The sequence below is a fragment of the Aristolochia californica genome, unplaced genomic scaffold (assembly GCF_029961685.1).
Source record: "Aristolochia californica isolate CCGP_79_NKW_82.1479 unplaced genomic scaffold, dmAriCali1.0.hap1 SCAF_15, whole genome shotgun sequence".
Taxonomy (NCBI): Eukaryota; Viridiplantae; Streptophyta; class Magnoliopsida; order Piperales; family Aristolochiaceae; genus Aristolochia; species Aristolochia californica.
Window position 1 is genome coordinate 1,281,547 of NW_027181826.1, and position 72,089 is coordinate 1,353,635.

The 72,089-nt window shown below is 37.0% G+C and overlaps 6 protein-coding genes and 1 pseudogene across 6 annotated transcripts; all 7 read left to right on the forward strand.

Moving 5' to 3' along the window:
* Positions 1–2,264: 2,264 nt before the first annotated feature.
* On the forward strand, positions 2,265–2,939 carry LOC137952109 (demethylepipodophyllotoxin synthase-like). Its single transcript, XM_068799177.1, has one exon. It carries the CDS (start codon positions 2,265–2,267, stop codon positions 2,937–2,939), a length of 675 nt encoding a protein of 224 aa, XP_068655278.1.
* Positions 2,268–4,143, forward strand: LOC137952055 (xanthotoxin 5-hydroxylase CYP82C4-like). Its single transcript, XM_068799123.1, has 2 exons — positions 2,268–3,195; positions 3,319–4,143. Exons 1-2 carry the CDS (start codon positions 3,043–3,045, stop codon positions 3,940–3,942), a joined length of 777 nt encoding a protein of 258 aa, XP_068655224.1. The 5' UTR covers positions 2,268–3,042; the 3' UTR covers positions 3,943–4,143.
* Positions 4,144–6,889: 2,746 nt separating this feature from the next.
* On the forward strand, positions 6,890–7,507 carry LOC137952111 (demethylepipodophyllotoxin synthase-like). The gene has a single exon (XM_068799181.1). It carries the CDS (start codon positions 6,890–6,892, stop codon positions 7,505–7,507), a length of 618 nt encoding a protein of 205 aa, XP_068655282.1.
* Positions 7,508–7,624: 117 nt separating this feature from the next.
* On the forward strand, positions 7,625–13,429 carry LOC137952112 (protopine 6-monooxygenase-like; annotated as a pseudogene).
* A 7,956-nt stretch (positions 13,430–21,385) lies between these two features.
* LOC137952113 (cytochrome P450 CYP82D47-like) lies at positions 21,386–28,345 on the forward strand. The gene is made up of 5 exons (XM_068799182.1): positions 21,386–21,484; positions 25,402–26,307; positions 26,392–27,010; positions 27,333–27,584; positions 28,137–28,345. The coding sequence occupies exons 1-5, from the start codon at positions 21,386–21,388 to the stop codon at positions 28,343–28,345; spliced, it is 2,085 nt and encodes a 694-aa protein (XP_068655283.1).
* A 13,198-nt stretch (positions 28,346–41,543) lies between these two features.
* LOC137952114 (cytochrome P450 CYP82D47-like) lies at positions 41,544–43,207 on the forward strand. The gene is made up of 2 exons (XM_068799183.1): positions 41,544–42,476; positions 42,584–43,207. Exons 1-2 carry the CDS (start codon positions 41,544–41,546, stop codon positions 43,205–43,207), a joined length of 1,557 nt encoding a protein of 518 aa, XP_068655284.1.
* A 5,783-nt stretch (positions 43,208–48,990) lies between these two features.
* On the forward strand, positions 48,991–49,790 carry LOC137952116 (demethylepipodophyllotoxin synthase-like). Its single transcript, XM_068799186.1, has 2 exons — positions 48,991–49,459; positions 49,579–49,790. The coding sequence occupies exons 1-2, from the start codon at positions 48,991–48,993 to the stop codon at positions 49,788–49,790; spliced, it is 681 nt and encodes a 226-aa protein (XP_068655287.1).
* The last annotated feature ends 22,299 nt before the right edge of the window (positions 49,791–72,089 follow it).

Below are 72,089 nucleotides of genomic sequence, written 5' to 3' on the forward strand. Positions count from 1 at the left end.
TTGGAAAAACTAGAAATACTTTTCTTGGTAACAAGTTTCCATAGAATTTAAAATCCTATAAGTGCCTCATAAGAAATTGGCAGGATACTTCATAAGATTTTTCCAATAGCTTTCAGTATAATTTCTAAGGAAGGAATTGAAAAATCATTCCGAGTATAAGTGAATAGCCTTGGTTTTGGATGATACAGGTTATTGGATAGACTCACTTAAACCCAATGTCATACAAAAACTTGGCTTGGAATTGGTTGAAAAATGTCTTGCTTAGAGTTACGAGATTAGTTAGTTATATGACTCAATTGAGAAAAATTTCAATCATGGTGTTCGGACTTGGCAAGTCAATTTTACGGATTGAGACGGTATCTGGTTCCAAGTCATTACACCTTGGTTTTAATCGAGTGAACTAGTACTTACAAGGTTTGAAATTTTTTGGACTAACAATTTATAGTTTTATTATTAAAGATGATTTATATTTAAAATTAAAACATTAATATTTTTTAAAAGGCCAAAAAATTAAAGGAATATTATAAAATTTATCAAATTGTTAACATATTTTTATTAATACTTGATATTTATTAAAACTTTTAAAAATATTAATACGATATCATACATAGAAAATTTAATTATAAAATATGATATAATTTTACGTTATATGATATATAATATTATTATAATAAATGAATAAAATTATATTCAAATATAAAAAGTTTAATTAAAAATTTAAAATATAAAAAGTTTAATTAAAAATTTAAAATATAAAAAGTTTAATTAAAAATTTAAAATATAAAAGTTTAATTTAATAATATTATATAAAACTTTTTTATTATATTTATATATATTTGAATTTTTTTTTATTTTAAAAAAAAGTAAATATAAAAAATTGCTTGGGCCTCTTCTTAGTCGAGCAGGAAGGAAGAGAGGGGGTCGATGCCTCATTTCATTGCTTTGTTTGAAAAAAATTAAAACTTTTAAGCTTTTTCTTCACCTTATTTGTAAAATTTGGAAACTTTTGGGCCTTGTTAGTGCCTTTTTTAGGAATGTTGGAAAGACATATCTAGTAGAAATACGTTTCTAAAGACTATTAGTGTCTCATGTTTTCTGGAAACATTTTTCTAGATGGAGATTCTTACCAGAAAAATCGTGTAATTTTACAGAAACTTTTTGAATAAATATTTGATAATTGATGTTGTAAATAGTTTCAGTACTAGACAATTTTTCATTGGACTTTTGTATTTAAAAATTTATTTTATTAAAAAATTATCAGATAAGTATGGTAATGTAAGAGATTGATTATTAATTTTTATTTATCTCCCTGAAAAATGCACCAATAGGTCTGTTAAATTTTCTTCAGAAATTTATAAAAAAATCCATGTAATTTCCTTGTAAGTCACTGATAGGATTTTATCTAAAGGTTTCTTGAAAATGTGTGTCATAGGAAAAATATTTTTAACTTTTATTGAGATATAATTTTCCAACAAGGGGTACAAACGGGGCCTTAGAAAATAATTTAGATTTAGAAACGAAGAAGAAACTCAATTGAAAACTCATAAAAAAATATTGTGGAAACAAAATCTTATGAGAAACAAAGAAACTGATAAATAACATTTAATTATATAACTTTAGAATAACTTTTATAAACCATTAAACATGTGGAAAATGTTGTTATGAGGGCTTCTGAGCATGTAAATTGGAATTACTAGATGAGACCTTGTGAAATGAATGGCATGTCTCCAGAGAGTGGTTGTTGTTTGATTGATTTGATGCCTCTATTCGTTCAAGACAGACCTTGACCGTTCACTGCTCAAATTCCAACTCATGTCTGATGCCTCTATTCGTTCAAGACAGACCTTGACCGTTCACTGCTCAAATTCCAACTCATGTCTGATGCCTCTATTCGTTCAAGACAGACCTTGACCGTTCACTGCTCAAATTCCAACTCATGTCTGATGCCTCTCACAGTCTCATTAATAACGTCACATAATTCCAAAGATGAGAGAACAGTCTCGTCAGTGTTTTAAAGGATTTTTGTGTTTTTTTGCCGACGTTGCATTTCATCCACATATTGTGAAAGGTGGGTCCAATGCCTATCTCTAATTTAGGAAGAAAAAGGGAAGATGAAAGGAGGATAGGGAAGAGAAAGACAAGGATATGGATGAAAATGAAGATTTTTTGTTATTTTCACTCATGTAATTTAAAAAGTCCGCAATCGTCCAAGCTTATTTATTCTCAGCGTTTACAGAGGCCATTCTCTTCTAGGCGCAGACGGAATGGAAGCTATTCTGCTCTTTGTAGGGCTCTTGGCCGTAGTCTTCACCTACAATCTGTGGGTTGTTCGAAGAACGAGTAAGACGACCGGAATTCGACAGCCACCAGAGCCTGCAGGCCGGTGGCTGGTGGTCGGTCATCTTCCTCTGTTACAGGGGCAGGAGCCACTCGCCCTGACTTTCGCAGCTCTGGCGGATAAATTTGGTCCAGTGTTCACAATCTGGATGGGTGTTCATCGCACTCTGGTGGTGAGTAGCTGGGAGTTGGCGAAGGAATGCTTGGGCACAAACGACAGAATTCTTGCGACAAGACCAAGAGGTGCTGCTGGGAAGTATCTGGCTTATAACTACACAATAATCGCGCTAGCCCCTGATGGACCCATCTGGAGAGACTCACGAAAGATCGCCACCATGGAACTTCTTTCGTCCCACCGTCTGGAATCACTGAAGCACTTGCGTGCTACAGAAGTCGGTTTGTCTATCAAACATTTGCATGAGCTGTGGGAGAAGAACTATAAGCTCCCTGTGAAAGTCGATATGAAGGAATGGTTCCAGGACTTGACCTTCAACATAATTGTGATGATGATTGCAAGAAGCGGTACTTCGGATCAAACATCACCGCAGATCTTGAGGAGGCGAGGCAGACTAAGCAAGCAATTAGTGAATTCTTCGTGTTAATGGGGGCTTTTGTGGCCTCGGATGCAGTTCCATTCCTCGAGTGGCTTGATTTGAAGGGGCACATCAGTGCCATGAAAAGGTCTTCAAGGAGTTAGACTCCATCATGTCACTCTGGGTCAATGAGCATCGGCAGAGGAGAAATCTCGACAAGTCTAAGCATGACGGAGACTTCATAGACGTCATGCTTTCCATGGCAGATCGAACGGAAACACATGCGGGCGATGACTCTGACAAGTACATCAAGGCGATGTCCCTAGTATGTTTCTTAATCGATGAACCTACCTGTTTCAATTTCCTCTTTCTTGATTATTGTACTTCCCTGCCAAATAAGATCTTTTGGTTTCAATGAAAATAACCAATGATGGCTTCAATCTTGTAGACAATGATTTTAGGAGCGACAGAGACATCATTCGTCACCTTAACATGGACACTGGCTCTACTACTGAACAACCGGCATGAATTGAAGAAAGCACAAGACGAAATTGACACCATCATCGGTAAGGATAGGACAGTGAACGAAGCTGACATCGAAAACCTGCCGTACATTCGAGCCATAGTGAAGGAATCACAGCGTCTGTATCCTGCAGCTCCTCTTGCACTACCCCACGAATCCATGGAAGACACCGACATTGGTGGATTCCATGTGCCAGCGGGCACACGCATAATAGCCAATCTCTACAAACTGCATAGGGACCCCCGCGTTTGGCCAGAGCCAGAAGAGTTCCGGCCATCGAGATTTCTCAGCAGCCGTCGAGATAATGATGTGAGAGGTAAACATTTCGAGTTCATTCCATTTGGGAGTGGGAGGCGAATGTGTCCAGGGATCACTTCGGCTCTGCTGGTTGTGCACTTCAGCCTGGCCCGTCTGCTGCATGGGTTTGATATAGATACTCAAGACGGTGAAAGAGTGGGTATGAGAGGCGGCCCAGGGACAGCCATGCCTATGCTGGATCCCTTGGATGTCATTCTCACCCCACGATTAGCCTCTAATTTGTATGGTTAGTATGGGTGCGCATCTATTGCCGCATCTTATTGTCACGGTCACCCCATGATTCCTTGGTCCCTTTGTATTTGTATAAGCTCCCATTATGTTATCTTTCCTTTATCATCGTGTAATTGGTTTAGGGTTCCTTCTCCCAACGTTGTCTTCCTCTCTTCTTTCATGGATTCAAGAAATAATATATATGCAATAGTAACTTCCTTCTTTGATGAATTAAAATATGTAAAATTACATAATGAAAAACAAAAAAATCATGTAAAAGGATATTAATTAATTAATTAATTTTGTAGAAATCAAATGTTAAAATTTGGGTAAATTTGAAGGAAATTTTGGTGAATCGGATTGATTTTCGTTAAATTGGGTTCAAGGCCTTATCCCAAAATGACTAGACACTTAGGAAACCTATTTTGCCAACTAATAAACTCAAAATCTTTGATCTTTCTAATCCATGGAGGCACTTGGATAATTTAGGTGGAGGCCCACTTACCAGTACTTGCTCAGATACAATGTTAAATTGGGTCCAAAGCCTATCCCAAAATGACTAATCAACTTAGGAAACCTATTTCCCTGCTAATAAACTCAAGGGGCTATTCCTTAACACTCCCCATCACATGTAGACACGTTGATAATTTGAGTGGAGGCTCACATCCAAGTACTTGCTCTGATACCATGTTGAATTTATGGAAAAGAGAAATACTTCATTGACTTGATGTAATCAGAGTACATAAACCCCTATTTATAATAAAGAAAAGTATTAAAGTCCAATTACAATTAAACTACTTTTATCCTAATTAGAACCAAACTCTAATAGTTAAAGGTAAGTCCTAGTATAATTAAATAACTCAACATAAATAGAAGACTAACATAACTAAAACACCATAAAACTGAAACTCTTTTGTCAGTCCTGCTTCCATAATAATTTTCACTCTTTAAGACTTCTTATTTTGTAAGACTCATCATGCCACCTCACGTGATCTTGGCGGGTCCATTTCTTATGGGCTTGGGCTCATCTTCCAATACTCCCCTTCAAGCTGGGGGTGAGAGAACATCATGAACTCCTAGCTTGGTGCAAATGGTGTATAAGATCTTTCTCATATATAATAGCAGTCCTCCATATCTTCCAACACTCCCCCTCACGTTGGTGATCTCTTCCATGAGGCCTAACTGGCATAAGATAAGTGAGAGTAAAATCACTCCATACTCCAGTGTTGGATGTAGGCCACACTCCTATCTTCTGTAGGTAGTGAGTCTATAAGCAGTGCTTAGAAGTGTAACAAAACTCCTCCATCACCGTGTCCCAAACCTGGCACCGACTCTCAAGTGGTAGGAGTAATAAATGCCAATGAAGGGGGGTTACGGGTAATTACCCGGAAGATAATATTTTTGGGCCACATTCTCTTTCGTCATCCATCAAAATAACCAATGTTGATAAAAATCAGCAACTAAGAAGTCCTTCAATAATAATTTCTCATCCAAAGAGACACAATAGCTGCAGAAATGGGCATGGACTCATATAACATGAAAAAAAATAATAAAAATCTTTGTAAAAGGGCCCATTAAATAATCCGATGATAGTATCTGCACCAAATAATATGTTGACTAAGGAATATGTTACGAATACCTCAAATTAATAATCCAGCAGGAGAAATAGAATCGAGTCGAGCTGAGTCATGTATCACCAATAATTACCACAATTATTATTGCGAGTCATGATTCTTGGTTTTCCATTTTCTTTGCTGCAATTTTCTTAGATGCAAAAGCTTAATCTTTTGTGCTCCCCCTTTCTTGAATATTTTTGTCATGTTAAAATTACCACAACTTATAAAATACCTATTTCTTGTACTTCTCCCCCTCAAGCTAGGAGGTAATGGCAGTGATCCCAGCTTGAACCAAGTAACATAGATATAGTAATAAACTCCTCCATCATGGTTTCCCAACATAAATAGAAGATTAACATAAATAAAACACCTTTAAACTGAAACTCGTCTATGAGACCTGCTTCCATAATAATTTTGACTCTGTAAGACTTTTTATTGTGTAAGATTCATCATGTCACCTCACATGATCATGGTGGGTCCCACCAGCTCGTGTGATCATGGTGTGTCCATATCTTATGGGCTTGGGCCATCTTCTAACACTTCCCTAGGGGTGAGAGAATATCATGAACTCCCAACATGCTGCAAATGGTGTATAGGATATTCTCGTATAAAATGCAGTTCTCCATATCTTCCAACAATTTTCATTTGAATCAAAATTGGACCAATTCGGGTTAAATCCATTTTTTACATGACACGTCGAATCTTGTCCCTATAGGTGGTGTAAGTCTTGGATGGTGGAGTGAACTGCAAAGCGGATTCTCAAAATAGGTTGTAGATTATTAACAAAAGTCTAGAATTGCGAATGTGATTGAATCGTGTATCGATGTGTTGGATCCGAACGAACACAAGGCAGACCTAATTCCTTTCTTTTGGGGTGCCAGCGGATACTAAGAGTTGGAGCTAGTTTTTGGAATTGGATGAGCGAGCCACATGGCTATTCATATTTAAATTAATAAATTAAAACTAAATAAATTATGATTTTTACATTAATTAATAAAATAAAATAAACTACTTAAATAAATATTTAATTTTGTAATATCCAAATGCTGAGAGGGAAGAATAAGCAGAATAAGAGTGAGAGAGGGAGTACTAAGTTCTTTTACTTTCACTTATATTTCTTACCAATGTTCATCGGCCCCTTAAGGTTATTTTTACACGTGTAAGTACTTTTATTTTCAGTGTTGACTAACACGGCCTTAATGTGAAACCTTTTCTGTCGATTTCTCTGGACTGAAGTAGGACTGGACTGCTTCCTTTCGTATTAGTAGCCCTCATTAAAACACGTCCGCAATCGTCCAAGCTTATTTATTCTCAGCGTTTAGAGAGGCCATTGTCTTCTAGCCGCAGACGGAATGGAAGCTATTCTGCTGTTTGTAGGGCTCTTGGCCGTAGTCTTCACCTACAATCTGTGGGTTGTTCGAAGAACGAGTAAGACGACCGGAATTCGACAGCCACCGGAGCCTGCAGGCCGGTGGCTGGTAGTCGGTCATCTTCCTCTGTTACAGGGGAAGGAGCCACTCGCCCAGACTTTCGCAGCTTTGGCGGATAAATTTGGTCCAGTGTTCACAATCTGGATGGGTGTTCATCGCACTCTGGTGGTGAGTAGATGGGATTTGGCGAAGGAATGCTTCGGCACCAACGATAAAATTCTTGCGACAAGAATAAGAGGTGCTGTTGGGAAGTATCTGGCTTATAACTACACAATGATCGGGCAAGCCCCTTATGGACCCGTCTGGAGAGACTCACGAAAGCTCGCCACCATCGAACTTCTTTCGTCCCACCGTCTTGAATCATTGAAGCACTTGCGTGCTACAGAAGTCGGTCTGCCTATCAAACATTTGCATGTGCTACAGAAACTCCCTGTGAAAGTGGATATGAAGGAATGGTTCCAGGACTTGACCTTCAACACAATTGTGATGATGATTGCAGGGAAGCGGTACTTCGGATCGAACATCACTGCAGATCTTTAGGAGGCGAGGCGGGCTAAGCTAGCAATTAGAGAGTTCTTCGTGTTAATGGGGGCTTTTGAGGCCTCGGATGCAGTTCCATTCCTCGAGTAGCTTGATTTGAAGAGGCACATCAGTGCCATGAAAAGGGTCTTCAAGGAGTTAGACTCCATATCACTCTGGGTCAATGAGCATCGGCAGAGGAGAAATCTCGACAAGTCTAAGCATGACGGAGATTTCATAGACATCATGCTTTCCATCGCAGATCGAATGGAAACACATGCCGGCGATGACTCTGACAAGTACATCAAGGCGACGTCCCTAGTATGTTTCTTAATTGATGAACCTACCTGTTTAAATTTCCTCTTTCTTGATTATTGTATTTCGATGCCCAATACGATCTTTTGGTTTCATGAAAATAATCAATGATGGCTTCAATCCTGTAGACTCTGATTTTAGCAGCAACAGACACATCATTCGTCACCTGAACATGGACACTCTCGCTACTACTCACTCAATCATGGGCATGCATTGAAGAAAGCACACGACGAAATTGACACCATCATCGGCAAGGTTAGGATTGTGAACGAATCTGACATCGAAAACCTGCCGCACCTTCGAGCTATAGTGAAGGAATCACTGCGTCTCTATCCTCCAGCCACTCTTGCACTACCCACGAATCCATGGAAGACTGCAACATTGGTGGATTTCATGTCCCAGCGGGTACACGAATAATAGCCAATCTCTACAAAATACATAGGGACCCCGCGTTTGGCCAGATCCAGACGAGTTCCGGCCATCGAGATTTCTCAGTAGCCATGTAGATATGTGTTAGGATTTTGGGTTGAAAATCTGAATCGAGAAGAAGACGACGGGGGAAGGGAGAAGACGAGAGCGACGACTCTCTGTTTCCCGATTTTCTTGATTAAATCTACTGTTCCCTAAGTTAGGGTTACATAAGAAGAATAGATAAAATTACATGGGCCCATTGGGCCCCACACCACAATTTGGTCAAACATAACAATCTCCACCTTGAACCAAATTGCATCTAAAACAAACATAACCTAAACAAAAACAAACATAAAGATACACTAGAAACAAACCGACATCAAACCTGAACAAAACTTGAATTTTACAATTGGAAGAGGCTTTGTGAGCATATCGGCTAGATTTGACTCGATACCAATGTTCTTCACGACAACCTTACCATCCGAGATCACATCTCGAACAAAATGATACCGAATATCAATGTGTTTCGTCTTCTCATGATACATGCGGTCCTTTGTCAAATGAATGACGCTTTGGTTGTCACAATGCACTGTAATAGGACCCTCTATAGAAGACATCTCACCAAAAAATGCCTTGAGCCAAATAGCTTCCTTGATAGCCTCTGTAATTGCCATGTATTTGGCCTCGGTACTTGAGAGTGCAACATTGGCTTGAAGTGTAGACTTCCAACTAATTGCACAATCTCCAAAAGTAAAAATATATCTTGTCAAAGAACGCCTCTTGTCTAAATTACCCGCAAAATCCACATCCACAAAAGCCATTAGTGCCTTGTTACCATTTCCAAATTCCAAATGAGCATCAATGGTACCTTTCAAATAACGAAAAATCCACTTCACTGCTGCCCAGTGCCCTTTTCTGATATCTACTTACCACACTAACAACTTGAGCAATGTCGGGTCAAGTACACACCATCATGTACATGAGACTCCCGACCGCACTCGAATATGGAACTTTCTCCATATATTTCTTCTCATCATCGGATTTTGGGCTTAAATCAGCCGAAAGCTTGAAATGCACCGCAAGAGGAGTTGAAACACCCTTAGCTTTCTCCATGCCAAACCGGCATAACATTTTTTCGGCAAAACTCTTTTGTGAAAGAAACAATTTTCTATTGGGCCGATCCCTTGTGATCTCCATCCCGAGAATCCTTTTGGTAGCCCCCAAATCCTTTATCTCAAATGCCGAACTCAATTGCTCTTTCAACCTCCTAACTTTTTCAAGTTGGAGGATGCAATCAACATGTCATCCACATAGAGCAACAAGTAGATGAACTCACCACCATTCAACTTCTTGAAATAGACACAACTATCATAATTGGAACGGTGAAAATCAATACTCACCATGAATGAGTCGAACTTCTTATTCCATTGCCGCGGTGATTGCTTAAGGCCATAAAGGGACTTCTTCAAAAGACACACACGGTCCCCCTTTCCCGCCACATTAAAACCCTCTGATTGACTCATGTAAATTTGCTCCTCCAAATCACCATGTAAGAACGCAGTTTTCACATTCATTTGCTCCAACTCCAAATCCTGCATTGCCACCAAAGAGAACAAAACTTGAATGGAGGTATGTCTTACCACGGGAGAGAATACATCATTGAAGTCCACACCTTGGACTTGGCTATAGCCTTTAGCCACAAGCCTTGCCTTGTATCGAAAATCTGCGAGATTTGAGCCATTAATCTTTCTCTTGTGCACCCACTTGCAACCCACAATCCTCTTATCACTAGGAGGCTTCACAAGAGACCAAGTCTCATTTCGTTGCAATGATTGTAACTCTTCATACATCGCGGCAACCCACTCGGCCACATTCGTAGAAGAAATGGCTTCCTTGTAGGAAGATGGCTCGTTATACTCCACATCTTCGGGAACTGCGAAATAATAAGCAAAATCAGAGTGTCTATACGTGGTGGGTGGTCAAAATTTTCTTCTAGCGCAGTCCCTTGCCAATAAATATGGTTGTGCATCTTCTTGGCCTGCCTCATCATCATGTGACGTTGCCTCATCACCTTCTTGGACCGGTACTTCAAAATCCACCTTCTTTGCAATTGTCTCATTTTCCTTAATAGTCGGCTCGGGTGCAACATCTTTTTCTTTCAACATAGCCAACTCGTTGAAAATGACATCTCTAGATATGAGAAATTTGGATGATTCGGGACACCACAATCTATACCCCTTCACATTTTTGGGATACCCAAGAAAAACATATTTCTTCGATCTAGGCTCTAACTTTCCTGCATTCACATGAGCATATGCGGGACAACCAAACACCCTCAAACTGGAATAATCGGCCGGCTTACCCGACCATACCTCCTCGGGCGTTTTGCACTCAATTGAAGTGGTAGGAGATCGATTCACCAAATGGCATGCTGTGTTGACAGCTTCCGCCCAAAACTCCTTACGCAAACTCGCATTGGAAAGCATACTCCTAGCTTTCTCAAGTAGTGTCCTATTCATCATCTCTGCAACACTATTTTGTTGTGAAGTGTTGACCACTATCTTGTGCCGAATAATTCCTTCGATCTTGCAAAAATTATCAAAGTCCCGGTTGCAAAACTCTAAGCCATTATTGGTTCTCAACCTCTTTACTTTCTTTCCCGTTTGGTTTTCCAAAAGTGATTTCCATTCTCTGAATGTGCGGAACACTTCACTTTTCTCTTTCAAGAAATAGACCCAAACCTTCCTTGAAAAATCATCAATGAAAGTAAGCATGTAACGAGAACCATTACCTCTGGATGGCTCACGAGAAGGTCCCCAAAGATCCGAATGAATGTAGTCCAATGTTCCCTTGGTCAAATGAATAGCCGTGGAGAAGCTCAACCTCTTATGCTTGCCAAAAACACAATGTTCACAAAACTCCAAGTTACTCGTGCATTGGCCACACAACAAACCTCTCTTGCTCAAAATGGTCATTCCTCTCTCGCTCATATGCCCTAATCTTATATGCCACAACCTTGTAGCATCCACATCCGAGATAGTATCCGAACGTGCAATGGCGGCCGAGCCCGTGACTGTGGAACCTTGTAGGAAATAAAGAGTTCCAATCCGCTTTGCCTTCATGATTGTGAGAGCACCTTTAGATACTCTAAGAACTCCACCTTCACTTTGGAATTTGCAACCCTTTTCCTCAAGAGACCCTAAAGAAATCAAATTCTTCGTCAAATCGGGTATATGCCTCACACCCGTCAATCTTCGGACCTTTCCATCATGGAACCTTATTGTCACCGAACCAACTCCAACAACCTTACACACATTGTTGTTCCCCATAAGTACCTTACCATCCATAGACTCATAAGTCTCAAACCAATCTCTATAAGGAGTCATGTGTTGTGAAACACCCGTATCCATAACCCAACAATGTTTGTTATCAACATTGGTATCTACCACACAAAGAGTATCAATCGTGTCACACTCGACCACATTTGCCTCCAAAGAAGAACCTTTGGTATCCGCCTTTTGTTTGTTTTTAAGCTTGAAACAATCGGCCTTAATGTGTCCCTTCTTCTTATAATAATTACACATCAAATCATTTATGTTTAGACTTCGAACGGGTCCTTGTGTCCTTGGAGTATCGATCCCTTGGCCTACCCCGATCCACAACCAAACCAACACCTTGGCTCCCTTTCTCAACAATGGTCATGTCACTGTCAATGTGCATCTTGGCTTGTAAATTGCTCTTGACATCTTCAAGAGAAATCTTGTCTCTACTATAAATCAACATGCCTCATAAAGCTTTATAAGATGTGGGTAATGAGCACAATAACAAAAGGACTTGATCTTTATCCTCTACCTTAGCATCAATTTTATCTAAATCATTCAAAATAGATGCAAACTCCGAAATATGATCGGAAATTGATGTACCTTTAACCATGCGAAGTGTGCAGAGGCGCAACTTCAACCGCAACCGATTAGTGAGTGACTTCTTCATGTAGATGTCCTCCAATTTTTTCCACAAACCCTTAGCGGTTTTCTCCGATAGGACCTCTTGTAATGAAAAATTGCTCAAACATAATTGGATAATGGAGAGTGCCTTATCATCCATTTCTCTCCACTTCTTATCCGACATCGCATCAAACATCTTATCTCGGCAAAAAATGGCCTCCTTGACACCTTGACTTGACAAAATAGCAGCCATCCGCACTTGCCACAGTGCAAAACTCGTCTTCCCATCATACTTCTCAATATCAAATTTACCCGACATATCCATTCAAATTTTCCAACACCCAATCCACAGAACACAGCAGAACCAAACTAAAAAAAATAATTCTAATTTCAATATAAAATTAGAATTACCTCAATGTCCCGAGAGCAGAGCTCACGGCGCAAGGTTGCGCTCTTCTCCCCCAAATGGACAAATGCCTCACGCTGATGAAATGTCTCCCGAAATCAGGATTTCAGCGACACAAAAACTCAATTTCGGCCCCCCTTCGTTCGGTAAGATCAGAACCGTACCTGCGGCAATGACAACGTCAACGGCAGTTCTGGCCACAACGACGGCGAGGAGTCCCACGGATCTGGGATACGTCAACAATGACAGTCCCTTGGACTCTCTCTTCTCTGATAAATGGCTGAAAAACAGAGAAGCGTTGGGAAAAACGGAGCTTCTCCAACAGCTCCGACGCAAACTCCGATCGGGATTCTCAGGGCGGCTCTGAGACCGGACGACCAGCGAAAACAAAAATGAGATTTGATTAACCTCGCTATGATACCAGTTTGTTAGGATTTTGGGTTGAAAATCAGAATCGAGAAGAAGACAACGGGGGAAGGGAGAAGACAAGAGCGACGACTCTCTGTTTCCCGATTTTCTTGATTAAATCTATTGTTCCCTAAGTTAGGGTTACATAAGAAGAATAGATAAAATTACACTGGCCCAATGGGCCCCACACCACAATTTGGTCAAACATAACAATATGGATGTGAGAGGTAAACATTTCGAGTTTATTACGTTTGGGAGTGGAGGCGAATGTGTCCAGGGATCACTTCGGCTCTGCAGGTTGTGCACTTCAGCCTGGCCCGTCTACTTCATGGGTTCGATATAGATACTCAAGACGGTGAAAGAGTGGGAATGAGAAGCGGCCCAGGGACAATCATGCCTATGTTGGATCCCCTGGATGTCATTCTCACCCCACGATTAGCCTCTAATTTTTATGCTTAGTATGGGTGTGCATCTATTGCTGCATCTTATTCTCATGGACACCCTATGATTCCTTGGTCCCTTTGTATTTGTATATGCTCCCTTTATGTTTTCTTTCCAATATCATCGTGTAATTGGTTTAGGGTTCCTTCTCCCAACGTTGTCTTACTCCCTTCTTTCATGGATTCAGGAAATAATACATATGCAATAGTAACTTCCTTGTTTCATGCTTTCAAACTTTTATGCAGTTAGGATTTGTATGGTCCAAAAAATCAACATGGTACTAAAGCATTGATTTCCAAATAAGGAAGCACGAATAACCTCAAGAAGGTGGCGGTTCTTTCGCTTTGCAACCCAATTTTGCTGAGGGGTGTACGTACAAGTAGTTTGATGAGTAATACCATGATCATCTAGATATTATTTCGAACTTGTATTCACAAATTCTTCACCATTGTCATGTCGAAGAATTTGTATTGTAGAATGATACTGAGTGACTATCATTCTGTCAAATTGTTTGAACAACGAACTGACTTCACTTTTTGACTTCATTAAGCAAATCCAAGTCATACGGGTGTGATCATCAATAAAATAAATAAGCCACCGATTATCACTAAGAGAGGCTATATTTGCTAGATCCCATACATTAGAGTGGATAATCATAAAGGTTGTTCGACTCCTATTCATGCTTATTTGAAATGGAACATGATGGATTTTAGCCAATTCACATACATCACTCTTAAAATCTGAAACAGATAATTTTGAAAAGAGTTTTGGAAACAATTTCTTTTAATAACAAAAGGATGAGTGACCCAACCGTTTATACCATAACCAAATTTAAGAATCTGCAGATTTATTCTTCATGGAGAATACTTGGGCTAATTGATGAGAACTCTTTGGCTTCAGATCAAGGTAATAGAGTTTCCCCCTTCTAGTACCATAACCAATTGTCTTTTGAGTTCGAATGTCCTTAAAAATACAAAAGTTAGGCAAAAAAATCACAATACAATGCAAAGTACAATTTATTTGAGCCACTGATAATAAATTACGATTGAGGGTTGAAACAACTAATACAGAATCAAGACTTAGGTATTTAGTGAGGGTGATGGCACCTTCTCCAATAACGTGAGAGGGAGTGCCATTTGCTATAGATATGATATATTATTTAGATGGTTTTATACTTTTAACATGATGATTGTCAAAGGTCATATGATCAGTAACATAAGACTCAATTATCCATTCACTATTTCTGCTAGTAACAGAAGCATTAAGAATCTTACCAGATGTAGCAATTAAAACCGATGAATCCTCAGTTGTGTGAGAGGTGGAAGGTTCTGCTATGGCAATGGAGGCATGATTATTTGGTTTGGAGTTCCGTTTACGAGGCGCTTTGGTAGGATCCCACCATTCTGGATACTCGATAAGTTCATAAGATCGTGACTTTGTATGCACGGTCTCACCATAGTGAGTACAAATGCGCTCTGGTTTTGCTATTCCAACCTCATAGCCTTGATTTGAGATCCTGATGTCCGATTTTGATTACTGGTAGGACCAATTGGTTGAACAGTTTTAAGATTATTTCGACGTGCTACCATTGCAGATGACTCAACACAATCAACTTTACTATTTAAAGTGGGTTTACGAATAGAGTCACAATGTACATAAGTATAGGCTTCTTCAAGATCCAATATCGTCTCCTTTTTAAGAATTTTGCCACAGATTTGTTCGAATTCTGCATCCAATCCGTTTAAGAAAATATATACACACAATCTTTCAATGGATTTTGTATAGACGATAACATCATCAGGATCTTCCATTATAATCCTGTCACAATGATCAAGTTTTTAGAAAATTTCCACAAGATCACTTTAATACGTTGACAGAGGGCGACCAGTCTGTTTGGTGGAGAAAGCTCTCTGATTCAATGAAAATAATTGCGATTCATTTGACCCATCATAGAAAGCTTTTGCCAATGCATTCCATATTTCGTGTGTGGTGTGTAGCCGAATATAACACTTCATAATATTTGGTGACATAGAGGTTTAACAACCACCCCTTGACCTTTTGATTTTCAGCATACCACTTTCCAGTGCACTTTACATCTACCACACTAACACAAACAAGTGATTTACTTTCATTTTCACTTACACTAGGTAATTCACTATCACTTTCACTATCACTTGGTAAGTGCACTAACCACCCCTTAATAAATATTTACAATCTAAAGACAATTAACGAAATCAATTACTTTTGATTACTACATGTTTCATCATAGCAAGATCAAGTATCCAAAAAAAAAAGGGATAAAAAAGGCCTCACCTCCAATATGAGATGCACTTATTTGACCTTACATGTTTGTTAAGCTTGTTATGCACTTGTTTGACTTTGCGTGGTTATTGATACTCTAAAACCATGGAGGCTTATTTGCGTAAGTTAAAGAGTATGCCGCTGCACCAAAAGGAGTACAAGAATTGCACAAGCTATTACTAAATGCAGGACATGATTGGTGAATTGTGCTACCAAATGGATCTATTTGACTATTGGTTGGGCCAAGCCCTCCCAAAGCAAGTTTATCCCCAAATATAGAAGATCCTTGCAATATAAAATTTTTTTTTTCTTCTTATAATTGTCTCTTCCAGCAAACATGATTAACGTGAGGGGCAATCAAAATCCCTGTTTCAATTTTAATAGGAAATAAATAAAGATAGAAGTGGTAATCGATTCTTAAAAAAGTGTCAATTCTCGCTACTGGGATCAACTCATATCATTCTTATACCTTTATGCTTAAACTCGGGGTGGCATCGAGCCGAGCTCAAACTTGCAAATATTCAAGTTGGGCATGATTTCAATTCTTCGAACTCGAGTTCGAGCAGAGCCCAACCTCAAGACTAAAATTGGAATTGAGCTCGAACCCAATAATTTTAACCGAGTTTGAGTTCGAGCTCAAGGCAGGTTCAAGTTCCAATCTAAATTTAAAACTTTGCATCAAATACATGTTAAATAAATTATACATAAAATATGAATAAAATTTATTTAAATTTTTGCATGACCTTTGTACGTAAACCCTGCATAAAATTTTCTAAACATTGTGCATAAAATTATTAATAAATATTGAATAATATTATGCATAAACCTTATTCAATAATCAAACAAAAAAATTTAAATAAAATATTAATATCAAATTTACAATCACCCAAACAAAAAATTTAAATCCAGTATACATTTATAAACTCCAGCTCTTTAACATTGTGCTTGAAAACAATATGTTAAGTCCCCATTGCATAAGTAAAATCTCTACCTATGAAAGAAAAGAATAAAACTTATTATAATCTGATAAAAAAAAAAACTCTTCCACTACTAATTACTTAATGTAGAGAAAAATATTAAAATTTTCAAGTTGAGAAAAAATAAAAAAATCAAGTAATTAATAACATTATCTCCGCATGCTTCTTCTTAGGTTGCAATCATCAACCAAAATTTTAATAAATAAAACTACATTTTTAATAAAAATATAATTATAAATAATTATTCATAAGTAGTTCACCTTTTGATTTTTCTTGACACTGTGAAAATCATGTACCCAATCACCGCCAAAAATCAAAACTTGAACTATATTTGGTGGCAAGGAAGACCGTGTGGGTTTGTCACTCTACCACTAGCACTACAGGTAGACTTTGAGGTATCTATAGATATGAGAATTGCAAGGATATCTATTGCCATCTTAGATAATACTCAAAATTTTAAATTATTCACTTTTCACCATTCTAAAACATCAGAATCATATTATGAAGCTTCCTCACAAATTTCCGCACTTTCTTCAAGATAATTTTCCAATTTTGACTTTGGTGAATTCACAATTTGCACTTGTTTCATAAGTCATTAACTTAGACCAACTTGAACTTGATGAAGTTTGTGATCTACGCCTTGTGGAAACACCCATAGAGTAATATTTGAAACAATTTATGCATTACTAATTTCCATATTACCCACGGCTATATAATCATCATAGACCACAAATAAAGTTCGTCAAACTAAGTTTATATTCATTCTTGCTTCGCCTCAAAATATATCTTTTGAAAACATTTCAATCAATATTAATTTGACCCTTGGACCCAAACCTAAAACAACAACCATCAACAAATTGCATTGATCCCACAAGTATTTCTCAAAAAAAAAAAATCGTTTTACTAACCTTCGTCCTAATGTAAACATTTTCATTAGTAGAATAAAAATTTAAGACTTCTTTTACCCTATATGCTTCACTAAGGTATAGAAGTAGGGTAGTCACTTCTAGAAATGATATTAGTGACTGCATTAAAGACTTCTAGAATCTCACACACCATTTCCATCGTTTCCCATTCATTATGATAATGATAATAGAATCATTGCATATAAAAAAATTACAATAATTCTGTGGAATAGTTAAGATTTTATTGACTCATTTACTATTGTTCAAGGAAGAAACTTTCTTTTTTAAATAAAATAAATGAATTTTTTAAAACAATAAAGAATATAACCGAAAATGAAACTATTTTTTAAAGAATATAAGTGGATTTTTAAAGCAATAAAGAATATAACATAAGGGGTCTAGTTTTCATGGGTCAGGGGTGGTTAAACCCCTTGGGATGAAGGGTCATCCCCTACCAATTTAACTTAAGCCATGCCCAATCCCTGAGTATTCTTTCCTTATGAATCTAAATTTGGTCAAGATCCACTCGTATTTGCAACATGTTTCTTACTGCAATAAAATCTCATTTCATTCAATCATTGAAACTTTCCAGCTTACTTTTCAAAAGTATTTGATCTCCCCCATTAATTAGTTTCAAGGAAAATTTTGCCTGTCCTGCTGTCAATCTCTATGTGCAAACGAAAACCAAAACGTTAGAGGTTGTTCGAAATGAAGGGCTTATGTCCAGTTCTAAAGTATTTTTAACATAATGATTATGGTTTTGACAACGGACTTCCAATTTATAGAAGGTATGCAAAGAATTACAATAATATGTTTCACAGAGTTGTCCTTATACCATGCCGATAAGTCAAGAAAAGTGAAATAAAGATTGGAAGTTTGAATAATATTGTCATGAAGAATTTTGTGTAAATTTTCCTTGTTATCTTGGATCTGGTAGGCGTGTGTTAGTGCCATTGGGTGGAAATTTGTATTGGAAAAACTAGAAGTACTTTTCTTGGTAACAGGTTTCCATAGAATTTAAAATCTTATAAGCAGCTCATAAGAAATTGGCAAGATGCTTCATAAGATTTTCCCAATAGCTTTTAGTATAATTTCTTAGGAATGAATTGAAAAATCATTCCGAGTATAGGTGAATAGCCTTGGATTTGGATGATACAGGTTATTGGATAGACTCACTTAAACCCAATGTCAAACAAAAACTTGACTTGAAATTTGTTGAAAAATGTCTTGCTTAGAGTTACGAGATCAGTTATATGACTCAATTGAGAAAAATTTCAATCATGGTGTGCGGACTTGGCATGTCAATTTTACGGATTGAGATGGTATCTGGTTCCAAGTCATTACACCTTGGTTTTAACCAAGTGAACTAGTACTTACAAGGTTTGAAATTTTTTGGACATTCAATTTGTAGTTTTATTTTTAAAGATGATTTATATTTAAAAGTAAAACATTAAGATTTTTAAAAAGCCAAAAACAAAATGGAATATTATAAAATTTATCAAATTTTTAACATATTTTTATTAATAGTTGATATTTATTAAAACTTTTTAAAATATTAATACAATATCATACATAGAAAATTTAATTATAAAATATGAAATAAATTTATGTTATATGATATATAATATTATTATAATAAAGAAATAAAATTGTACACAAATATTAAAAAATTAATTTAAAATTTAAAGTATACAAATTTTAATTTAAAAATATAATTTAAAACTTTTTATTATATTTACATATATTTGAAAATTTTATTTTATTTAAAAAACTTCTTGGGCAACTTCTCACTTGAGCAGGAAGGAAGAGAGGGGGTCGATACCTCATTTCATTGCTTTCTTTCAAAAAATTTAAAACTTTTAACCTTTTTCTTCACCTTATTTGTATGTTTTATGTTCAATTAGTGCACTCGTTGTGATCAATAGATGTTGACTACATTAGTTGCAAATATAGGAAATGAAACGGGAGACAAAGTGGGAAAATAAAATAGATCAATATATGTAAAAAAAGGGCAGAAAATGTAAAATTAGGAAACTATTGGGCCTTGTTAGTACCTTTTTTAGGAATGTTGGAATTGCATTTCTAGTAGAAATACGTTTCTAGGGACTATTAGTGCATCATGTTTCCTTGAAACATTTTTCTAGATGGAGATTCTTACTAGAAAAATCTTGTAATTTTACAGGTAAGATTTTCCAACCAAGATGGACTGGAAAACCATAAGGAAACTTTTTGAATAAACATTTGATAATTCATGTTATAATATTTTCAACACAAAACAATTTTTCATGGGAAATTTGTATTTAACAATTTATTTTATTGAAAATTTATCAAATAAGTATGGTAACGTATGAGATCGATTATTAATTTTTATTTATCTCCCTGGAAATGCACTAATAGGTCCCATAAATTTTCTTTAGAAAATTTTAAAAATTTTCATGTAATTTCGTTGTAAGTCACTAATAAGATTTTATTTGAAGGTTTCTTGAAAATGTGTATCATAGGAATACATTTTTAGCCTTTGTTGAGATATAATTTTCCCAACCAGGGTACCAACGGTGCCTTAGAAAAGTATTTTGATTTAGAAACAAAGAAGAAACTCAACTAAAAACTAATAAATAAATATCGTGGAAACAAAATCTTATGAGCAACAAAACACAAACGAAGGAAATTGATAAATAACATTTAATTATATAACTTTAGAATAACTTTTATAAACCATAAACATATGGAAAATGTTATTGAAGAACAGTGAAGGTTGATATGTTTCTATCTACCGCAAGGACGTCTTTCTAATTTTATTAATGAACAACGGAAATGCTTCAAGAATGGTGGCTGCTAAGATAATATTGCAAAAATATGTGGAATATATTTTACACAATTAGCTAATGACTTAGAAGGAATTCAGTTACCTTAGGAGCACTAATTTTAGAGGGAATTGGCAATTGATTGCTAAGATGGCACACCCTATTCGTTCTCCTACAATGGCGATATGGTCTCTTCCACCCGCCGGCCATTTGAAGCTGAACTTTCACGACAACGCCATTGGCTGTCTAGGTCTAACTGGTTTTGGAGGAGTAATCCGTGACGAAAAAAATCGTCTCCTTTACTCCTTCACCGACCCTTGTGGAATCTCCGACTCCAACACTGTAGAACTCTGCGGATTACTCAACGGGCTTTTGGCCTTGTAGGGCCATCTTGTGGGTCCCCTCTTTATCGAAGGCGACTCCAAGATTGTCATTGAGTGGTGTGCAATGGCAAACAATCCTCCTTGGCAGTAGTGGGACAATTACTTTGAAATATGTAATATAACATCTCATATGAATTGTACTTGGACCCTAGTCTTTAAGTCTACCAATCACTTGGCAAATTCTCAAGTTAAGCAGGGTGTTTCCCTTCAACACCTTGTTATGGAGGAAGACCCACTTAATTAGGTTTGTATATTTCTCTCCCTCTTTTATAAAAATTTTACATCGTTTCATAATTACACAACACTGTCTAGTGCATGACTCCTTCTAGACTCCTTCCTCTAGGTTCCCTGTAATGTATTACACTACTTTACTTTGTTGGTTATAATAGCATATGGAACGATGACTATGTTATTGTGAGGGTAGTTTTCTTAGAGTTCTGATTTACTGTTTCCCTCATGATTGCCAATGTAATCTATGGTGGTCTCTCTTAAACCACGATTATCATTGTACTCAATTCTCTTTCATCATTCATTGCAGTATACATACATCTATAATTCTACATTATACAGTTAGATACTCATTATCTTGCTATTGCTCGCAAATATGTATAGTGATAATATGTCTTCTGGAACTTATATTAATATGGAACTTGATGTGTCCAGAGTAGATAGTGATCAAGTGGATAATTGCAAGGAGTGGACTGTAATTTATCTTAATTTATTAATAAAATATCTTATTTAATTAATTAGTATATTAATATATTTTAATACTACATTAAATTACTTATTAGGGTAGTAATCATGTTTTTTAGGTTAATTATTTGTTTTGGTATATGATTTATTTAGGTATATTATAAAAAAGAACTCATTCTATTGTTTATACTACATTTTTTTTAATTTATGACACTAACACCGGGAAGTGTTTTCTAGTGCACTTTACATCTACCACACTAACACCAACAAGTGATTCACTTTCACTTTCACTTACACTAGGTAATTCACTATCACTTTCACTTTCACTGACACTAGCTAAGAGCACTAACCACCCCTTAATAAATATTTACAATCTAAAGACAATTAAAAAAATCATTTACTTTTGATCACTACATGTTTCATCATAGAAAGATCAAGTGTCCAAAAAAAAAAGGATAAAAAAGGCCTCACCTCCAATATGGGATGCACTTATTTGAGCTTACATGTTTGTAAGATTGTTATGCACTTGTTGGACTTTGCGTGTTTGCTGATACTCTAAAACCATGGAGGCTTATTGGCAGGATTGGGCTTCAGAAGTTAAGAGTACGCCGCTGCTTGAAAAGGAGTATAGGAATTGCACAAGCTATTACTAAATGCAGGACGTGAATTGCTGAAATGTGCTACCAAATGGATTTGTTTGACCAGTGGTAGAGCCAAGCCCTCCCAATGTAGGTTTATCCCCAAATATAGAAGATCCTTGCAATATAAAATAAAACTTTTTTTTTCTTTGTCAAATAAATGTCTCTTCTAGCAAACATGATTAAAGTGAGGGGGAATGAAAATTCACTGTTTCAATTTTAATAGGAAATAAATAACGATAGTAGTGGCAATAGATTAAAAAAAAGTGTCACTTCTCGCTACTGTGATGTACTCATATCATTCTTATACCTTTATGCTTAAGCCAGGGGTGGTATCGAGCCGAGCTCAAACTTGCAAATGTTCAAGTCGTGCTTGATTTCAATACTTCGAACTCAAGTTTGAACGGAGCCCAACCTCAATCCTAAAATTGGAATCGAGCTTGAGCCCAAGAATTTTAACCGAGTTTGAGCTTGAGCTCAAGGCGGGTTCAAACTCCAATCTACATTTAAAACTTTGCATGAAATATATATCAACTAAACTGTACGTGAAATATGTATAAATTTTACTTATAATTTGGCATGACCTATGTACAGAAACCCTGCATAAATTTGTCTATACACTGCATAAAATTGTTAATAAATATTGCATAATATTGTGCATAAACCTTATTCAATAATCAAAATAAAAAATATAAATGAAAAATCAATATCAAATTTACAATCACCCAAACAAAAACTTTAAATCCAGTATAAATTTATAAACTCTAGCTCTTTCTCATCGTGCTAGAAAACAATATGATAAGTCCCCGTTCGTATGAGCAAAATCTCAACCTATGAAAAATAAGAATAAACTTATTATTATCTAATAAAAAAAATACTCTTCCACTACTAATTACTTAATGTAGAGAAAAATATTAAAATACTCTTCCACTAGCACTAAAAGTAGACTTTGAGGTGTCTATAAATATGGGAATCGCAAGGATGTCTACTGCCATCTTAGATATTACCTGAAATTTTAAATTATTCACTTTTCACTATTCTAAAACATCAAAATCATATTATGAAACTTCCTCACAAATTTACTCACCTTCTTCAAGATAATTTTCAAATTTTGACTTTGGTGAATTCATTATTTCCACTTGTTTTACATAAGTCATTAACTTTGACCAACTTGAACTTGATGAAGAATGTGACCTATGATTTGTGGATACACCCATAGAGCAAATACTTGGAACAATCTATGCATTACTTATTTCCACATTACCCATGGCTATATAATCATCATAGACCACAAATAAAGTTTCACATAGATGTCCTTATACCATGCCAATAAGTCAAGAAAGGTGCAATAAAGATTGGAAGTTTGAATAATTTTCTAATGAAGAAATCTGTTTAAATTTTCCTTGTTATCTTGGATTTGATAGGCGCCTATTAGTGCCATTGGGAGGAAATTTGTATTGTAGGAAAAACTAGAAATACTTTTCTTGGTAACAGGTTTCCATAGAATTTAAAATCTTATAAGTGCCATTGGGTGGTTCCAAGTCATTAAACCTTGGTTTTAACCAAGTGAACGTACTTATAAGATTTGAATTTTTTTGGACATACAATTTATAGTTTTATTATTAAAGATGATTTATATTTAAAAGTAAAACATTAAGATTTTTAAAACTTCAAAAAATTAAAGGAATATTATAAAAGTTATCAAATTTTTAACATATTTTTATTAATACAATATCCTACATAGAAAATTTAATTATAAAATATAATATAATTTTATGTTATATGATATAAAATATTATTATAATAGAGAAATAAAATTATACACTAATATAACATAATATAAATACATTAAATAATGTAAAATTTAAAATATAAAAAATTTAATTTAAAAATAAGATTTAAAACTTTTTATAATATTTACATATATTTGAGAAAAAAATTTATTTAAAAAATTATATTTAAAAACTGCTTGGGTCTCTTATCACTCGAGTAGGAAGGAAGAGAGGGGGTTGATACCTCATTTGATTGTTTTCTTTAAAAAAAATTTAAAACTTTTCAGCTTTTTCTTCACCTTATTTGTGTGTTTTCAGTGTTCAATTAGTGCACTCGTTGTGATCAATAGATGTTAAGTGCATTAGCTGCAAATATAGGAAATGAAACGGGAAACAAAATGGGAAACTAAAATGGATCAATACATATAAAAGAAATATAGCAAAAAATATAAAATTAGGAAACTAGGCCTTGTTAGTGGCTTTTCTAGGAATTTTGGAAAGGATTTTCTAGTAGAAATATGTTTCCAAAGACTATTAGTGCCTCATGTTTCTGGTAAACACTTTTCTAGTTGGAAATTCTTACAAGGAAAATCATATAATTTTTCAGGTAAAATTTTCCAAACAAGATGGGCTGGAAAACTATATGGAGATTTTTTGAATAAATATTTGATCCTTGATGTTTCAATACGTTCAACATAAGGTAAATTTTCATGGGAATTTTGTACTTGACTATTTATTTTACTGAAAATTTATCGGATAAGTATGGTAATGTATGAGATTGATTATTAATTTTTATTTATTTTCCTGAAAAATGCACTAATAGGTCCAATTAATTATCTCTTGGCATTAATCAACAAGAATACATTTAATTTCTGCTTCAAGTAATTAAAAATATGAATGACTTCAAGTAATTAGAATATCACCTTATGGGAAAGGATGATCCATAGAATATCACCAGAAAGATGTAGGAAAAATCAATTAAATAAAGTGTCCAGATAAACTAACGAGACCGTTCTCTCATCTTTCCAATTATCTGACGTTATCAATGAGACTGAGAGTTACTTGAACGAACAGAGTTGAGTTGGAATTGAGCTCTCAATGGATTCAAGGTCTGTCTTGAACGAACAGACAAGAAGAAGAACGCACGAACAGGCTCACAAGCCTACATAATAACATTTTTTATATGTTTAATGGTTAATGAAAGTTATATAATTAAATATTATTTATCAGTTTTGTCCGTTTGTGATTTGTTTCTCATAAGATTTTGTTTCCACAATGTTTTTTTATGAGTTTTCAGTGGAGTTTCTTCTTTGTTTCTTCTCAGTGTCCGAAACGATCGAACCTTTCTTGCATTTAAGAAATGTTAAAAAGAAGAGAAGGACGATCGTCCAAGCTTACTTATTCACAGCTGTCATTGAAAAAGTCTGCAATCGTCCAAGCTTACTTATTCTCAGCGTTTTAGAGAGGCCATGGTCTTCTCGGCGCAGATGGAATGGAAGCTATTCTTCTGTTTGTAGGGCTCTTGGCCGTGGTCTTCGCCTACATTCTGTGTTGTTCGAAGAACGAGTAAGGCGACCGGAATTGGACAGCCACCGGAGCCTGCAGGCCGGTGGCCGGTGGTCGGTCATCTTCCTCTGTTACAGGGGAACGAGCCACTCGCCCTGACTTTCGCAGCGCTGGCGGATAAATGTGGTCCTGTGTTCACAATCTGGATGGGTGTTCATCGCACTCTGGTGGTGAGTAGCTGGGAGTTGGCGAAGGAATGCTTCGGCACCAACGATAGAATTCTTGCGACAAGACCAAGAAGTGCTGCTGGGAAGTACCTAGCTTACAACCACACAATGTTCGGGCTAGCCCCTTATGGACCCTTCTGGAAAGACTCACGAAAGCTCGCAACCATCGAACTTCTTTCGTCCCATCGTCTGGAATCACTGAAGCACTTGCGTGCTACAGAAGTCGGTCTGTCTATCAAACATTTGCATGAGCTGTGGGAGGAGAACAATAAACTCCCAGTGAAAGTGGATATGAAGGAATGGTTCCAGGACTTGACCTTCAACACAATTGTGATGATGATTGCAGGGAAGCGGTACTTCGGATCAAACATAACCACAGATCTTGAGGAGGCGAGGCGGGCTAAGCAAGCAATTAGTGAGTTCACTGTGTTAACGGGGGCTTTTGTGCCCTCGGATGCAGTTCCATGCCTCGAATGGCTTGATTTGAAGGGGCACATCAGTGCCATGAAAAGGATCTCCAACGAGTTAGACTCCATCATGTCACAATGGGTCAATGAACATCGGCAGAGGAGAAATCTCGACGAGTCTAAGAATGACGGAGACTTCATAGACGTCATGCTTTCCAACGCAGATCGAACGGAAACACATGCCGGCGATGACTCCGACATGTACATCAAGGCGACGTCCCTAGTATGTTTCAATTTCCTCTTTCTTGAATATTGTATTTCTTCTTTTGCTTTCTCTAAAAACCTGATTATAGCTTCAATCTTGTAGACTCTGATTATAGCAGCAACAGACACATCATTCGTCACCTCAACATGGACACTCTCGCTACTACTCAATCATCGGCATGAGTTGAAGAAAGCACAAGACGAAATTGACACCATCATCGGTAAGGATAGGACAGTGAACGAAGCTGACATCGAAAACCTGCCGTACATTCGAGCCATAGTGAAGGAATCACTGCGTCTCTATCCTGCCGCTCCTCTTGCGCTACCCCACGAATCCATGGAAGACTGTAACATTGGTGGATTCCTTGTCCCAGTGGGCACACGCATAATAGCCAATCACTACAAACTGCATAGGGACCCCCGTGTTTGGCCGGAGCCAGAAGAGTTCCGGCCAATGAGATTTCTCAGCAGCCATCGAGATATGGATATGAGAGGTAAACATTTCGAGTTCATTCCGTTTGGGAGTGGGAGGCGAATGTGTCCAGGGATCACTTCGGCTCTGCAAGTTGTGCACTTCAGCCTGGCCCGTCTGCTGCATGGGTTTGATATAGATACTCGAGATGGTGAGAGAGTGGGTATGAGAGGCGGCCCAGGGACAACCATGCCTATGCTGGATCCCCTGGATGTCATTCTCACCCCACGATTAGCCTCTAATTTGTATGGTTAGTATGGGTGTGCATCTTATTGTCATGGTCACCCCATGATTCCTTGATCCCTTTGTATTTGTATAAGCTCCCTTTATGTTATCTTTCCATTATCATCGTGTAATAGGTTTAGGGTCCTTCTCCCAACGTTGTCTTACTCCCTTCTTTCATGGATTCAGGAAATAATACATATGCAATAGTAACTTCCTTCTTTCATGCTTTCAAACTTTTATGCAGGTAGGATTTGTATGGACTTTATTTTATTGCAGTATTGCACATTACAATGATGTGTTATGGTTTAATAGTTTTCTTTATCTATTTTACTCGACAAAATCTAAAGGGCTGGGTTTTGGATCTCCCGTTAATTCTTCCGGTTCTACACGAAAAGAGAAAGAGAAAGGTAGCAAGAAGAAGCGAATCAAAGAAAGGGCTTCTGTAGTCCGTTACACTCCTATCAAGAAACCATCTCTCCTCTCCCTTGAAAAAGAGTCCGACTCTGACCTGCAGAAGACCAATGAAGGGGCATTTCTCCTCACATGGTTGGGGCTCGGTATTCTAATTTTCATTGAGGGGATAGTTCTTTCAGCATCAGGTATCACAATTGAGTTCATTGCTAGGTATTCAAATCGTTGCTACACTGCTAGGTTTTCAAGAGTATCTGAAAAATTCAGAGTTCGGATGTCACTGTACTTACTTTTTCACCATCAAACTGTATCACAAATTGGGTTCAATTTTTGTTTTCGCTTTGTATGGATTCTTTTAAATAATTAGTTTAAAAACCAGGGTTTTTGGTAATAGCTTTGTAGCTGAAATTGTAGCACTCTTACATAAAATACTTCTAGGTTTTCCTTTATCCAGCTGTTTCCGTTTCCATGAGCGGCCATGAATTTCTTCCTATGCCTTAACTTGCTGATCGTCTTTATGATCTGAAACAGAATATTAAGTCGAAGCATCCATCCAGTTGTCCAAAACCTTATTGTGGGAGTTGTCCAAAACCTTTGTAAAAATTATTTTTTTCATGTAGATTTGCCTGCATCTAATCCATGAGTAATTAATACATTGTGTATTATGATTTTGAACTGTTTAAGTTTTTTTTGTCTAATGTATATTTACATTTGCTTCAATATTTTGGGGTTATCTCTAGAGTTTGATGGAAAGATCCTGCCTCCTACCGTGGAGGTTGATTTGGTGCTTGCAAAGATAAAATTGCAAAAAGACGTGGTACATATTTTACACAATTGGTTCATGACTCTCAAAGAATTCAGTTACCTCGGCGGCACTAATTTCAGAGGGAACTGGCAATTGATTGCTAAGATGGCGCACCCTACTTGTTCTCCAACAATGGCGATCTGATCTCTTCTACCTGCGGGCCACTATAAGCTGAACTTTGACGGCAGCACCTTTGGCTATCCAGGTCCAACTGGTTTTGGAGGAGTAATCCATGATGAAAACAATCGTCTCCTTTACTCTTTCATTGGCCCTTTGGGAATCTCCAACTCCACCATTGTAGAACTCTGTGGATTACTCAAGGGACTTCAGGTCTTCCAGGGCCATCTTGTGGGTGCCCACTTTATGGAAGGCAACTCCAAGATTGTCATTGAGTGGTGCGCAAAGGCAAACAATCCTCCTTGGCGGCAGTGGGACATTTACTTTGAAATATGTAATATAACATCTCATTTGAATTGTACTTGGGACCCTCCAACACCTTGTTGTGGAGGAAGGCCCACTTAGTTAAGTTTGTATATTTCTCTCCCTCTTTTATAAAAAATTGACATCCTTCCATAATTTTTTTATTTTTTTACACAAGACCGTCTTGTGCATGACTCCTTCTAGACTCCTTCTTCTAGGTTTCCCTGTTATGTATCACACTACACTACTTTACTTTGTTGGTTATAATAGCATATGGAATGATGACTCATGTTATTGCGCAGGTAATTTTTTTACAGTTCTGATTTACTGGTTCCCTCATGATTGTCATTGTAATCTGTGGTGGTCGCTCTTAAACCATAATTATCATTGTAATCAATTTTCTTTCATCATTGTTTGCAGTATACCTACATGTTGTTGTCATCAGTAAGTTTTTCCCCAACAACTGGTATCAGAGTTGAGGTTCGGGTCTGAGGGAAAACGATGGCTAGAGAGAGATGAGAAGATTGTGTACAAGGACACCGTGTAGTGCAGAGATGCAAGTGACGGGGAGAGTGGGTCCAGAGCACGCACTCCTATTATTCCACAGTCAGATCCAGAGTCGTCCACTCATGCAGCTACAGTTCGTAGAGTTACAGAGAAACCTTGCAAGATGAAAAGTCTAGCAAGTGGGAGCTGGCCACAAAAAGTGTGACCCTTGAGAAATTGCATGAAGAAATGGTCAATGAGATGCAGAGGTGGAGGAGGTCATGTTTGAGGAAGAGGACGATACAGTGGGTGAACCAGTTTTGAAGTGGGAGAATTGTTGAGTAGTGTGGACCCTGGCCCACCACTCAAGGGAGATGAAGGGTATTTTTGTTTTTCAATAAGCTTCCTTATCGGGACTTACGAAAATATCTCCCTCTCGCTGGATCTACTATATCGGTGTAAGTGCAAGCTACGATAGCTAGAAATCGAGATGCTTCAACCTTTGACTCTCGTAGGGATGATGCCACGGAGTGAAGCAGCTCGGGACTTGTTGGAACAGAGAAGGGTCTCGGAGAGAAGCTCTCGGACCTGGAAGCAAGAGGGTCTGAGAGCTTCGCGAGATGACTCAGAGGCGGAGAACTATCGTTCGACGGTGCTGTTGGAACAGAGCAGGTTCAAGTCACGGTGAGAAACAAAGAGAGCTTGGGAGGTTCTCGCCGTCGACGGAAGAGAGAGAGCTCGGGAGGCTCTCGTCGTCGACGGAAGAGAGAGAGCTCGGGTGGCTCTCGTTGTTGCCGGAGAAAAGAGAGTCGTGGAGGCTTGGGACTTCGGATCTTTGCGTTAGTGTGTGTGGCTAGTCGGAGAAAGTTCGGGAATCAGATATAGAGGAGCTTTCTCACTGAGGTTCGGCGCTGTCGTCGAAAGAGATTGGTTCGGGTTTCGGTGCTATCACCGAAAGAGGCTGGCTCAGGGTTAGACGTTGGCGTCGGAAGAGACTAGCTTGGGTTTCGGCACTATCGTCGGAAAAGACTGGCTTGGGTTTCGGCGCTGTCGTCGAAAGAGATTGGCTCGGGTTTCAGCGCAGTCACCGGAAGTGACTGGCTTGAGTCTCGATGTTTTCGCTATAGCTGGGAGGCGTCTCAGGTGCTGTTGGCAGAGGCAGCAGGGAGGCGTCTCAGGTGCTGTTGGTAGAGGTAGTAGGGAGGTGTCTCAGGTGCTGTTGGCAGAGGCGGCAGGGAGGCGTCTCAGGTGCTGTTGGTAGAGACAGCAGGGAACCGTCTCAGGTGCTGCTGACAGAGGCAGCAGGGAGGCGTCTCTGGTGTTGTTGGTAGAGGCGGCAGGGAGCCATCTCAGGTGCTGCTGGTAGAGGCAGCATGGAGCCGTCTCAGGTGCTACTGGCAGAGACAGCAGGGAGGTGTCTCAGGTGCTGTTGGTAGAGGTAGTAGGGAGCCGTCTCAAGTGTTGCTGGCAGAGGTAGCGGAGAGTCATTGCTGTGAGAGACAATGTCGTTGCTGTGTGAGACAGTGGGACGACGCTATTGCTGTAACAGATAAACATCTCTATTATATTGTGATTCCTTTGATTTAAAATGAAAATCCTCTGCAGCTCCCGTGGACGTAGGCAATTTGCCGAACCACGTAAATTTGTGTGTCGTTCATGATTACTTGTTACTTGTCTTGTTGTCATCGGTCAGTTTTTCCCCAACAACTGGTATCAGAGCCTTTGTTCGAGGGGAGGATTGTTAGGTATATAACCAAAGTCCCACATTGGTTAGAAGTGGGGAGGATCATGGATATATAAGTGTGAACATTATCTCTATTGGTATGACGCCTTTTGTGGTAAAAGCCCAAGAGCAAATCCATGAGGGCTTAGGCCCAAAGTGGATAATATCATACCAATGTGGAGATAGGTGGTGTTCATAGTCCTTACAAATGGTATCAGAGCTATACCCTAGAGTTAGCCATGGTAGATGGGATCCTTTGAATGTATAACAAAGGTGGTGGGCCTCAAATTAGATTGCAAAGGGATTCATGGATGTGCTATATTGGACAGGTGGTGTGCTCCTGATTCTTCATGGACGTGTCCTAGTCCCAACACGGTGAAAAGGAGTTGATCTGGATAGAACATGCTCTTGAGACAGGTGGTACTGCATGTAAGGCGTGTGCTTCCAACGCATTGGAGTGGATATCCGGGTTGGTAGAGAGTGGACAGATGGATGATTGTTTGAGGGGAGACTCGGTGTGGTCCTTTATTTGAGGGGAGGTTTGTTGGGTATAAAACTAAAGTCCCACATTGACTAAAAGTGGGGAGGATCTTGGATGTATAAGTGTGGACACAATCTCCATTGGTATGAGGCCTTTTGGGGCAAAAGCCCAAGAGCAAATCCGTGAGGGGTTAGGCCCAAAGTGGACAATATCATACCAATGTGGAGATAGGTGGTGTCCATAGTCCTTACAAATCTATACTTCTACATTATAATGTTAGGTACTCATTATCTTGCTATTACTCGCAAAGATGTATAGTGATAATATTTGGGCTTACAACTTCCACGTTTTTTGGAACTTTGATTAATATGGAACCTGATGTATCCGAAGCATATAGTGATCAAGTGGATAATTGCAAGGAGTGGACTGTTATTTATCTTAATTTATTAATAAAATATCTGATTTAATTAGTATTTTAATACTACATTAAATTACTTATTAGGGTAGTAACCAGGTTTGTTTAGGTTAATTATCTGTTTAGGTATATGATTTATTTAGGTATATTATAAAAAGAAACTCATTTTCTTGTTTACACTATATTTTTCATTTTGGGCACTAACGCAAGAAAGGGTTTTCCAGTGCACTTTATATCTACCACACTAACACCAACAAGTGATTTACTTTCACTTTCACTTACACTAGGTAATTCACTATCGCTTTCACTTTCACTTACACTAGGTAAGTGCACTAGCCACCCCTTAATAACTATTTACAATCCAAAGACAATTAACGAAATCAATTACTTTTGATCAGTACATGTTTTATCATAACAAGATCAAGTATCCAAAAAACAAAAAGGGATAAAACAGGCCTCACCTCCAATACGGGATGCACTTATTTGACCTTACATGTTTGTTAAGCTTGTTATGCACTTGTTTGACTTTGCGTGTTTGCTGATACTCTAAAACCATGGAGGCTTATTGGCAGGATTGGACCACAGAAATTAAGAGTACACCGCTGCACCAAAAGGAATACAGGAATTGCACAAGCTATTACTAAATGCAAGACATGATTGGTGAAATGTGCTTCCAAATGATTCTATTTGACCAGTGGTTGAGCCAAACCCTCCCAGAGCAGGCTTATCCCCAAATATAGAAGATCCTTATAATTGTCTCTTCTAGCAAACATGATTAAAGTGAGGGGCAATGAAAATCACTATTTCAATTTTAATAGGAAATAAAAAACGATAGAAGTTGCAATAGATTTTAAAAAAAAAGTGTCACTTCTCGCTACTGGGATCAACTCATATCATTCTTATACCTTTATGCTTAAACTAGGGGTGGCATCGAGCCGAGCTCAAACTTGCAAATGTTCGAGCTGGGCATGATTTCAATTCTTCAAACTCGAGTTCGAGCAGAGCCCAACCTCATGACTAAAATTGGAATCGAGCTCGAGCCCAAGAATTTTAACCGAGTATGAGTTCGAGCTCAAGGCGGGTTCAAGCTCCAATCTACATTTAAAACTTTGCATCAAATACAAATCAAATAAATTATACATAAAATATGTATAAATTTTACTTAAAATTGGGCATGACCTCTTACATGAACCCAACAGAAAATTTTCTATACATAGTGCATAAAATTATTAATAAATATTGCATAATATTATGCATAAACCTTATTCAATAATCAATGAAAAAAATTTAAATAAAATATCAATATCAAATTTACAATCACCCAAACGAAAACTTTAAATCCAGTATAAATTTATAAACTCTAGCTCTTTCACATCGTGCTAGAAAACAATATGTTAAGTCCCCGTTAACATGAGCAAAATCTCTACCTATGAATGAAAAGAATAAAAATTTATATAATCTGATTAAAAAATACTCTTCTACTACTAATTACTTAATGTATAGAAAAATATTAAAATTTTCAAGATGAGAAAAAATAAAAAAATCAAGTAATGAATAACATTATCTCCACTTGCTTCTTCTTAGGATGCAATCATCAAACATAATTTTAATAAATAAAACTAATTTTTTAATAAAAATATCATAAAAAATAAATATTCAAAAGTAGTTCACTTTTTTATTTTTCTTGACACTGTGAAAAGCTTATACCCAATCACCGCCACAAATCAAAGCTTGAACTATATTTGGTGGCGAGGAAGACCGTATGGGTTTGTCACTCTACCACTAGCACTAAAGGTAGACTTTGAGGTGTCTATAGATATGAGAATTATAAGGATGTCTACTGCCATATTAGATAATACCCAAAATTTTAAATCATTCACTTTCGACCATTTTGAAACATCAAAATCATATTATGAAGCTTCCTCATAAATTTCCACACCTTCTTCAAGATAATTTTCCAATTTTGACTTTGGTGAATTCACAATTTTCACTTGTTTCACATAAGTCATTAACTTTGACCAACTTGAAATTGATGAAGAATATGGCCTACGACTTGTGGAAACACCCATAGAGCTAATATTTGAAACAATTTATGCATTACTAATTTCCAAATTACCCATGACTATACAATCATCATAGACCACAAATAAAGTTCATCAAACTAAGTTTATATTCATTCTTGCTTCACCTCAAAATATATCTTTGGAAAACATTTCAATCAATATTAATTTGACCATTGGACCCAAAATTGAAACAACAACCATCAACAAATTGCATTGACCCCTCAAGTATTTCTCAAAAAAAAAAAAATCATTTTACTAACCTTCGTCCTAATGTAAACATTTTCATTTGTAGAATAAAAATTTAAGACTTCTTTTACCCTATATGCCTCACTAAGGTACAAATTAGAAGTAGGGTAGTCACTCCTAGAATGATATTAGTGATTGCATTAAAGACTTCTTGAATCTGACACACTATTTCTATCGTTTCCCATTCATTACGATAATGATAATAGAATCATAGCATATAAAAAATGACAATAATTGTATGGCATAGTTAAGATTTTATTGACCCAATTACTATTGTTCAAGGAAGAAACTTTTTTTTTTAAATAAAAAAATGATTTTTTTTAAAACTATAAAGAATATAACATAAAAAGAAACTATTTTTAACGAATATAAATGGATTTTTAAAAAATAAATAAATAATATAACATAAGGGGTCTAGTTTTCATAGGTCAGGGGTGGTTAAACCCCTTGGGATGAAGGGTCATCCCCACCCCCTACCCTTTTAACTTAAGCCATGCCAATCCCTTAGTATTCTTTCTTTATGAATCTAAATTTGGTCAAGATCCACTCGTATTTGCATCATGTTTCTTACTGCAATAAAATCTCATTTCATTCAATCATTGAAACTTTCCATCTTACTTTTCAAAAGTATCCAATCTCCCCCATTAATTAGTCTCAAGGAAAAGTTTTCATGTCCTGTTGTCAATTTTGATGTGCAAACAAAAACCAAAATGTTAGAGGTTGTTCGAAATGAAGGGCTTATGTCCAGTTCTAAAGTATTTTTAACATAATGATTATGGTTTTGACAGCGGACTTCCAGTTTAAAGATAGTATGCCAGGAATTAAAATAATATGTTTCACAGAGATGTTCTTATACCTTGCCGATAAGTCAAGAAAAGTAAAATAAAGATTGGAAGTTTGAATAATAGTCATGAAGAAATTTGTCTAAATTTTCCTTGTTATCTTGGATCTCATAGGCGTGTGTTGGTGCCATTTGGTTGAAATTTGTATTGGAAAAACTAGAAATACTTTTCTTGGTAACAAGTTAAAATCTTATAAGTGCCTCACAAGAAATTGGCAAGATACTTCATAAGATTTTTCCAATAGCTTTTAGTATAATTTCTAAGGAAAGAATTGAAAAATCATTCTGAGTATAGGTGAATAGCCTTGGATTTGGATGACACAGGTTATTGGATAGACTCACTTAAACCCAATGTCATACAAAAACTTGGCTTGAAATTTGTTGAAAAATGTCTTGCTTAGAGTTACGAGATCAGTTATATGACTCAACTGAGAAAAATTTCAATCATGGTGTTTGGACATGGCAGGTCAATTTTACGGATTGAGATGGTATCTGGTTCCAAGTCATTACACCTTGGTTTTAACAAGTGAACTAGTACTTACACGGTTTGAAATTTTTTGGACTTACAATTTATAGTTTTATTATTAAAGATGATTTATATTTAAAAGTAAAACATTAAGATTTTTAAAAGGCCAAAAAATTAATGGAATATTATAAAATTAATAAAATTGTTAACATATTTTTATTAATTCATGATATTTATTAAAACTTTTAAAAATATTAATACGATATCATAAATAGAAAATTAAATTATAAAATACGATATAATTTTACGTTATATGATATATAATTTAAAAAAAATTTATACTCAAATATAAAAAATTTAATTTAAAAATATAATATAAAACTTTTTATTATATTTACATATATTTGAAAATTTTATTTTATTTAAAAAAATTATATTTAAAAAATTGCTTGGGCCACATCTCACTTGAGCATGAAGGAAGAGAGGGGGTTGATACCTCATTTCATTACTTTCTTTCAAAAAATTTAAAACTTTTAAGCTTTTTCTTCACCTTATTTGTATGTTTTTAGTGTTCAATTAGTGCACTCGTTGTGATCAATAGATGTTGACTACATTAGCTGCAAATATAGGAAATGAGGCGGGAGACAAAGTGGGAAAATAAAATAGATCAATATATGTAAAAAATGGCAGAAAATGTAAAATTAGGAAACTTTTGGGCCTTGTTAGTGTTTTTTTTAGGAATGTTGGAAATGCATTTCTAGTATAAATACGTTTCTAGGGACTATTAGTACCTCATGTTTCCTGGAAATATTTTCTAGATGGAGATTCTTACTAGAAAAATCGTTTAATATTACAGGTAATATTTTCCAACCAAGATGGACTAGAAAACCACAAGGAAACTTTTTGGATAAATATTTGATAATTGATGTTGTAATATTTTCAGTACAAGACAATTTTTCATGGGAATTTTGTATTTAACAATTTATTTTATTGAAAAATTTTCAGATAAGTATGGCAATGTAAGAGATTGATTATTAATTTTTATTTATCTCCCTGGAAATGCACTAATAGGTCCATTAAATTTTCTTTAGAAAATTTTAAAAATTTCCATGTAATTTCCTTGTAAATCACTAATAGGAATTTATCTGAAGGTTTCTTGAAAATGTGTATCATAGGAAAAAACATTTTTAGCTTTTTTTTAGATATAATTTTCCCAACCAGGGGTACCAACGATGCCTTAAAAAAATATTTAGACTTAGAAACAAGAAGAAACTTAACTGAAAACTCATAAAAAAATATTGTGGAAACAAAATCTTATGAGAAACAAATCACAAATGGAGGAAACTGATAAATAATATTTAATTATATAACTTTAGAATAACTTTTATAAACCATTAAACATATGGAAAATGTTGTTAAAGAACTGTGGAGGTTGATATGTTGGTATCTACCATAAGGACGTCTTTCTAATTTTATTAAAGAACAACAGGAATACTTCATGAATGGTGCTTGCTAAGATAATATTGCAAAAAAATGAGGAATATATTTTATACAATTGGCTAATGACTTAGAAGGAATTCAGTTACCTTAGTGGCACTAATTTTAGAGGGAACTGGTAATTGATTACTAAGATGGCACACCCTATTCGTTCTCCAACAATGGTGATCTGGTCTCTTCCACCTATGGGCCATTATAAGTTGAACTTTCACAACAATGCCATTGGCTATCCAGGTCTAATTGGTTTTGGAGGAGTAATCTGTGACGAAAACAATCGTCTCCTTTACTCCTTCACCGGCCCTTGCGGAATCTTTGACTCCACCACTGTAGAACTCTGCGGATTACTCAACGGGATTTAGGTCTATTAGGGCCATCTTGTGGGTCCCCTCTTTATCGAAGGCGACTCCAAGATTGTCATTGAGTGGTTTGCAATGGCAAACAATCCTTCTTGGCAGTAGTGGGACATTTACTTTGAAATATGTAGCATAACATCTCTTACGAATTGTACTTGGACCCTTGTCATTAGGTCTGCAAATCACTTGGCAAATTGTTAAGATAAGCAAGGTGTTTCCCTCCAACACCTTGTTATGGATGATGACAGGCTTAATTAGGTTTGTATAAGTGGATAATTGCAAGGAGTGGACTGTAATTTATCTTAATTTATTAATAAACTATCTTATTTAATTAGTTAGCATATTAATATATTTTAATACTACATTAAATTACTTATTAGGGTAGTAACCATGTTTTTAGGTTAATTATCTGTTTAGGTATATGATTTATTTAGGTATATTATAAAAAATAACTCATTCTCTTGTTTATACTATATTTTTTATTTTGGGCACTAACACAGGAAAGTTTTTACCAGTGCACTTTACATTTACCACACTAACACCAACAAGTGATTCACTTTCACTTTCACTTACACTAGGTACTTCACTATCACTTTGACCAACTTGAACTTGATGAAGAATGTAACCTACGACTTGTGGATACACCCATAGAGCAAATACTTGGAACAATCTATGCATTACTAATTTCCACATTACCCATGGCTATATAATCATCATAGACCACAAATAAAGTTTCACATAGATGTCCTTATACAACATCGATAAGTCAAGAAAGGTGCAATAAAGATTGGAAGTTTGAATAAATTTCTCATGAAGAAATCTATTTAAAATTTTCTTGTTATCTTGGATCTGGTAGGCGCCTGTTAGTGCATTGGGAGGAAATTTGTATTGTAGGAAAAACTAGAAATACTTTTCTTGGTAACAGGTTTCCATAGATTTTAAAATCTTATAAGTGCCATTGGGTGGTTCCAAGTCATTAAACCATGGTTTTAACCAAGTGAACGTACTTATAAGATTTGAATTTGTTTGGACTTACAATTTATAGTTTTATTATTAAAGATGATTTATATTTAAAATTAAAACATTAAGATTTTTAAAAGGCCAAAAAATTAAAGGAATATTATAAAATTTATCAAAATTTTAACATATTTTTATTAATACACAATATTTATTAAAAAAATTAAAAAAATTAATACAATATCAAACATTGAAAATTTAATTATAAAATATAAAATAATTTTATGTTATATGATATAAAATATTATTATAATAGAGAAATAAAATTATACACTAATATAACATAATATAAATACATTAAATAATGTATATATAAATATATAAAAAAATTAATTTAAAAATATGATATAAAACTTTTTATAATATTTACATATAATCAAGAAAAATAACTTATTTAAAAAATTATATTTAAAGACTGCTTGGGCCTCTTCTCACTCGAGCAGGAAGGAAGAGAGGGGTCGATACCTCATTTGATTGCTTTCTTTCAAAAAATTTAAAACTTTTTAACTTTTTCTTCTCCTTATTTGTATGTTTTCATTGTTCAATTAGTGCACTCATTGTGATCAATAGATGTTGAGTGCATTAGCTGCAAATATAGGAAATGAAACGGGAAACAAAATGGGAAACTAAAATGGATCAATACATATAAAAGAAATATAGAAAAAAATATAAAATTAGGAAACTCGTAGGCCCTATTAGTGACTTTTCTAGGAATTTTGGAAAGGATTTTCTAGTAGAAATATGTTTCCAAAGACTATTAGTGCCTCATGTTTCTGGGAAACACTTTTCTAGTTGGAAATTCTTACTAGGAAAATCATATAATTTTTCAGGAAAGATTTTCCAAATATTATGGGCAGGAAAACCATATGGAAATTTTTTGAATAAATATTTGATCATTGATGTTGTACATAAGGCAATTTTTTCATGGGAATTTTGTACTTGACTATTTATTTTACTGAAAATTTAACGGATAAGTATGGTAATGTATGAGATTGATTATTAATTTTTATTTATTTTCCTGAAAAATGCACTAATAGGTCCATTTAATTTTCCTTTGAAAATTTTAAAATTTCCATGTAATTTCCTTGGAAGTCACTAATAGGATTTTATCTGAAGGTTTCTTGAAAATGTGTATCTTAGGAAAAATATTTTTAGCTTTTATTGAGATATAAATTTCAAACCAAGGGCACCAACGGGATCTTAGAAAATAATTTTGATTTAGAAACAAAGAAGAAACTCAACTAAAAACTCATAAAAAAATATTGAGGAAACAAAATCTTACGAGAAGCAAATCACAAACGGAGGAAACTGATAAATAACATTTAATTATATAACTTTAGAATAACTTTCATAAACCATTAAACATTTGAAAATATTATTAAGTAGGCTTTTGAGCATGTAAATTAGAATTACTAGAAGAGACCTTAATAAGAAAATTCAATTTTGGCATCTGAGTGCGCTGTGAAATGAATGGCATGTCTCTGGTGAGAAGTTCTTCTTCTATGGGATTGTTGTTTGATTGATTTGATGCTTCTTTTCTGTCAAGACAAACCCTTAGTCCATTGCTCAATTCCAACTCAAATCTGCTCCAAGTCACACTCACTGTCTCATTTATAACGTCACACAATTCGAAATATGAGAGAACGTTCTCGTTCTTGTTAGTGCATTTTCTTGGAATGTTGGAAAGACATTTCTAGTAGAAATACTTTTCCAATGATTATTAGTGCTTCATGTTTTTGGGAAACACTTTTCTAGCTGAAAATTCTTACAAGGAAAATCATATAATTTTTCAGGTAAGATTTTCCAAACAAGATGGGCTGGAAATCTGTATGGAAACTTTTCGAATAAATATTTGATCATATATGTTGTAATACGTTCATCATAAGACAATTTTTCATGGGAATATTTATACTTGACTATTTATTTTACTGAAAATTTATAGGATATGTATGGTAATGTATGAGATTGATTATTAATTTTTATTCATTTCCTTGAAAAATGCTCTAATAGGTCCATTTAATTTTCCAATGAAATTTTCTTAAAAATTCCATCTAATTTCCTTGTAAGTCACTAATAAGATTTTATCTGAAGGTTTCCTAAAAATGTGTATCCTAGGAAAAATATTTATAGCTTTTATTGAGATATAAATTTCCAACTAGGGGAGCCAACGGGGCCTTAAAAAATAATTTAGATTTAGAAGCAAAGAAGAAACTCCACAGAAAACTCATAAAAAAATATTGTGGAAAAAAAATCTTATGAGAAACAAATCGCAAACAGAGGAAACTGATAAATGACATTTAATTATATAACTTTAGAAAAACTTTTGTAAACCAACAGAGAAAACAGAGAAAACTTTATGAAAAAATGTTATTATGTAGGCTTTTTGAGTTTGTAAATTAGAATTACTAGAAGAGACCTTAACAAGAAAATTCAATTTTGCCGCCTGAGCGTGTTGTGAAATGAATGGCATGTCTCGAGAGAGAGGTTCTTCTTCTATGAGATTGTTGTTTGATTGATTCGATGCCTCTGTTCGTTCAAAGATTAGAGAAACGGTCTCGTTAGAGTCTATCTGGACACTTTCTTTAGTGAAAGTTATAACGAGTCATTTATTAAACAAAAAAGAAAGGTAAGGATTGAATGTAGAACAGAAGTAGCTGATAAGTTTGAAAAATCCTTAAAATTTTAAGCTTTTAATTAACAAAACAAGCAATGAAAACGATTGGGCCAAGTTTTCCCAGTGTCCGAAATTGACAATTTTTCTGAGTGTCCGAAACGATCGAAGCTTTCTTTACCATCGCAGAAAAGAAGGGTAAATCAATCGAACGTGGCACCTAGGAAGAGGGTAGATTCTCTCATCTTTCCAATTATCCGACGTTATCAATGAGACTGTGAGAGTTACTTGAACGAACAGAGTTGAGCTGTCAATGGACTAAAGGTATGTCTTGAACGAACAGAGAAGAAGAAGAAGAAGAAGAAGAAGAACGCAGGCAGACTCCAAAATTGAATTTTCTTGTTAAAGGCTCTTCTACTACTAATTTACTGGCAAAAAAGCCTACATAATAACATTTTTTATATGTTTAATGACCGTAATTCATTAATGTCTAACGTTTTGGTTTTCGCTTGCCAGTCCAGATCGACTGCAGGATCAGAAAAATTTTCTTCAGAGACTGGATACATTTGAAAGTAACCAAGAATGTTTCAATTATTGAATGAAATGAGATTTTACCACTGTAAGAACATAATAACGGTTGGGACAGGGTTAGATTTTCAACCCTAAGACCTATTTATTCTCAGAGTCTGGAGAGGAGGCCATTGTCTTCTCGGCGCAGACGGAATGGAAGCTCTTCTGCTGTTTGTAGGGCTCTTGGCCCTAGTCTTCACCTACAATCTGTGTGTTTTTCGAAGAACGAGTAAGACGACCGGAATTCGACAGCCACCGGAGCCTGCAGGCCGGTGGCCGGTAGTCGGTCATCTTCCTCTGTTACAGGGGAACGAGCCACTCGCCCTGACTTACGGAGCTCTGGCGGATAAATTTGGTCCAGTGTTCACAATCTGGATGGGTGCTCATCGCACTCTCGTGGTGAGTAGCTGGGAGTTGGCGAAGGAATGCTTCAGCACCAACGATAGAATTCTTGCGACAAGACCACGAGGAGCTGCTGGGAAGTATATGGCTTACAACTACACAATGTTCGGGTTAGCCCCATATGGACACTTCTGGAGAGACTCACGAAAGCTCGCCACCATCGAACTTCTTTCGTCCCATCGTCTGGACTCACTGAAGCACTTGCGTGCTACAGAAGTGGGTCTGTCTATCAAACATTTGCATGAGCTGTGGGAGGAGAACAATAAGCTTCCTGTGAAAGTGGATATGAAGGAATGGTTCGTGGATTTGACCTTCAACACAATTGTGATGATGATTGCAGGGAAGCGGTACTTCGGATCCAACATCACCGCAGATCTTGAGGAGGCGAGGCGGGCTAAGAAAGCAATTGGTGAGTTCTTCGTGTTACTGGGGGCTTTTGTGCCCTCGGATGCACTTCCATTCCTCGAGTGGCTTGATTTGAAGGGGCACATCAGTGCCATGAAAAGGGTCTTCAAGGAGTTAGACTCCATGATGTCACTCTGGGTCAATGAGCATCGGCAGAGGAGAAATCTCGACAAGTCTAAGCATGACGGAGACTTCATAGACGTCATGCTTTCCATAGCAGATCGAACGGAAACACATGCCGGCGATGACTTTGACAAGTACATCAAGGCGATGTCCCTAGTATGTTTCTGTTTCAATTTGCTCTCTTTCTTGATTATTGAGTTTCGCTGCCTAATAAGATCTTTTGGTTTCAATAAAAATAACCAATGATGGCTTCAATCTTGTAGACTATGATTTTAGCAGCAACAGACACATCGTTCCTCACCCTATCATGGACGCTCGCTCTACTACTGAACAACCGGCATGAGTTGAAGAAAGCACAAGACGAAATTGACACCATCATCGGCAAGAATAGGATTGTGAACGAATCTGACATCGAAAACCTGCCGTACCTTCGAGCCATAGTGAAAGAGGCACTGCGTCTCCATCCTCCAGCCCCTCTTTTAGTACCCCACGAATCCATGGAAGACTGCAACATTGGTGGATTCCATGTCCCGGCGGGCACACGCGTAATAGCCAATCTCTACAAACTGCATAGGGACCCCCGCGTTTGGCCAAACCCAGAAGAGTTCCAGCCGGAGAGATTTCTCACCAGCCATCGAGATATGGATGGGAGAGGTAAACATTTCGAGTTCATTCCGTTTGGGAGTGGGAGGAGAATGTGTCCAGGGATGACTTTGGCTCTCAGAATTGTGAACTTAAACCTGGGCAGTCTGCTGCATGGGTTCGATATAGAAACTCCAAACGGTGAAAGAGTGGGTATGAAAGCCAGCCGAGGGATTACCTTGCCTATGGCGGGTCCCCTAGATGTCATTGTTACCCCTCGATTGGCCTCCAATGTGTATGGTTAGATGTATGTGATGTATTGATATCGTGCTCCTACTAAGGTGCTATGATCGTTGATGGAAGTTTAAGATGAACTTTGCTAAATAAAATATATGGTATTTTGGTTTTTCTAATATTTATCTCTTTGCAAAATACAAGTCTACAACTTCTCCATATTGGGATGAGTCTTTATCAACATTTTTTTTTTCGTTTAATTTTAAGTCCATTTGAGTAATGGATCTCATCCCACATTGGTTAGATGAAACAATTAAGGAATTGTCCTACATGGATTAGTAAGAAGAAATATGTTAAGTTTATTAGTTGGAAAGTGTTTCCGAAGATGACCACTCATTTTGGGATAGGCCTTACCCAACTTTACAGTTGAAGCACTGGACAGACTTCATGTCCCTACCCTGATTTCTCCCTTGGGTGTCATATGCCACAAACCAATCTAGAAAAGAAATCTTGCAAGTTTCTGAAATCTGCTGTTAACCAGCAAAGCAGCACTTCCAGAAACAACAACAATATATTATTTCTTCGACTTGATAAATAACAGCAGAGTTGCATACTCACAAATCAATCATGGTTCCAATATTTTCAAACACGCCAAAATAATACCAGCATCACGGATCAATCACGGTTCCAATATTTTCAATCACGCCAAAATAATACAAGCACCACGGAAATAAAAATTATAATAGTAGCTCTGATACCATGTCAATAATTTCTATCCCAAGAGAGGTTGCTGGAACAGCCAAATCGAGTTGCTGAAGAAAGCAGTAACAACCAACGATTTCCACCAAGAGGTGCTGCCGTGAGCAGCCAAAATAAAGAGCTCTAAGCTTTGAATCTACCAAAAGAATCCTAATTGCTGGAGGAAGCATCAATGATCAAGAAAGTATACTGGATAGGGTCCTGGAACACCCACAACCGAGAGCTCCAAGCTCTGAGAATGACAACCACCAATATGTAAGAGAAGTTTTTGAAATTGGGAATCAAATGTCAATAATTTCTATCCCAAGAGAAATTGTTGGAATAGCCAAATCGAGTTGCTGAAGAAAGCAACAACAACCAACGATTTCCACCAAGTGGTGCCATCGTGAGCAGCCAAAATAAAGAGCGCTAAGCTCTGAATCTACCGAAAAAATCCTAATTATTGGAAAAAGCATCAATGATCAAGAAAATATACCATATAGGGTCCTGGAACACCCGCAACCGACAGCTCCAAGCTTTGAGAATGACAACCACCAATATGCAAGAGAAGTTTTTGAAATTGGGAATCCCCTTCCCCTTTTTTGTTCTCTATTTAAACATAGGATTAGGTTTAGGTTAAACAAGACAGTCCATGGGCTTAATTACAATCTAACCCATATAACTTATTAACCTGTATACAAGTAAATATCTAAATAACTAACATTATTATAAATTCAAAAATATGGTAACATCCCCCCTCGAATTGACACGAGTAAATCAATTAACAACAATTTGCCAACCAGAAAATTATGGAGGTGTTGAGTCTTGGCTTTGGTGAAGACATCAGCCACTTGGAGATCCGAAGAGATGTGAGGAAGAGAATCACTAGACGCTCTAAGGTGTCGCAGATAGAATGACAATCAACCTCAATGTGCTTGGTGTGTTCATGGAAAACAAGTTTGGTAGCAATCTGAATAGCACTAGTGTTATCAACATGAAGAAGTGTCGAGGTGGTCTATAGAAACACAAGTTCTACAAGGAGACTGGGGAGCCATATAATTTCAGAACATGCAGTAGACATGGCTTGATACTCTGCCTCAATAGATGATTTGGACACTCGATCTTGTTTCTAACATTTCCAAGAAAACAATGCATCTTTTAAAAACATACACTAACTTGTAGTAGAACAACGAGTATGGGGCACCCAGCCCAATCAACATCACTATAGGCAACAAGTTGAAGAGACAAGCCGATAGGAAAGAATAACACATGAGTAGGAGAACCTCAAAGATAACGAATAATGCGTCAGATTGCAACAAGATGAAGATGTCGAGGACAAGACATAAATCGACTGACCTAATGAACGGCATAGGAGATATCCAGGTGAGTTGTGGTCAAGTAGATGAGACTCCCAACTAAATGCCGATAGAGAGTAGGATCTCAAGAAGGTCCCCTTCATCTTTTCGGTATTTCACATTCACCTTCATAGGAGTAGCAACAGAAGAAGTATCCGCCAAACCAGCTGAGGTAATAATATCTTGGGTATACTTGTGCTGATTTAGGAAAATATCTTTGACCCGACAATGTACTCCTAGTCCTAAGAAGTATGTGAGTTGCCCTAGATCTTTCATATGGAAGGTCAAATGCAGAAGCCATTGGAGCTTAGTACTCAGGCCAGAGTCAGTGTAGGTAAGGATAATATCATCCACATAGACCAAGAGAAGGACTATGCCCGATGCCGACTTGTGAAAGAATAGAGAAGAGTCATATTGGCTTTGTGTAAAGCGGTGGAGAAGAAGTGTACCACGAAACTTCTCAAACCAAGCCCGGGGAGCTTTCTTAAGCCCATACAGAGGATGACATAGCTTTCATACATCATGAGGAGAAAAGTAGTCATACTAGAGGAAAACTTCATGTAGATATCTTCTTGTAAACCACCATGCATAAATGCATTCTTCACATCCATCTAATACAGATGCCAGGACTGTGAATCATCAATAGCTAAAATAGTGTGAATCGTGGTCATCTTGGCAACTGGAGCAAATGTATCCTCATAATCAATCCCATATTCCTACGTGTTTCCTAGAGCTATGAGGCGAGCTTTGTAATGACCAAAGAACCATCCGATCAAAGCTTTACAGAGAAAACCCATTTACTCCCAAGAGGCTTAATAGTAGGGGGTAAGTAACAACATCCCAAGTGTGATTCTCGTCAAAAGCTTGGAGTTTTGTTTGTCTTGCCTTTTGCCAACACTCATGTGTCATTGCCTGTTTGTAGCAAGAGGGAATCAAAATAGATGATAAAGTAGCCACAAGAGAGACACCGGAGGAGAAAGCATACCAATCAGGGGGACAAGAAGTGCGAGTAGACCGGCAAAGAGAGATGGAAGTAGGACCAGGAGGAGGATCAGGAGCAGGCGCCAGGTCAGGATCATGAGGGGGCACAGATGAAGTGGGATTGGGCTCATAAAAGCTAGGCAAAATAGTTAAAGATGTTGATGATAGCGCAACATGAGAGGGAAAGAAATATTAATTTTCAAATAAAACCACATTCTGAGAAACACGTATATGATGAGCACGGGGATCATAGCAGCATAGCCTTTTTGTGATATAGCATAATCAAGAAAAACACACTTAACGGATTGGGTTGTAAGTTTATGTCGTTCATGAGCAGGTAGATGCATAAAACAAACACAACCAAATGTCTGAAGATCTGCATATGAAGGAGAATGACCAAGTAACTTAAAAAAAGGAGAAAGATGATGCAACGTAGGAGAAGGCAAGCAGTTGATTAAATTAACTGAAGTGGACATCGCTTCACACAAAAAACGAGGAGGAACAGATGAATCAAGTAAAAGAGTTCGTACCACTTCAAGAAGATGACGATTTTTCCTCTCCGCAACTTCATTTTGCTGAGGTGTTGAAGGACACGAACACTGAGAGATGATACCTTTGCTTTGAAGAAAATCCTGAAACTCATTAGACATGTATTCGCCACCAAAATCAGAGTGCAATACCTTGATGCTGACAGATAATTGAGTCTCAAGAAGCGCAAGAAAGCATTTAAATATGACAAAAACTTCAAACTTAGCCCATAGGAAGTAGACCCAAGTAAAACGGCTAAAGTCATTGATAAAAGTAACAAAGTACTTATAATGCACATGAGAAACAACATGAGCAATTCCCCAAACATCACAATGAATAGTATTAAAATAGTGTGTGGCATGAGATCCATGATGAGGAAAAAGGAGAACTTTACTTTTGCCAAATTTGCATGATGAACAATCAAATGAAAGATCAAGTGAAGAACATGTAATACTTTTTAATAAACCAGAATTAAACACGATATGAAGTGCATCAAAGTTTGGGTGGTCAAGACGTTTATGCCACATCTTAGTTCCAAAACTAACAACATTACATGCAAAGTAAAGTAAAGGAGCACGAGGAATACTGGTAGAGAGAAAAAGTTGCATGGGAAAGAGTCGTCCCACTTTAGGCCCCTTAGTGATCATCTTCACTAATGCTTGGCCCTACACAACACATCCAGATCGAGAGAGCTAAACATTACAATTGTTATCAACCAATTGACCAATAGAAATAAGATTTGTAGAGAGATCAATGGACACAAAAACATCAACTAAGGTAGGAGAAATATCACCATCATCACTGATTGGAAGAGAGTTGCCATCAATAGTGCTAATTTTCAAATTTCCATCATACTTTCTGACATTGCAAAGAGAAATAGTAGTGTTGGTCATATGGTTAGAAGCTCCGGAGTCAACATACCATGGCCGAGTAGAAACTTTATTCTTACCTGAAGGGCAGAAATGATCATCTGTTGTACCATTTCAGGAGCGAGTCTACTTGGACTTGTTGAGATTGTAGAAACAGTATTTGGAGTAACCGGCACGGCAGGAGGCAATGCAGTAGAACTAGAAGCACCTGTGGAGGCATGATAAGTAGTGCCCTTCTTCCTTGTTGAGTGAATAGGACAAGTGGTGAGGAGATGACCTGTTTGCTTGTAGTACCTATAGATCTTCTTAGTGTAATCCCGAGCAAAATGACCAAATTCTTTACAATTGAAGCACTAGACGGACTTCATGTCCCTACACTGATTTCTTCCTTGTGCGGCATATGCCACAGGAATAGGGGCATCAATATTAGCCTGATGTTCCATGTCGGCCTAAGTGGCAATACATTGTTCCTCTCTTAGAAGCTCACCTAAACAGGTATCCAGAGACGGTATAGGATGACGATTTATTAGATTGGAATGGGCAACATCAAACTCTGAATGGAGCTTCATCAAGAATTAATCTTTCTTGCTTGTCTCATGCACGACCTGAACAACAGAGAGAGCATCGACTGAAACATTCTCATAAACAATCTCGGCATAGTCGGCCCAAAAGTTTAGAAACCCAGAATAGTATTCTTCAATAGAGAGGTTGCCCTGTGTAAAATTAGTCATGACATATTCCAATTGAAACTGCCGAATCGTGCTATTTTGGTTGTAAATTTGGTGGAGGTAATTCCACATATAAGGTGCATTTCTATAGAGCCGCAAATTAAGAACAAAATGTGGCTCAACAGAGCCAAGTAAGAACAGGAAGCAAATAGGAGTGGATGTTGACAAAATTTTGATTCTTAAGGAAAGAATGCTAAGGGATTAGGCATGGCTCAGAGTTAAAATGGGAGGGGGTGGGGATGACCCTTCATCCCATGGGGTTTAACCATCCCTCACAATGGAAAAATAGACACCTTAAGTAATATTCTTTATTTTTAAAAAAATCAATTATACTTTTAAAAAGAAAGTTTCTTTTTGGAACAAGAGTAATTGGGTCAATTAAATCTTAATTATTGCATAAAATTATTGTAAATTTTCTTATATCCTATGATTCTATTATTATTATTATTATCTATTTTATATTTTGTGATCTTTTTGTACATTTTTCTTTGATTTTTTTTACAAACTTATGAGGTCATGTTAATGACTAAATCGGTTGGGACAGGGGACTCAGGGATAGTTCAGGAGGGTAATGACAGGGTTAGATTTTCAACTCTATGACATATTTATTCTCAGCGTCTAGAGAGGAGGCCATTGTCTTCTCGGCGCAGACGGAATGGAAGCTATTCAGCTGTTTGTAGGGCTCTTGGTCGTAGTCTTCACCTACAATCTGTGTGTTTTTAGAAGACCGAGTAAGACGACCGGAATTGGACAGCCACCGGAGCTTGCAGGCCGGTGGCCAGTAGTCGGTCATCTTCCTCTGTTACAGGGGAATGAGCCACCCGCCCTGACTTACGCAGCTCTGGCGGATAAATTTGGTCCAGTGTTCACACTCTGGAAGGGTACTCATTGCACTCTGGTGGTGAGTAGCTGGGAGTCGGCGAAGGAATGCTTCAGCACCAACGATAGAATTCTTGCTACAAGACCAAGAGGTGCTGCTGGGAAGTATCTGGCTTACAACTACACAATGTTCGGGTTAGCCCCATATGGACCCTTCTGGAGAGACTCACGAGAGCTCGCCACCATCGAACTTCTTTCGTCCCATCGTCTGGAATCACTGAAGCACTTGCGTGCTATAGCAGTCGGTCTGTTTATCAAACATTTGCATGAGCTGTGGGAGGATAACAATAAGCTCCCTGTGAAAGTGGATATGAAGGAATGGTTCGTGGATTTGACCTCAACACAATTGTGATGATGATTGCAGGGAAGCGGTACTTCGGATCGAACATCACCGCAGACCTTGAGGAGGCAAGGCGGGCTAAGCAAGCAATTGGTGAGTTATTCGTGTTACTGGGGGCTTTTGTGGCCTCGGATGCAGATCCATTCCTCGAGTGGCTTGATTTGAAGGGGCACATCAGTGCCATGAAAAGGGTCTTCAAGGAGTTAAGACTCCATCATGTCACTCTGGGTCAATGAGCATCGGCAGAGGAGAAATCTCATAAGTCTAAGCATGACGGAGACTTCATAGACGTCAAGCTTTCCACAGCAGATCGAACGGAAACATATGACGGCGATGACTCTGACAAGTACATCAAGGCGATGTCCCTAGTATGTTTCTTTATTGATTTCCTGTTTCTTAATTATTGTATTTCGCTGCCGAATAAGATCTTTTGGTTTCAATGAAAATAACCAATGATGGCTTCAATCTTGTAGATTATGATTTTAACAGCAACAGACACATAATTCCTTACCCTAACATGGACGCTTGCTCTACTACTGAACAACCTGCATGAGTTGAAGAAAGCACAAACGAAATTGACACCATCGTCGGCAAGGATAGGACCGTGAACGAATCTGACATCGAAAACCTGGCATACCTTCGAGCCATAGTGGTACCTTCGTGACATAGTGAAAGAATCACTGCATCTCCCACAAATTCATGGAAGACTGCAACATTGGTGGATTCCATGTCCCGGCACATACGTAATAGCCAATCTCTACGGAGAGATTTCTCACCTGCCATCAAGATATGGATGTGAGAGGTAAACATTTCGAGTTCATTCTGTTTGGGAGTGGGAGGAGAATGTGTCCAGGGGTGACTTTGGCTCTCAGAATTGTGCATTTAAGACTAGTCAGTCTGTTGCATGGGTTCGATATAGAAACTCCAAACGGTGAAAGAGTGGGTATTAAAGCCGGCCTGGGGATTACCTTGCTTACGATGGATCCCCTAGATGTCATTGTTACCCCTCGATTGGCCTCCAATTTGTATGGTTAGATGTATCTGATGTATTGATATCGTGGTCATACTAAGGTGTTAAGATCGTTGATGGAAGTTTAAGATGAACTTTGTTAAATAAAATATGCGGTATTTTGGTTGTTCTAGTATTTATCTCTTTGCAAAATGCAGGTCTATAGCTTTTCCATATTGGGATGAGTCTTTATGAACATTTTTTTTTGTTTAATTTTAAGTCCATTTGAGTAATGGATCTCATCCCACATTGGTTGGATGAAACAATTAACAAATTGTCCCTCATGGATTAGTGAAGAAATATATTGAGTTTATTAGTTGGGAAAGAGTTTTAGAAGATGATTACTCATTTTGGGATAGGCCTTAGACTCAACTTTACATGGTATCATATGTGGGCCTCCACCTAAATTATCCACATTTAAGAGCCCAAATTGCCTATACGGAGGGGGGAGAGTTAAAAAATAGTCTCACATGGATTAATGAGAAGAAATATGTTGAGTTTATTAGTTGGGAAAGAAGTTTCCTAATATACTAGTCATTTTGGGATAAGCATTGGACCCAACTTCACAAACTAACGAGATTGTGAGAGCAACTTGAGTTGGAATTGAGCACTCAATGGATTGAGGTCTGCCTTGAACGAACAGAGGCATCAAATCAATCAAACAACAATCCCATAGAAGAAGAACCTCTATGTGGAGACATGCCATTCATTTCACAATGCATGCATACGCCAAAATTTAATTTTCTTGTTAAGGTCTCTTCTAGTCTTTCTAATTTACTCGCTCAAAAGCCTACATAATAACATTTTTCATATGTTTAATGGTCTATGAAAGTTTTTCTAATGTTATATGATTAAATGTGATTTGGCAGTTTTGTCCATTTGTGATTTGTTTCTCATAAGATTTTGTTACCACAATATTTTTTTTGAGTTTTCAGTGGAGTTTCTTCTTTGTTTCTAAATCTAAATTATTTTCTAAAGCCTTGTTGGTAATTTAGCCCACTGATATCTCAGGTAAGCAAGTGATGAACAAAATCTTGTTTTCCGAGGGTCCTAATGAAGCCGGACGATGTGCTGGAACAAAATAAAAATTTTTAAGGCTGTGTTGGGAATACAAAAAGTAGAGAGAGAAGAAAAGGAAGAGAAGAGAAAGAGAAAGAGAAAGAGAAAAGAGACTAGTTTGGGTGCCTAAAGAAAATAAGAGTCGGAAGTGAAATATAGTTTTTTTTGTTTGGATACTTGTCAAAAAGAGAAAGAAATAATAAAATTTAAAATTTTAATGGTTAAAATTCTCTTTCTCTCCTCCTTATTTTTTTTTTTTAGGGGGGGGTGGGGTTCTTAACAGACCTCTAGGAAAAAGGTAGAGGGTCATGCATGTTAAGAAGAGATATTGAAAGGCTTGTTTTTTGAAATATACTCTTATCTTAATTTGATCATGTAAATTCCCTAATATGGGGATTGGGCAATCCAGTAATCAAACTTGGCGCACTTGGATATATTGTGCCGTGGCACCACGCATGACATCCTCACTCTGAACCACGTGTTTTGGGTTTGCCGGAAGATAATGGCTCTCGCTATCCTCACACCAAATTCTCTCTGTTCGCCTCTCTATATTCGCGTGTCGGTTAGAAGAACAACCAGAGCCCAGGCAGACTCTGAAGACAGAGACAAACAGGCATCTATCACAATTTCTTCTCCTATGACAAAATCTAAAGGGCTGGGTTTTGGATCTCCCGTTAATTCTTCCGGTTCTACACGAAAAGAGAACGAGAAAGGTAGCAAGAAGAAGCGAAACAGAGAAAGCGCTTATGTAGTCCGTCCCACTCCTATCGATAAACATCTCTGTTAGATAAAAACCATAATCTTAAATCTTAATTACATCATGCCAGAATATTAGGATTGGGATATATACCTGGATCCATTCCAAACGATCACCTATTGTTGCGGAATTATACAACAATCGATACGAACGAATGATTGGTTTTGTGATATTCCTAAACTAAATCTCCTTAGTTCCTCAATGAGACCTTCGTCTCTTCCGGATGGGGAGAAGAGAAACTATGTGTGATTTAGTATCTTGGGGACCATAACCATAATGTGTCTCCTTATATGGGGTTCCCATAATTCCCTACGGTATCTACTCAATTGGCCCATATTGATGGCCCAAATTCCTTAATGGGCATAACAAAATTAGATCACTTAATTTCGGCCCAATCCATTAAATAGTAAATATAATTGAATAAAAAATATGTTGCCCAAATTAGAATAGGAAACATGAGTTTCCTAACAATCTCCTACTTGGTTTACATAAAATTCTTGAAACAATTATATCACAATTTTTTTTTGGCGTGCTTCTGTATACTATTAATAATGGAATCATCTTATATATTAATAATGGAACCACCGCGGCTTTCATCACATTACAGTCGTGACTAAACCACGATGATCATCATACAAATACACTCAATGACATAGATCAAATATGGATAAGTAGTATGGAAATTATATGCAATGTGATCTCGAATATGCCTATTTCCAACTGGTCATTCTTTAGTCTTTAGTGAGATCTTTCCAAAGTCCTTAAAGCAATGTAATCATTGCACATAGAAAAACACATGCAAGTTCAGAAATAAAATAATAAGCAATCAATTTTATTATGTACAAAATCGAATAACTCCATGTGTAAAACAAACATATAGTACAGAAATGACTCCCATTAAACCAAGGTATCCTCAGAAATAATGCTCATATGATCAGGGTGCTCATGAAAGACCTTAGGCGTTAAACCCTTGGTTAATGGGTCTGCTAGCATAGAGTCGGTTTCTATATGTTCCATAGAAATCTACTTATTCTGAACTCTCTCCTTAAATACTAGAAACTTGATGTCGATAAACTTCGACTTCGTCGAGCTCCTGTTGTTGTTAGAATAAAGTACCGCCGAGTTATTGTCACAATAAATCTTTAATGGCCTATCAATGCTATCTACCACTCGCAACCCAGTGACAAAGTTTCACAACCATATTCCGTGTTTGGACGCCTCAAAACAAGCAATTAACTTTGCAGCCATAGTTGAAGAAGCTATGAGAGTCTGCTTAGCAGACTTCCATGAAATAACTCCTTCACCCAACATAAAGATGTAGCCCAATGTGGAGCGTTTTCTATCTTGGTATCCTGTAAAGTTAGAGTCAGAGAACCCAATGATATCTAAAATGTTTGATCTCCGTTAAGTGAACATATAGTCTTTTGTTCTCCTCAAAAACCCGAATTGTTCAAATATCTGCCCAAAATTCCTACTATAAATGCTATGTCGGGACGAGTACAAATGTGAGCGTACATTATACTCTCTACTACTGATGCATAGAGAATTTTCTGCATCTCTTTTCTTTCAAGATCATTATTAGGGCATTGTTTTAACGATGGGTGTGTCTTTTAGTTTACTATCTTTCATGCCGAATCTACTCAAAACCTTATTGATATAGCTATTTTGTGACAACCTAAGGATACCTTGAGAATGATATCTAAGTATCTGTATACCTAATACAAAAGATGCATCACCAAGATCTTTCATCTCAAATTTCTTCGTCAGAAATTCTTGGTTTCGTGCAGTAAGCCTATATTGCTACTAGCGAGCAAAATATCATCGACATATAATATCAGGAAGATGTATTTACTCTCACTGAAATTATGATCTACATAGTCATAACAACATTCACCTCAAAACCATACGAGGTGATGACTTGATGGAACTTATGATACCATTGACGGGAAGCCTGTTTGAGACCATAAATGGATTTCTTCAATTTAAAGACCATAGACTTTGGATCACAGGATACAAAGTTTTCTAGTTGTACCATATAAATTGTCTCGTCAATGTCTCTATTGAGAAACGCAATTTTGACATCCATCTGATGTAGCTTTATATCTAAATAAGCCACTAGTATCATTATTGTTCTAAAAGAATCTTTCGAAGATATCGAAGAGAAAGTTTATTTATAGTCTATGCCTTCCCTTTGAGTAAAGTTTTTAGCGACTAGACCGGCCTTATATCTCTCGACATTACCTTTTGAATCCCCCTTGATTTTAAACATCCATTTACAGCCAATGAGCTTTGCACCTTTAGGCAACTCTATGAGATCCCAAACGTCATTGTCATTCATATACTTCATCTCATCCTTCATGGCATCAATCCAATTTTGAGAGTTAGAACTGCGTAAGGCTTGACAGAAGTTAATCGGGTCATCTTCTGTCAATCTGATACCATCCTCATGTTCTTGGAGAAATATGATATAATCATCTGGAATCGCATTTCACCTCTCCCTAGTGAATCTTCTTAATGACACTTCTTGAGGTTGTTGAGTTAGTTCTAAAGGTGGTGCAAGAGGAAGAATCTCATTGTTGTCTTGATCTAGAACAATGTAAATAATAGAAGCCTGAACATTGTCCTCTAGTGTCTAAATTGTGTCTTAAACAACAATAGGTATGGAGACCTAATCATTGTCAATAACTGATTCTTCTTCAAAGACAACATTCTTTATGTTTTCTTCCCCTCCAAACTCAATATCCTCAAGGAATCTCGCATTTCTTGTTTCAAAGAAGGAACTTGATGCGGGATTGTAAAACTTATAGCCTCGAGAGCGTTCAGTGTAACCAACGAAATAACAACTAATTGTCCTTGAGTCAAATTTTCTTTCATGTGGCCTATAAGGCCATGCCTCAGTTGGACAACCCCAATTGTGAAAGTGCCTGTTCAAAACTCATAGGGGGTTTTGGTAACTGCTTTGCTCGGTACCCTGTTAAGGATGTATACTGCGGTCTTTAAAGCTTCTCCCCAGAGTGACTCTGACAAAGAGGAATGATTGATCATACTCCTTACCATATCCCTAAGAGTTCGGTTTCGTCGCTTTGCAGCACCATTCATGTTGGGTTTGCCCGACATGGTGTATTGCGGAATAATTCCACACTCTTTGACAAAAATCGCTAAGGGTCCTAGACATTGTTCTCCTTATCCATCATACATTCCGTAGTATTCACCACCATGGTCGAATTTGACAGCTTTTATTCTAATTCTGAGAAGATCCTTCCACAACATCCTTACCTCTCTTCTTCTTTTCGGTTTGAGAGGTCGAGGCCAAGTGAGCACTTTCAGTCTTATCCTATTGTTGCCTCTCTTCCTCTTGCACGAAGTGAGATATAAGCTCATTTAGGGACCATTTGTCCTTCTAAGTGTTATAACTCACTTTGAATTGTCCAAAGTGTCTAGGAAGAGATATCAAAACTAAGTGCACGAGCAATTCCTCAGATAGCTCCAACTTAAGTGACTTGAGTTTTGACACGAGATGAGACATCTCCATGATGTACTCCCTTATTTTCTATTTGCCTTTATATTTCATCAAAAAGAGTTTAGCCAAAAGGCTACTCGCCTCTGACTTTTCATTCTAGGCAAAATATTGCTCAATTTCCTCTAGGAACGTCTTGGCGCTCTTGCTCTCAGTTATAGAGGCCCAAAACGCCTCTAAAATGAAGCGTTTCATGATCATCAAGCACATTCAGTTGGAGCGCTCTCAATCATCAATTTTATCCTCATTGAGATTTTTCGGAGTAGAAGTGGGGTTGTTTAGCTCGAAGTGCAAAATCCAAATCCATACAACCAAGGACAATTTCCGCGGTATCTTTCCATGCCTAAAAGTTCGTCCTGTTCAACATTGGAACATTACTTATTTGAGCCATAACATTCGTAGCAGTAGCAACAAAAACTGTATATAGAACAAAATAAATAATCATACTCACATTAACTAGCATCTCGTATAAAGAAAAACAAGACATGTACAAACAATCCAAATTGGGGACCCGTCTCAAGATACCTAGTACAACATTAATTTATAGTCTTTGGATAGAGAAATTAACTGTAAGTGGTACTCTCAGTGCAATGATCAAATACTAACAATCAGTTCTGTCGAACAATAACCTTTCTTTTGACCTACTATTGTTCACATGAAAAGTCTTTATAATTGTCACACATTTATCATCATAGGCATGTTGTTGATTTGGCCAAATTGTGTCTTCCTTTAGGTCGAGCACAGTTTGAATAAATAACTCCTCACAAACATCTATGTATTTTTAGTCAAATTAATCTACACTACAGAGGTTTCTTTGACAACATGTAGCTTCAATAAATTTTATTAAAGTACTAGACTAATTGCATAAAAACAATAGGAATTTTCATAATTGAAAATTCAACTTAAATATACACATTAAACATCTATATGTGCATGCATAAATATTCATACGAACGAAAATTGCACAAAAAAATAGATTATACAATTTATGTAATTTAATATATAAAACTTTTTTACCCAATGATAACACACGAATGCAAGTTAGCAGACTGGTAATATGCGCTAAATAGAAAAGCTTGTGCGCGGGTTCGAATCCACTGCGGGCACAAAATTTCGATTTGGAGAACCGAGTCGGCTTGGTCCTCAGGCGAGCTGGCTTCGCCCGATTCAACCCTTAACGAACCCTACTAATCACCCCAATCAGTCCTAAGCCGAATCGACTTGTTATTTAAATCGAACGAAACCTTGTTTAGAAAAAATAACTGTTTTTATTCGTCGACGCTGCAGGGCGCCCTGCTACAATGAATGGGCACTGCAGCACGCCCGCTTCAGTGAACGGGCACTGTAGCGTTCCCTGCTGTCGCCCAACGGCACGGCAGTGCGCTTGCTGAACTGGAACAGTAGCGCGTCGGCTGAATGGGCACTGCAGCGCACTCAACGGGCGTTGCAGTGCACCAATTCCTAGCGCCCAATGGCAGTGAGGCCATTCACTACAGCGCACCGATTCCCAATGGACGCAATGCTATGCCGACATGTTCTTTCCGACGGGTGCTAGAGTGCCAAACCGAACTCTCTGTCTTCAGCGCTGCAGTTCGCCCAACGGGCACGGCAGCGCTGATCTCTACTCTATTCCCTTCCGACGACGGAAAAGCGATGCCCAACGGACATCGCTTCCCCCAACGGGCACTGCAGCGTGCCTAGGTTTCCTCCGTCGCCCTCCCGTCCCGCCGGCGTCGTTGCAGTGCGCGGACCTCCACCGTCGGACGTCGGCCTCCGTCTTCTGATCGCGACGCCGGCCTCCGTCTTCTGATCACGACGCCGGCGGACGCACAACACAAAGATGAGTTCCGTGGAGAAGTCTACACAACGCCGGTTAGCATCGGCGCTCTCCGTATAATTAGTTCAGAAATCCTAATAATATAAAAGTAATATACTGATTTGATACCACTTTGTTAAATAAAAACTGTAATCTTAAATCTTAATTTAAAATTTACATTACGCCAGAATATTAGGATTGGGATACATACCTAGAACCATTCCAAAGGATCACCTACTATTGTAGAATTTTGTGGCAATCGATACAAACGTGTTGGAAGACAGGGCCCAAGCCCACAAGACCAAGGAAGTTGTCATCGTTCTAGTGATGTCTCTTATTTCGAAAAGTTTTCGTTTCCGCTTCTGTCGCGTCTTCAAGATCTCTTTGTTGGATTGCTGTTATTTAGAAACTTTCCTCCCGAAGAACTCTCTCTTTCCGCTCTATTTGGAAGTCGGGAAGAAGATGCACTGTAGAAATACTTCTTGTTTCCTAAGTTAGGAAACAAGAAATAATCAATGCCTGTTCAGTGCGCCTGAGTCAACTTGGACTAGCAAGCTGAGTTCCCAACTGACCGATTGCACCAGTCTACCGAGTCAACCCAAACCAACTCGGACCGAGTCAACTCGGTTTAGTTAACTTGACCCGGGCCACTTAATTTCTACCTCGGTATATGTACCCAAGATTTTGGCATGACTCGGTAAAAAAAATTTCTCTGGCTGGATTATTATTTTTTGAAGAATTGACAGATTATTCTTTGGTCAACATATTATTTGGGCTAAATATGTGAATTGGAATATTTTATGGGTGATATTACAAGGATTATTTTGGGTCGTGTTAAGTGGGCCCAAGCCAAGCCCATTTAAGCTACTGTTTTTGTGTTTCTTTTGATGATACAGTATTATTGAAGAAGAGGTAGCCTCATACCATTATTTATTGTCAACCCCGTAAAAAATATCAAATATTTTTTTTTTTTTTGGTTGGGAGTCCTTAATGGAGAAACCTATTATTATATTTATTGGCAACCCCGTAAAAAATATCAAATTTATTTATGGTTGGGAGTCCATGAAGACGGACCTTCATCACCGTAAAAAATATCAAATTTATTTGTGGTTGGGAGTCCATGACGGAGGAACTTATTGTTATATTTATTGTCAACCCCGTCAAAAATTTAAAAAAAAAAATTGGTTGAGAGTCCATGATAGAGGAACTTATTGTAATATTTATTGTCAATCCCGTTAAAAATATCAAATTTTTTTGGTTGGGAGTCCTTGACGGAGGAACTTCATCCCCGACAAAAATATCAATTTTATGTGGTTGGAAGTCCATGACAGAGGAACTTCATCTCTGTAAAAAATATCAAATTTTTGTGGTTGGAAGTCCATGACGGAGGAACATATTGTTATATTTATGTTACTTCCCCCCCATTCATATCATATATTACTCTACCACTTGAGAGTTGTTGTCCTGTGGAGGGACACGGTGGTGGAGGTGGACACTTCAGAGCAATGCCTTAGCGGCTAGGAGTGATTTTACTCTCACTGATATTATACCAGTTGGGCCTCATGAACGAGAGCACCAACGTGATGGAGAGTGTTGGAAGATGAAGGCATATTATATAAGAAAGATTTTATACATCAATTGCAGCAAGCTGGGAGTTCATGTTGTTCTCTCACCCCCAGCTTGAAGGGGAGTGTTGGAAGACAGGGCCCAAGCCCACACGACCAAGGAAGACTCACAAATTAAAGTGTATAAGGAGATGGGCCCAGGCTCATAAGACCAAGCAAGACTCATGAATCTAAGAGAGATTGAAGACAAGCTCAAGGCCTATATATCAAGGAGAATGCCCATAGACCCATATACATTGATGGCAGGATGGTAATAAAGGGTCATCTCATAGAGATGGAATTTGATGTAATTATGTTAAAGTTCTAGGGTTTAAACCCTAAACCCTAAACCCTAAGCTCAGGGGTATTATTATAATATTTTAGTTTCATAAATCTATAAATAGAGCTTTGGGGGGAGGGTAAGGAAGAATACATTCCATAACCCTTATTCCTCTTGTTTTCTCCTAATGGGTTTCTCTCCCTTTTTCTCTATGACCTAAATTCATGGAGTCCTGAAAATCAACGAACGGATGATTGGTTTTGTGATCTTCCTCACCTAAATCTCCTTAGTTCCTCAATGGGACCTTCGTCTCTCTTCCGAATGGGGAGAAGAGAAATTATGTGTGTTTTAGTATCTTGGGGACCATAACCATAATGTGTCTCCTTATATAGGGTTTTCATAATTCCCTAAGGAATTTACTCAATTGACCCATATTTATGGCCCATATTTCTTAATAGGCTTAACAAAATTAGATCACTTAACTTTGGCCTATTCCATTAAATAGTAAATATAATTGAATAATAAAAAATATAAGCTTCCTAACAATCTCTCCTCTCCCCTGAAAAAGACTCCGCCTCCGACCTGCAGAAGACCAATGAAGGGGTATTTCTCACCACAAGGTGGGGGCTTGGTATTCTAATTTTCATCTTTCAGCATCAGGTATCCCAATTGAGTTCATTGCTAGGTATTCAAATGGTTGCTACACTACTAGGTTTTCAAGAGTATCTGAAAAATTCAGAGCTCGGATGTCACTGTACTTAACTTTTTTACCATTAAACTTTTTTTTGTGAAACGAATGGCTAAAACGTTTAGGAAAAAAGTTTCAATTATTGAATGAAATGAGATTTTATTCTTTAATTTTTTTTACAAATTTATTAGGTCATGTTAATGATTAAATCGGTTGGGACAGGGGACTCAGGGACAGTGCGGGAGGGTAGAAAAATAGGGTAATGACAGGGTTAGATTTTCAACTCTATGACATATTACTCTCAGCGTCTAGAGAGGAGGCCATTGTCTTCTCGGTGCAGACGGAATGGAAGCTATTCTGCTGTTTGTAGGGCTCTTGGCCGTAGTCTTCACCTACAATCTGTGGGTTCTTCGAAGAAGTAGTAAGACGACCGGAATTCTACAGCCACCAGAGCCTGCACGAGAGTGGGTATGAAAGCCAGCCTAGGGATAAAAAACTGGCAGATCCCAGCTCAGCTTGTATCAGGGTGCGATGATGGTCGAAGCTTTCTAGAAGCGTTATTGAAAATAATCAATCATGGCTTTTGATTCTTCTTTATTCTTCTTGCATTTTAGAAATGTTAAAAAGATAGGAAGATAAGAAGGGTAAATCAATCGAACGTGACACCTAAAAAAATCAAATAGTTTGTTCTTTCAGATAACAATCATACAACGATCTCATAGAAGAAGAAAATCTCTGTGGAGAGACGCCAAAGTTGAATTTTCTAGTTAAGGTCTCTTACAGGCAAATTCGTCAAGGTAAAGATCAGTTTTAAAAAATGTGACCGAAACTAACCGATGTGACCCATAAGATAGCTGAAGCTAGGGTGACGAATATCTGTTTGTATTAGTGCTATCTAACGTCTCTTTGAATCACACATGATTTTCCACAAAAAATAACATATCTGCTGACAAGGAAGATACTGTGAGCTGACCGAACAGCTGACCTAACACGGGTACTGCTAGATTTCTGATCTTTGGCCTCGAATGTGTCCCTGTGTCCAATTACAGTACCTGCTTTGTCAAAAATGATTTAACATTTCGTGATTTTCATTACATATAGGTGCGCTTTTTCTTTGTTAGCCTATGTTATTTCTTCTGTACTGTTTATATTCCAGGTAAACAGTTGATGCTACGAGTTGCTGAGTTGGTCCACAAACATCATGGAAAGACCTCCAAGAAACAGGAGCCTTTGGCTAGTTCAAGCACTGGACAGTCATCCAAGTCGGGAAAGGGTGGGAAAAAGAAGATATAATTGCTTCAAGTGTGAAGAGTTGATTAAGGTAGTTGATAAAATGTACTCTGGAATCTGTATGAGAAACAGAAAATAAAATTGTTCTGGAACTCGTATGAAAAACAGAGTAAAACAGAGAACTCCCACTGTTATTATTCAGAAAAACAGAGTATCGTAGCAGAAGCTACAGTAAGTCTTTATATACAGTAACATAAAACTGAGTAAGTCGCTAACTTAAACTCTACAACTCAGCATTACAACTCAATATTACAACTCAGCAACGTAAATCAACAATACACTTTACAACGCAGCGTTACTTTACAACTCAGCTTGAATATAAAATCCTAATACCCCCTCCTCAAACTAGTGCATGAATGTCATGAATGCCATGCTTGGAAATAAAGTCAGAGAAAAACGATAATCCAAGTGGTTTAGTAAAACAATCAGCAAGTTGATGAGAAGAGTTGATGTGAAACAGCTTAATAGAACCATTTTGAACTTTGCCACGAACAAAATGACAATCAATCTCGATGTGTTTAGTGCGTTCGTGAAACACTGGATTTGTGGCAATATGGACAACAACTTTATTATCATAGTAAACAGCCACAGGATGTGAATAAGAAATTTGAAAATTCTTCAACAATGAGAACAACCAAAACAATTCAGCAACAGTGTTTGCAAGTGCTCGATTTTTAGCCTCAGCTGATGATCTAGAACCCACAATTTGCTTATTTGATTTCCATGAAATTAGAGAGCTGCCAAGAAATATGCAAAACCCAGTTATAGACCGCCGAATATCCTGACATCCTGCCCAATTAGAATCGGAAAAGGCAGTCAAGTAAAGTGTGGAGGAAGACGAAAAATGAAGAACTTGGCCAGGTGAACTCTTAATATACTGCAACACTCGATGAGCAGCTTGGAGATGAGGCTGCCGAGGAGCAACCAAGAACTGACTTAGTGTATCCACAACAAAAGTTAAATCTGGTCTAGTAATAGTCAAGTAAAGCAACCTTCCAACTAATCTTCTATACGGTTTAGGATCATCAAGAAGTGTGACTTCAGATTTTGAAAGTTTAAGATGCTGCTTCATAGGTGTTTTGGCAGGTTTAGATGCTAGAAAACCAGTGTCAGATAAAAGGCCTAATGCATATTTGCGCTGGAAGAGAGATATATACCAGATTGATTTCGTGCCACTTCAAGGCCCAAAAAATACTTCAAGGACCCAAGATCTTTAAGTTGGAACTGCTTATGAAGAAAAACTTTGAAAGTATCGACAAATTCCATATCATTGCTGGCTATTAATATGTCATCTACATAGATTAATAAAGCCATTAAACTGGATCCTTGAGGTTTGGTAAAGAGAAAATAATCAACTTTGGACTGTTGGAAACTAAGAGAAACAATGGTTGAAGAAAACTTTTCAAACCATTGGCGTGAAGAGTGGTTTAATCCATACAAGAACTTTGTTAACCGACATACTCTTTTATCACCTTTATCACCAAAACCAGGAGGTAAATCCATATACACCTCCTCAACCAAATCTCCATGAAGAAAGGCATTATTGACATCTAATTGAATTAGATGCCAAACTTTAATAGTAGCAATGGAAAGAAGACTGTTACCATCTTAGCAATTGGACAAAAAGTATCAAAATAATCAATACCCTCCTTTTGTGTAAACCCCTTAGCAACTAATTGAGCCTTATACCTTCCAATGAGGAATTTTGACAACTTGAGTGAATGTTTTAGGTTAAAAAATTGTTGAAAAAGCAAAAACAAAAGTTGTGTGTTTAAATGTAAGACGAGAATAAGAAACAAAATTGGAAAGAGGATACAAAGTACCTGTTTTAGAACCAGCCATCACATTAGAAGATGTTGGAGGTAAAGTTGTTGAAGAAGCCATATGGCAATGAAAATCATGCAGATATCCAGGTAACATGTGAGCACGAGAAGATCTTCTAAGAGGTGGATCATTAGAAACAGGTAATGTGTGATATGTTTCAGAAATTATATGTGGATGCTGATTTTGAGAATAAGGTTCAGATTCAAGAATTATACGAGAGGAATGATCATTTGAAGGAGATGCAATATCAGAATGCTGAGAAAAAATATCAACCAATGGTTTAGGAAGAACAACTGGAATAGATGAGTGCAAATTCTGAGATAGTGATTTAAAAGGAAATATATGTTCATGAAATATTACATCTTGGGAAACAAAAAAAATATGATCATCAAGATCATATAATTTGTAACCTTTGATGGCAAGAGGATATCCAAGAAATATATATTTACGAGCTCTAGGAGCAAACTTGGTTCTGTTATGTGATAAAGTTGAAGCATAACACAATGATCCAAAGACCTTCAAATGATCATAAATAGAAGGCTTATTGAAAAGCAACTCATGAGGACTTTTTCTTTGCAAGTATGGAGAAGGAATTATGTTTATTAAAGAAACAACAGTAAGAATTGAATTAGACCAGAAATGCAATGGTAAATGAGATTGAAACATGAGTGCTCGAGCTACATTTAAAATATGTTGATGTTTCCTTTCTACAATTAAATTCTATTGTGGAGTTGCTACACAAGAGAGTTGATGGATTATACCTTTGCTAGCAAAGAATGAAGGCATAGAAAATTCATTGCCATTATCAGTTCTCACAGACTTGATTTTAGTGTGAAATTGAGTGTCAACCAGAACTATGAAATGTTGTAAGAGAACCCAAGCATCAGATTTTGATTTCAACAAATAAATCCAAGTACTACGAGTATAATCATCAACTATCGTTAAGAAGTCTTTTAAAACCATCCAAGGAAGAAGATTGAAATGAGATGGAGATGGATGACCCAATCTCTTATGCCAAATGTCAAAAACTGAAAATCTGAAATTAAAACAAAAAACAGAATTAGAAAACACAGCTTTATGAGAGGTCACAGTTGAATCTGGTTTCTGCAGTAGATAAAGTCATTCACAAGCTTTACCCTTCCCAATCATGCTCCAATGGATGGGGTCCTGAAGAAAACAAACATCATGAAAGAATGTGAAACAACATGAGGAAGATTGAGTAAGCTTGCTAACAGAAATTAGATTAAATTTGAAGGAAGGAACACACAAAATATTGTATAATGTGCATTGAGGAAACAAGGGAATGGATCCAATATGTGTAATTGGCGCAAAGGAACCATTTGACAATTTGACAAATGAATTATGAATAGGCTGATAGGAATCAAAAAATGATATAGAATGAACCATATGGTCTGTGGCACCAGTGTAAATGATCCATTCACCACTAGGAATCAAACCAGATTTAACAGTGTTAAAAGAAAAAAATAGAATGTGAAGATGCAGAATCAAACTTACCAGATAAATGTTCAAGTGGAGATGTTACCATATTAGCATTGTGTGGCAAAGAATTAGAAGATTGAGTATGGAGTAATACCAAAAGTTGTTGACATTGTTCTGGAGTTAAAGGTAACGAAGGATTAGTTGATGATTCTGCTGCAACATTGTTAACAAACGTAGAATGATTAGCAGAAAAATTGAAAGAATTAGAAGAATTGGAAGACCTGCTTTTAGATCGATATCCTGGAGGATATCCATGCAATTTAAAACATTTCTCCACTGTATGTCCTGGTATGCAACAATGAGAGCAAATAGTTCTACGATTGTTAGACTTATTCTGATGAACTGGTTTAGCAGCAGCAGTAGCAGGTATGGCAGGTAACATTACAAATCCAATCTCTCGTTAGCCTTCTTCTTGAATAATCAGAGAATACACTTTGTTAATTGAAGGCAGATGATCATTAAGAAGGATCTGACCTCGAATGTGCAAAAATGAGTCATTTAGTCCCATTAAAAACCGCATGATGTACTCTTGTTGCTGCATATCCATCAAAGATCACAACGTGCCACAAGAACAAACAGGTAGTGGATGGTAATTGAGTAACTCATCCTAGAAACCTTTCATTTTTGTAAAATAGGCACTTATAGAAAGATCATCTTGAATGAGAGATGCGATGGACTTCTGCAGTTGATAAATGTGAGGTCCATTCCCTAGCGAAAACCTCTCATTGAGTTCGGACCACATCGCATGAGCAAAATAGGCATAAATGACGCTGACAGCTATCTCTCGTGAAAGTGAATTCAAAATCCAGGAGAGAACCATGTTGTTGCAACAAGTCCAAAAATGAAACATAGAAGATGTTTCAGAAGGAGATGGAAGAGATCCATCAACGAAACATACCTTGTTCTTGGCAGTTAACGCCTTTAACATTGAGCGATGCTAGGTGTTGAAATTTTCACCGGTGAGAAGCTGAGTAATGAGAACATTTCCTAGATTATCTCCATGATGAAGGTAATATGGATTTGAAAAATCCATTGGATGAACGGAACTCGAGATCTCGTCCAGCTCTGATACCATGATAAAATGTACCCTGGAATCTGTAGGAGAAACAGAAAATATAACTGCTCTTGAACTCGTATGAAAAACAGAGTAAAACAGAGAACTCCCACTGTTATTATTCAAAAAAACAGAGTATCATAGCAGAAGCTACTGTAAGTCTTTATATACAGTAACATAAAACCGAGTAAGTCACTAACTTAAACTCTACAACTCAACATTACAACTCAATATTACAACTCAGCAATGTAACTCAGCAATACACTTTACAACGCAGCATTACTTTACAACTCAACATTAATATAAAATCCTAATAGTAGTTTCTGTTTTTGGTTCTTCCAGAGGTAGTTTTTAATTAGAATCAACTATAGAAATGTTTGGATCTTGGTCTTGCTATGATGATATATAGACAGAATCATCTTAATGCGATATATACTCTTTTTGGTTATTTAGCCCATCTCTCCTCTCCCCTGAAAAGACTCCGATTCCAACCTGCAGAAGACCAATGAAGGGGCATTTCTCCTCACATGGTTGGGGCTCCGTATTCTAATATTCAAATGGTTGCTACACTGCTAGGATTTCAAGAGTATTTGAAAAATTCATAGTTCGGATGTCACTGTACTTACTTTTTTACCATCAAACTGTATCACAAATTGGGCTCAATTTTAGTTTTCGCAGTGCATGGATTATTTTAAACAATTAGTTTAAAAACCAAGGTTTTGGGTAATAGCTCTGTGGCTGAAATTGTAGCACTCGTACATAAAATACTTCTAGGTTTTCTTTTATCCAATTGTTTCTGTTTCCATGTGCGGCCATGAATTTCTTTGTATGCCTTAACTTGCTGATCGTCTTTATGATCTGAAATAGAATATTAAGTCGAAGCATCCATCGAGTTGTCCAAAACCTTATTGTGGGAGTTTCCTTTCATTACAATTATTCCACTTTCTACTTGTACAGGGTTCTTACCAGAGGAATGGGACAAGTTCTTTGTCAAGTATCTGTGTCCTTCCTTCACACCTACAGTCTTTTTGTTCGTGGCTGGGACTATTGGATATTGGGTGTACAAGTACCTGCAGGGCGAGAAGCAAGAGAAAATATGAAAGATGATTGTCGTGTGTTGTGTACTAGCTGGAAACTGGAACACTCTCTGTAGAAGCTGGATTAACTAGTTGGTGGCAAGTTTTTAACACACAAATCCATGTGAAGCTGGAAGCCCCGAGGGGACTCGTGGTGAGCGTGATGCCACCCAATCTAGTCTTCTCTTCCAAGGTGATTGTTAAGAAGTAGTCCCACATGGATTAGTGGATACAAACGATCTTGAGTTTATTAGCTGGGAAAAAGGTTTCCTAAGTGGCTAGTCATTTTGGGATAATGCCTTTGACCCAATTTAACATGGTATCAGAGCAGGTTTTCATATGTGGACATCCACCCAAATTATCCACGTGCCACCACGTGAGGGCCTCTATCCAAATTATCCACGTGCCTACACGTGAGGGGGAGAGTTAAGGATAATCCCACATACATTAATGAGTATAAAGATCTTGCATTTATTAGCTGTAGAAAGGGTTTTCTAAGTGTCTAGTCATTTTGGGATAATGCCTTGGACCCAATTTAACATGGTATCAAAGTAAGTTACTCAATATGTGGCCATGCACCTAAATTATCCACGCCTAGGTAAGGAACCTCAAACTAGACGAATCTTGTGGGCTGTTCGGGTCATTGTCGTGGTCGGACGGGACGCACGTTGTCCGCAGCCCCATAGTGGTATCCCGCATTGAGCCATTTTAATGGAAACAGGGAATTGAGAAAAGGGGAAGGTTGCAAATAGTGAGCTGCAGCTGGCACAGACGGTATGGATTGCCGGTGGTAGATGTGTTAGCGGGTTTGTTCTCGTTTGTTTTTTAAAGCTTTTTATGTCTTTCTTCTCCGTTGGATATTTATATTATATCCACCATGTGTATATTAGTATTATAAAAAGCTTGTGTAATACACCTACAAGGCTAAAAATGATTTCTGGTTCATGGGAAACGGACTGGTAATACATAACTAAGATGAGTTGAGCTTCTTCCAAGAATGACATTGATGTCTGTTCATCAGTTATTTATGATTTTCGTGTACCAAACGTCCTGTTCTGGTGACACAACTATAAAAAGATGAGTCAGTTTCTCTTAAAACTGAGGAATGGATTCAATCATGTTGTTTGCAAATAACCTTTGTAAAAATTACTTTTTTTCTTGTAGATTTGCCAGCATCTAATCCATGAGTAATTAATACATTGTGTATTATGATTTTGAATTGTTTAAGTTGTTTTTGTCTAATGTTTATTTACATTTGGTTCAATATTTTGGGGTTATCTCTAGAGTTTGATGGAAAGATCCTGCCTCCTACAGTGGAGGTTGATTTGTTGCTATCTACCATAAGGACCCCTTTCTAATTTTATTAAAGAACAATGCTTCATGAATGGTGGTGCCTGCTAGGATAATATAGTGAAAGACTAGTACATATTTTACACAATTTGCTCATGACTCGGAAGGAATTCATTTACCTCAACGGCACTAATTTCAGAGGGAACTGGCATTTGATTGCTAAGATGGCGCACCCTACTTGTTCTCCAACAATGGCGATTTGATCTCTTCCACCTACGAGCAACTATAAGCTGAACTTCGACGGTAGCGCCTTTGGCTGTCCAGGTCTAACTGGTTTTGGAGGAGTAATCCATGACGAAAACAATCATCTCCTTTATTCCTTCATCGGCTCTTTGGGAATCTCTGACTCCATCATTGTAGAACTCTGCGGATTACTCAATGGGCTTCAGGTCTTCCAGAGCGGGTCCCCTCTTTATCGAAGGCAACTCCAAGATTGTCATTGAGTGGTGCACAAAGGCAAACAATCCTCCTTGGCGGTAGTGGGACATTTACTTTGAAATATGTAATATAACATCTCATTTGAATTGTACTTGGACCCTCATCTTTAGGTCTGCCAATCACTTGGCAGACTCTCAAGCTAAACAGGGTGTTTCCCTCCAACACCTTGTTGAGGAGGAAGACCCGCGTAGTTAGGTTTGTATATTTCTCTCTCTTTTATAAAAAATTTACATCCTTTCATAATTTTTTTTTTACACAACACCTTCTTGTGCATGACACCTTCTAGACTCCTTCCTCTAGGTTTCCTTGTTATGTATTACACTACTTTACTTTGTTGGTTATAATAGCATATGGAATGATGACTCATGTTATTGTTTTCTTAGAGTTCTGATTTCTTGGTTCCCTCATGATTGCTAGAGTAATCTATGGTGGTCTCTCTTAAACCATGATTACCATTGTAATAAATTCTCTTTCATCATTCTTTGCAGTATACATACATCTATACTTCTACATTATATTGTTAGGTACTCATTATCTTGCTATTGCTCGCAAAGATGTATAGTAATAATATGTGGGCTTACAACTTCCATATGTCTTCTAGAACTTCGATTAATATGGAACCTGATGTGTCCAGAGCAGATATTGATCAAGTGGATAATTGCAAGGAGTGGACTGTAATTTATCTTAAATTATTAATGAAATATCTTATTTAATTAATATTTTAATACTACAGTAAATTACTTATTAGGGTAGTAACCATGTTTTTAGGTTAATTATTTGTTTAGGTATATGATCTATTTAGGTATATTATAAAAAATAACTCAATTTTCATTTTGAGCACTAACATAGGAAAATGTTTTCTGGTGCACTTTACATCTACCACACTAACACCAACAAGTGATTTACTTTCACTTTTACTTACACTAGGTAATTCTCTATCACTTTCACTTACACTAGGTAATTGCCTTAATAAATATTTACAATCCAAAGACAATTAACTCTCTATCACTTTCACTTACACTAGGTAATTGCCTTAATAAATATTTACAATCCAAAGACAATTAACGAAATCAATTACTTTTGATCACTACATGTTTCATCATAGGAAGATCAAGTATCCCAAAAACAAAAAGGGATAAAAGAAGGCCTCACCTCCAATATGGGATGCACTTATTTGACCTTACAAGTTTGTTAAGCTTGTTATGCATTTGTTTGACTTTGCGTGTTTATTGTTACTCTAAAACCATGGAGGCTTATTGGCAGGATTGGACCTCAAAAGTTAAGAGTACGCCGCTACACCAAAAGGAGTACAAGAATTGCACAAGCTATCACTAAATGCAGGATGTGATTGGTGAAATGTGCTACCAAATGGATTTGTTTGACCAGTGGTTGAGCCAAGCCCTCCCAAAGCAGGTTTATCCCCAAATATAGAAGATCCTTGTAATACAAAAAAAAAAATTGTCATATAATTGTCTCTTCCAGCAAACATGATTAAAGTGAGGGGCAATGAAAATTCACTGTTTCAATTTTAATAGGAAATAAATAACGATAAAAGTGGCAATAGATTTTTTCTAAAAAAGTGTCACTTCTCTCTATTGGGATCAACTCATATCATTCTTATACCTTTATGCTTAAGCTAGGGGTGGCATAGAGCCAAGCTCAAACTTGCAAATGTTTGAACCAGACTTGATTTCGATACTTTGAACTCAAGTTTGAGCAGAGCCCAACATCAAGCCTAAAATAGGAATTGAGCTCAAGCCCACGAATTTTAACCAAGTTTGAGCTCGAGCTCAAGGCGGGTTCAAGCTCAAGTCTATATTTAAAAATTTGCAACAAATACATGTCAAATAAACTATACATAAAATATGTATAAATTTTATTTAAAATTGGGCTTGACCTCTGTACATAAACCCTACATAAAATTGTCTATATACTGTGCATAAAATTAATAATAAAAATTGCATAATATTATTATCAAAAAAATTTTTAATAAATTAAACTAAAAAAATTAATAAAAATATCATAATAAATAATTATTCAAAAGTAGTTCACCTTTTGATTTTTTTTAACACTGTGAAAAACTTGTACCCAATCACTGCCACAAATCAAAGCTTGAACTATATTTGGTGGCAAGGAAGACAGTTTGGGTCTGTTACTCTACCACTAGCACTAAAGGTAGACTTTGAGGTGTTTATAGATATAAGAATTGCAAGAATGTCTACTGTCATCTTAGATAATACCCAAAATTTTAAATTATTCACTTTCCACCATTCTGAAACATCAAAATTATATTATGAGGCTTCCTCACAAATTTACACACCTTCTTCAAGATAATTTTCCAATTTTGACTTTGGTGAATTCACAATTTCCACTTGTCTCACATAAGTAATTAACTTTGACCAACTTGAACTTGATGAAGAATGTGACCTACGACTTGTGGAAACACCCTTAGAGTTAATATTTGAAACAATCTATGCATTACTAATTTCCACATTACCCATGGCTATATAATTATCATAGACCACAAATAAAGTTCGTCAAACTAAGTTTATATTCATTCTTGCTTCGCCTCAAAATATATCTTTGGAAAACATTTTAATCAATATTAATTTGACCCTTGGACCCAAAACTGAAAAAACAATCATCAACAAATTGCATTGACCCCAGTATTTCTATATATAAAAAAATCATTTTACCAACCATCATCCTAATGAAAACATTTTCATTTGTAGAATAAAAATTTAAGACTTCTTTTACCCTATATGCCTCACTAAGGTACAAATTAGAAGTATGGTAGTCACTCCTAGAAATGATAATAGTGACTGCATTAACGACTTCTAGAATTTCACACACCATTTCTACTGTTTCCCATTCATTATGATAATGATAATAGAATCATAGCATATAAAAAAAATACAATAATTCTATGAAATAGTTAAGATTTTATTGACCCAATTACTAATGTTCAAGAAAGAAACTTTCTTTTTTAAATAAAATATTTGAATTTTTTAAAACAATAAAGAATATAACATAAAAGAAACTATTTTTTAAAGAATATAAATAGATTTTTTTAAAATAAAGAATATAACATAATGGGTCTAGTTTTCATGGGTTAGGGGTGGTTAAACCCCTTGGGACGAAGGGTCATCCCCACCCCCTACCCATTTAACATAAGCCATGCCAAATCCCTTAGTATTCTTTCCTAATGAATCTAAATTTGGTCAACATTCACTCGTATTTGCATTATGTTTCTTATTGCAATAAAATCTTATT

What these genes read in the sequence shown, in the direction of transcription:
- LOC137952109 (XM_068799177.1), top strand. Translation starts at nt 2,265, where the DNA reads ATGGAAGCTATTCTGCTCTTTGTAGGGCTCTTGGCCGTAGTCTTCACC.
- LOC137952055 (XM_068799123.1), top strand. Translation starts at nt 3,043, where the DNA reads ATGTCACTCTGGGTCAATGAGCATCGGCAGAGGAGAAATCTCGACAAG. An exon ending in ACATCAAGGCGATGTCCCTA is followed by an intron (nt 3,196 to 3,318) that starts GTATGTTTCTTA and finishes TCAATCTTGTAG; the next exon opens with ACAATGATTTTAGGAGCGAC.
- LOC137952111 (XM_068799181.1), top strand. Translation starts at nt 6,890, where the DNA reads ATGGAAGCTATTCTGCTGTTTGTAGGGCTCTTGGCCGTAGTCTTCACC.
- LOC137952113 (XM_068799182.1), top strand. Translation starts at nt 21,386, where the DNA reads ATGTATAGTGATAATATGTCTTCTGGAACTTATATTAATATGGAACTT. An exon ending in ATAATTGCAAGGAGTGGACT is followed by an intron (nt 21,485 to 25,401) that starts GTAATTTATCTT and finishes TTCTGTTTGTAG; the next exon opens with GGCTCTTGGCCGTGGTCTTC. An exon ending in GATAGTTCTTTCAGCATCAG is followed by an intron (nt 27,585 to 28,136) that starts GTATCACAATTG and finishes GGTTATCTCTAG; the next exon opens with AGTTTGATGGAAAGATCCTG.
- LOC137952114 (XM_068799183.1), top strand. Translation starts at nt 41,544, where the DNA reads ATGGAAGCTCTTCTGCTGTTTGTAGGGCTCTTGGCCCTAGTCTTCACC. An exon ending in ACATCAAGGCGATGTCCCTA is followed by an intron (nt 42,477 to 42,583) that starts GTATGTTTCTGT and finishes TCAATCTTGTAG; the next exon opens with ACTATGATTTTAGCAGCAAC.
- LOC137952116 (XM_068799186.1), top strand. Translation starts at nt 48,991, where the DNA reads ATGGAAGCTATTCAGCTGTTTGTAGGGCTCTTGGTCGTAGTCTTCACC. An exon ending in CTTGCGTGCTATAGCAGTCG is followed by an intron (nt 49,460 to 49,578) that starts GTCTGTTTATCA and finishes TGATGATTGCAG; the next exon opens with GGAAGCGGTACTTCGGATCG.